The sequence below is a fragment of the Panicum virgatum genome, chromosome 4K (assembly GCF_016808335.1).
Source record: "Panicum virgatum strain AP13 chromosome 4K, P.virgatum_v5, whole genome shotgun sequence".
Lineage (NCBI taxonomy): Eukaryota > Viridiplantae > Streptophyta > Magnoliopsida > Poales > Poaceae > Panicum > Panicum virgatum.
Genome location: NC_053139.1, coordinates 28284630 through 28342204, shown reverse-complemented (window position 1 = coordinate 28342204; position 57575 = coordinate 28284630). Strand labels below are relative to the sequence as shown.

Sequence of the window (57575 nt, the reverse complement as noted above, 5' to 3'; positions counted from 1 at the left end):
TCACCGCTCTCTTTTTTCTGAATTTTTGGTGCAATTTTTGGGCTCAAATGAGAAGAGAATGGAGGCATGGAGGCCAGAGCTTATATAGGGTGGGAGACCCCTGTCTCTCGGGGGGCCTGTTGCCCGGGGGGGCGATAGGACCCCCTCCCTCCACACACCCCCGACCAGGGACCTCTTTGCAAATTCAAAAAAAATTACATTAAAGTCCTGTCGCCTGTTGCTTGGGCGACAAGACCTCTGTCGCCCCTGGGGCGGCGACCGGTGGCTATTTTCGAAAATTTTCAAAACAGACATATATTTTTGAAATTTTTATTTTTTTAAATATAAAAAAGAAAAAGACGCGCCGCCGGTCCGGGTCTCGATGGGCTCAGGTTCCCATCGCCAGCAGATGGGCCTTGCGCGTGCAACGTCATGCTGCAAGGGAACGGTCGGATGGGTTTGGGTGCGAGTTGTGGGAATTCGACTGCGATTCTGTGTTTCCGGCAGTACATCAACAAAACTAAAAAGCTCACGAGTCTGGAGGTGTGCAACACAATACTTACAGCATGTGCAGAAGTTGCAGGGCCATGCGTGATTAGATAGAGGTGAAAAATAATAAGAGAATTGTTCGACAGAAAAGTACCTGGTGCGTCTGTCGCCTCTGACGCTTCGTCTGCCGAGCACCTCCGGCGACACACTGTCTTCTCCGGCGATGGCGAGGCTTGGATAGGGTTATGGATTTGAGTTTTGGGGAGGGATTTGTGGTCCACGGCCATAGAAGAAATGGCCGGGGAGCTGGCCAGCCCAGCACGGTTGCGGTTGGGGCGGCAAAGCGACGGGGGTAGGTGGCCCGCCACGGGCGGTGGAGGACCGCCAAATGGGTGGGGTAGGTGGCAGGGGTGTCAAATTGGGGCAGTGGAAGGTGGGGGCGTCGAACCCTATGTGGTTAGGGGCGGCGGTGGTGGCTAGGCGGCGCCGGATCCAGGCGGGTGGCAGTGGAAGGCAGGGGCGTCAGGCTGCGCCGGGAGGAGAAAGAGGCGGGCGACGCTCGGGAAGGGGAGGGGAGGCTGGCGCGCCTCCGGGAAGGGAAAAGGAGGGGATAGGGTTAGGAGTTAGTGAGACCTAAGCCCTTGATTGTAGATTTAATGGTCAATAGACAGATTTTTAGGAGCTAATTCTGTTGATAGATAAATATATAGACTCAAATAATAATAATATCGATACCGAACAACAAACTGAGCTGAAGCCGAACAACCAAAATTCCTCTGCTTCTACTATGTGTTTCTTCTCGAAAAACTAAAGAACCACGTATCGAAGGTCTACTGTACCCCTACCCTACCCCTCGATCGATTGCTTCTAAATTTAAGTCACCATATAGGCAACATGGGATTAAGAACTCGAGCCCATAGTATGCAACTGAGTATGCTGTTTCTGTTAGGTATTGAACCGAGTTGACTCTAGAGAGCTGCATCTTTTTAGGCCGGAGACGGAATCAATAGGCTTTTGCATACAGTTCGACAAACTATCTAACCACACCCTCTTGTCTTAAGTTTTGAGGTTGTCCTAAATTAACAATTTTAAATTTTGACAATAAATTTTTTTTGTATGTGTTGAATTTAGATATGCGAAAATTGTATCAATGAATTCCTCTTAGAAAGTATATTTTAATTATATATTTTAAATATTTTGTAGTAAAAAATAGTTAAAGTTAAGTTTTGAAGACCATGTCAATATCCAAAACATCTATCTATTATCTTTATATTTAAAGGTTAAAAGAAGACACCACGTTCGCCGAGAGGGTCAAGAAATTACCACGTTAATCGGAAAAAAAGAGAATGATACAGATCGTTGGATTTTATGAAGATCTAATGGTCAAGAATAATCCACGGAATTCAAGCCCGATAAGGTTAATAAATAGTAAATTCGGAATTAAAAATCAAGAAAAAAGAAAATTTTGAGTCGGATACAAACTAGGACCCAAATACCTAAATAAAAAGCCCATATTAAAAATATCATAAAAGTACACAAGGCACACTAGAGGAGCAAATGTTCTATAACAGGGAGAACTTTACAAGAGATTATTCAAATGAGACACGATAACCCAACAGATCAGGTAATTTTAATATTTTTATGAGTATTTTCATCTCATAATAACCAAACCTCTGTTATCCTAACAATTTTATGATATTATACATTACAGGGTTTTGTTTTTACATCAAGAGCCACAATTGATCGCTTCGAAAATACTTCCTGGTGGTAGATGTCATGCAATAGTTGCAACAAAATGCGCACTAAGATAGCCAACAAGTATCACTGCCGTAAATGCAATACATGTCCAGAAGCAATAACACCTAGGTACTCATACTTTCCCGAACATTGATTTCCAAACACCATGTTATTCATTCTAACCATGATAATATATGTATTGGATTCGTCTCCGAATTAGTGATCATACAACAACTACTACATGCAGTATATTTGATGATGATGCAAAAAAAGAATTCTCAAGAAAACTATTACAATCCTGCTTGAATCACTCAATGGAGAATCTGAAGAAGTTCCTAAAATTATAGAACAACTATATGGAAAGGCACTTATCTTTTGATTCAAACTCAATGACCAAAACCTGACTGAAGGAAAATAATATTATTTAGTTAAGAGAACATTTGAGGCAAACGATAAGCTTGAGTTGGTACATTCAAAAAATAAAATTGAAGGGGTACACAATATTTTCTCTTCTCTGCCGGGGCCTTCGAAAAGGAGCAACACGGAAGCATGGTAGTGCGGAGGGAGCAGCACAGCTAAATGGATAAGGTGTAAGGATAAGGCCGGGAAAAAATTAAGATTACTTAAGATAAACTAACGTACAGCCAACATTTTTAATATATAAATCGTACTCATTTGTTATGAATCTCATTACAAAAAATATCAATTCTGAAAAATTAGATACATAGACAAAGATATATTTGACCATTCCTCTAAAATTCCATTTATATTTTATATTGCTATATCAATAAAAAAAATTCTCAGTTACAATTAATACAAAATTATTGTTGAGTGATAATAATATTTTATCATGCTTACAAATTATAAAAATTTTAATTCATATCCAAAAATAAAATATTCCACAGAAAAAAGAAATTTATGGAGTGCCTAAAAATAAAAATAAACATAATGGAGTAATACAATACCATCAATTTATTTTTAGTTACCAAAAAAATATAAAAAATAAAATAAGTTAGAAAAATAAAAAATCGGAACGCTATGATAGATAATAAAATACAACTAGACGCACTATCATGGTTACATATGTTTTATATTTACTCATGAAATTATTATTACATATGATTACACATGGACTTTGTAAAAACATTAAAATATATAAACAAAAAATATTCTGTAACGCTATGATAGCTAATAAAATACAACTAGACGCGCTATCAGTGCGGGCACACATCGTGTCAAGTTCATATATGCCTAAGTTATATATAAGTCCGAAACCTAAAACACTAGAGTGAGATAATTGTGTCAATATGAAATAACTCTTAACAATTAAAGAAAAGGATAATCTAGCCGCGCAAAATGTGCGGGTATCCTTCTAGTTAATTATTTAAAAACTGGATGGAATTTTTTGTATCAAACCGAAAAAGGCACCAGACTAGTGCTCAGGAAGGGGAGGGGAGGCTGGCGCGCCTCCGGGAAGGGAAAAGGAGGGGATAGAGTTAGGAGTGGGGGAGTGAGACCTAAACCCTTGATTATAGATTCAACGGTCAGTAGACAGATTTTTAGGAGCTAAATCTGTTGATAGATAAATAGATAGACTCAAATAATAATAATATCGACACCGAACAACAAACTGAGCTGAAGCCGAACAACCAAAATTCCTCTGCTTCTAGTACGTGTTTCATCTCGAAAAACTAAAGAACCATGTTTCGAAGGTCTACTGTACCCCTACACTACCCCTCGATCGATTGCTTCTAAATTTAAGTCACCATATAGGCAACATGGGATTAAGAACTCGAGCCCATAGTATGCAACTGTGTATACTGTTTCTGCCATGGTCATGTAGCTAGGTATTGAACAGAGTTTTTTTTTGAGACTTACTGGAGCTTCATTCATGCAACAAGAGAGGTGTTACAATCCACCGAAACAGGTCCCTGTAGCGCTAGGTATTGAACAGAGTTGACTCTAGAGAGCTGCATCTTTTTAGGCCGGAGACGGAATCAATAGGCTTTTGCATACAGCATGCGTTCGACAAACTATCTAACCACTCCCTCTTGTCTTAAGTTTGAGGTTGTCCTAAGTTAACAATTTTAAAATTTGACTATAAAAAAAAATTGTATGTGTTGAGTTTAGATATGCGAAAATTGTATCAATGAATTCCTCTTATAAAGTATATTTTAATTATATATTTTAAATATTCTATAGTAAAAAATAGTTAAAGCTAAGTTTTGAAGACCATGTCAATATCCAAAATATTAATTATTTAAAAACTGGATGTAATATTTTGTATCAAACCGAAAAAGGCACCAGACTAGTACTGAGAAAGCTGCGTATTCAAACAATGCAAGCGCAGCTTATATGTATCACGCGTTAGCTCGACGAATACAAAACCCCGGAGCGTTTTGGAGCTCATTTTGATCATGTCTATCCTGCTACATATCCACAGGAGGAACCATTCCAACTAGGCAATGGGTTAGGCGGACGGGACGGTAGGTGTGTAACGATAGAAAACAGTGCTCGAAACCGAGTTATCAGCCTGTCACCCGCATTATCAATCCCGCCCACTAGCTGGAGAACCCTACTAAACAATACGGCTCCGATCACCTCCTCGCTCTGACGACACGGAGGACCCAATCACCCCGTTGCTGCTGAGTGCTGATCTCGGACCGGCCGGATAATTGTGCTCCAGAAGTCAAGCACCTGTACGTGCTCACGCCATCTGCCGATCTCTAGCAGCCGACTTGGATGGCTTCTCCTAGCAGCCTACTATACAAGTATACAGCCACTTGCCGCCGGCTCCATCCGGGGGAAAACTAACGGAAGTAAAGTTCCAGTTGCCTCGTGAGCAATGATCGGCCCGTGCCGTGCAGATTCAGTCGGGCTCTGGATCGGAGACAACTTCGCAGCTCCAGCACAGCACGCCCCGATGGTTGAGGTCGGCCGCGGAGAGGATCATCGGAGGATCCCCGTGGCTCGGCGGCTTGCCCGCGGTGGGGAACTGAATGAGCGAACGGAGGAGAGTCGATCGAATCCTCACACGTTGGCGCGCACATGTTTTGCGCGGCAGCCAGCAGGGGCCCCGCCCCGCCCAGCGCGCGTGTCTGGCTGGCCGAGGAGTTGACCTGACCGTGGCAGGCAGGCGGAGGCGGGCGGGCAGGCAAAGCATAAGCCGACGCCACGCCACCAGAATACGAGATGCTTGCCTGCGCGTCCACACGCACCGTCGCTGGTCCGTCGCCGTCGCGCGCTGCCGGAGTTGGGTTCCACGCCAGAGGCCAGACCCACGCGCGCGTATAAAAAGCCTTGCCCCGCACCGGCAGTCGTCTCTTTCGCGAGTTGGCGTCGCGCCGTTTTCTAATACTAACCGACCGACGCGACCGCGCCGCGCGCACCAGCGGCCGGCCACCGGCTCCTCCTACGGGGGCCTGCACCCGCAGGCACCTCGCTTCCTTGGATCACTCGCTCTCGCCAGCTGCGGCACACGCCTGCGCGCTCCTGTTTCTCTCCTTGCTCCGGCTCGCCAGGGCATTGACTTTGCCGAGAGCGAGGTGCGTGGGTGGCGATGGACGCGGCGGCGGGCGCGCCCACCACCGGCATGCTGCCGCCGGACGCGTCCCCGCCGCCGTACCCGGGGCAGGCCTCGGCGTTCCCGATCGCCATCGGGTTCATGGTCACCTCGCTCCTCCTCATCAGCTACTACTTCCTCGTCGTCAGCTGCTGGCTCCGCGGCGGCGGCGGGCCCGGGTCCGGGCTGCTCCACCGCTCGCACCGCGGCGAGGACCTGGTGGAGCGCGTCTCCGCCGTCTTCTTCACCGACTACGAGGCCGAGCTGCCCGCCGGGCTCAACCCGGACCTCGTCGCCGCGCTGCCCGTCGTCAGGTGCACTCCCTCCAGCATTAGCAGCTGATGTTATCCTCCAGTCGCTCCCTCCAAGTTATGAGGGGTTCATCATGAATTTTCATATGAATAGCATATGAATAGCATGGACAAAACGCTGACTGAGTTGCATGGGATGCTAAAGACAGCTGAGGAAAGCATCAAGAAAAGTTCCAATCATGTGATGATGGTTCAAAACGATAAGGATAAGAAGAGGAAGCGATGGCCGTCTAAGGTGAAAGCTAAAGGAAAGGTTCCTGCAGCTGAGACCTCAAAGACTAAGCCTGCTGTGAAGGCCAAGTCTGGCCCCTCTCCTGATGATGAATGGTTCCACTGCAAGGGTAAGGGGCATTGGTCAAGAAATTGCAAGAAGTACTTGGAAGATAAGAAAAAGAAGGGAGGTTCGACTTCCGCTTCAGGTATTTATCTTACAGAAATTAACATTGCTATATCTTCTAGTGATTCATGGGTATTTGATACCGGCTCGATGATTCACACTTGCAAATCGTTGCAGGGCCTAACAAGGATTAGAAGATTCGCAAGAGGCGAGCTGGACATGCGAGTCGGCAATGGAGCAAAGGTTGCTGTGTTGGCGGTCGGCACTTATCACCTGTCGCTACCCTCGGGCTTATTTTTGGAATTAAATAATTGTTATTGCATTCCTGCTTTGAGTAAGAACATTATCTCTTCCTTATGTTTGGAGGAAGTTGATGGTTATGAGGTTGTAATAAAGAACAAACGTTGTTCTATTTATTATAATGGTTTGCTTTATGGAGTGTGTCCATTGGTAAATGGCTTATATGTTCTTGATCTTGAGGATAAAGATGTCTGTAATATTAATGCTAAAAGGCTTCGTACTAATGATTTGAATCCCACTTTCATTTGGCCTTGTCGTTTGGGTCACATAAATGAGAAGCGCGTTGAGCAGCTCCATAAAGATGGTCTGCTAAGTTCATTTGATTTTGAATCAATTGGCACGTGTGAGTCTTGTCTACTTGGGAAGATGACTAAGACACCCTTCATTGGTCATAGTGAGAGGGCGAGTGACCTATTGGGACTAGTACATACAGATGTATGCGGACCAATGAGTTCAATTGCAAGGGGTGGTTTTCAGTACTTCATTACTTTTACTGATGACTTCAGTAGATATGGGTATATCTATTTAATGAGGCATAAGTCTGAAACCTTTGAAAAGTTCAAGGAATTTCAAAATGAAGTACAAAATCAACATGGCAAGACAATTAAATTTCTACGATCTGATCGTGGGGGTGAATATTTGAGCCATGAGTTTGGTGATTATCTGAAACAATGTGGAATTGTTCCACAGTTGACTCCGCCCGGAACCCCTCAGTGGAATGGGGTGTCTGAACGGAGGAACCGAACCTTGTTGGACATGGTAAGGTCAATGATGAGCCAAGCAGATCTTCCAATTTCCTTTTGGGGTTATGCTTTAGAAACTGCTGCGTTTACACTAAACTGGGTTCCAAGTAAGTCTGTTGAGAAGACACCATATGAGATGTGGACCGGGAAGCATCCCGGATTGTCTTTTCTTAAAATTTGGGGATGTGAGGTTTATGTAAAATGTTTGACGTCCGATAAACTCACTATTAAATCAGACAAGTGTTTCTTTGTGGGGTATTCAAGGGAAACCAAAGGATATTATTTTTATAATCAGGCGGAAGGCAAAGTGTTTGTTGCCCGCAATGGTGTCTTCTTAGTGAAAGAGTTTCTCTCAAGAGGAGTTAGTGGGGGCAAGGTGCAACTTGAAGAAATTCGGGATGTATCTGAAACGGTTTCAGCACCCACTGAACTCTTACGGGATGAACAAGCAGTTGTGGAACCTGTTGTAGAAGAACCACCCCCACGAAGGTTTGTCAGGGCACGCCACACACCTGAAAAGTTCACGCTCCTAACCACGGGGCAGCGCGACGTATTGTTATTGGATAATGATGAGCCTAAGACCTATGAGGAAGCAATAATGGGACCTGACTCTCAGAAATGGCTTGGAGCCATGAAATCCGAAATAGAATCCATGCACAACAATCAAGTTTGGAACTTGGTTGATCCACTTGAAGGTGTTAGACCTGTTGAGTGCAAGTGTGTTTTTTAAGAAAAAGCTTGACATGGATGGAAATGTTCATATCCATAAGGCGCGATTGGTGGCGAAAAGTTTTAAGCAAATTCAAGGTGTTGATTGTGATGAAACATTTTCACCCGTCGCAATGCTGAAGTCTGTTCGGATTCTCCTAGGAATTACCGCATTTTATGACTATGAGATATGGCAAATAGATGTCAAAACTGCTTTCCTGAATGGAAACCTGAGTGAGGAGGTGTATATGATACAGCCTGAAGGTTTTGTCGATCCTAAGAATGCTGGGAAAATATGCAAGCTTCAAAGGTCCATTTATGGATTAAAGCAACCATCTCGGAGTTGGAATATTCGTTTGATGAAGTGGTCAAAGGGTTTGGCTTTATCAAAAATGAAGAAGAGCCTAGTGTTTACAAAAGGGCCAGTGGGAGCGCAGTTGTATTTCTGGTCCTTTATGTGGATGACTTATTGTTGATCGGAAATGACATTCAAATGTTAGAAGCCACTAAATCTTCACTAGGAAAAAGTTTCTCAATGAAGGATTTAGGTGAGGCTGCATACATTTTGGGTATTAAGATCTATAGAGATAGATTGAAAAGGCTAATAGGATTAAGCCCAAGATACATACATTGACAAGGTATTAAAAAGGTTCAATATGCAGGATTCCAAGAAATGTTTTCTGCCAATGTCATATGGTGTTAGTCTCAGCAAGAGTCAGTGTCCCTCGACACCTGATGAGCAAGAGAAGATGAGTGCGATTCCATATGCCTCGGCTATTGGGTCCATCATGTACGCCATGCTTTGTACACGCCCTGGTGTAGCCTATGCTTAAGTGTTACAAGTAGATACTAGTCAAACCCAGGAGAGGCTCACTGGGTCACAGCTTAAAATATCCTAAAATACTTTAGAAGAACTAAGGATAAGTTCCTAGTCTATGGAGGTGAGGAAGAGCTCGTTGTAAATGGTTACACCGATGCCAGCTTCCAAACTGACAAAGACGACTTCATGTCGCAATCTGGATTTGTGTTTTGCCTTAATGGTGGAGCAGTGAGCTGGAAAAGTTCCAAGCAAGACACGGTGGCCAATTCCACGACGGAGGCCGAGTACATAGCAGCTTCGGAAGCTGCAAAGGAGGCTGTTTGGATCAGAAAATTTGTTTCTGAGTTGGGTGTTGTTCTAGTGCATCTGATCCAGTGGACCTCTATTGTGATAATAGTGGGGCCATTGCGCAAGCCAAAGAGCCTAGATCACACCAAAAGTCCAAACACATACTGCGGAGCTATCATTTGATTCGAGAGATTCTGGATAGAGGTGATGTGAAGATATGCAAAGTGCACATGGATTTGAACATTGCTAATCTGTTGACGAAGGCCCTCTCACAGCAAAAGCATGAGGCTCATGTGAGTTCCATGGGTATTAGATACCTGCATGATTGACTCTAGTGTGAATGGGAGATTATTGTAATCACATCTAAGTTTGTGTTTATTCAATAAATGTTATTTGTTCCTTGAATGACAATTGTTTACATTGATTAACAAGTATGTGACTTGTTTGTGAAACTCTCTTGTTTTAAATACATTGTTGTTCTAAATGATCCCTAGTTTTCACTATTATGAGGGACAATAATGGTTTATAAACTAGCACATGTATTGATTGATGATCATGTTTCACAGATCATAGATATGGAGATATCAAATCAATAATGTGGACACATGTTATGGAACATGGTGTTGGATTGATCCACCTCGAGACACTGCAGAGTTAGTTGTCTTAAATGTGCCATCAGTTGGTCTCGAGTGGTATACCTGCTAAGTCCTTAGACCCGAGATCGCCATTGTTTCTCACTATGCGTAATGGTGCACTTTGGGGCTGCCAAACACCATTCCGTAACTGGGTGGCTATAAAAGTAGCCTTTGGGTGCATCATGAAACATGGAATGAGATGTGAGCAGATCAAGATGGAATTTGCCCCTCCTAGATAACGGGAGATATATCTCTGGGCCCCTCGATGCGGTTGGATTAAGAAAATGCATGGCCGTGCCAAAGTGATTAAAGGTTAATCACAAATTGACTAAAGAGTTAGTCATAAATTGTAATCTGCTGCAAGATCGAGTTAAGTGGTCGAGCTATCACAAGGGTGGCACAAGACTCACCTTGAGCTTGACTGGTATCATGAGGCAAAGGGATTAGTGGATGTGTACATCAAAAGGTTTTGCCGATATAATCTTTACGTGTGCATAGGAGTCAGTACGCCCTGCTAGGTGCCTCTACTGACTGGTAATGCAAGAATGGTTCTTGCAACACAGCTACTCAAACATAAACCTTATGGGTCACACACTTAACGGGTTGGAATGAAGACTTGCCTTGTGATTGTCTCAAGTGCAAGTGGGAGATTGTTGGGATTGTGCCCATAAGCCAATCACTCGTGGGCCGGATGTGATCCAAGTAGGATTAGAACCCTAATGGGCTTCCGGCGTGATGGCCCATTAGCGGGGTCTATAAGTAGAGGGGCGTGGCTATGGGCGCCGCTAGAACTCGTGCCATAAGCCCTAGCCGTCATCGCCTCTCCACCTCTCCGCGAAACCCTAGCCGCGCGCGCGGTGCTAGCACACCGGCGCACGACGTTCCCGCCCGGTACGTGTGCACTTCGAGGAGGCGCCGCTACTGCTGTTGCTGTGGTGCTGATCGGCGGGACGAGCAGGAGGAGAACGTGTCTACTTCCTCTTCACCGACGCACGACTACGTTGGGGTGATCTACTCCAAGACTACTTCCGCTGCACCGCGCGTCTAACGGTAACTTTCTATGATCATCTGCTTACATGAGATCCTGAACACTAGTGTAGCGTTTTCTTATAGTGGTAGCCCAATGCCTCCTCATCTTCCATGGACGCATGTTCCAGCTACAGATCCATCAAATTGGTAACATTTTCCCTCTGATAATAGGCTGCAGCCTCACAATTGGATCCTCTTTGCTAGCCTTGGTTTGTTTAGCTTCTTTGTTAGCCTGCTTGGTGATGACCTGTGGTGGATGAGGTTTTACTTTTGCTCAGAGGTGAACTAGGCCCATCATCGAATCCGTGAACTGCTGTTTTGTTTTAGTTTGCTGTCAGCTGCGGAATCAGATGGTTGACTTTATATTCTACAAGGCTGCAACTGGTGGTATATTGCTTGGCTGGTTTCTTTCATTGCTAAGCTAACTAATGTTTAAGATAAAAAAACATGTGCTATAGCTTGCACTTTTTTGGCATACTTGATACTTGCTGAATTCGTGCCTCACTAGATCTGTTGCTGTATCACCATTCCAGTGCTTTCGAGATTCTCTGCTTGTTTCATCCTCTGTTAGAAGCAATCTGCTTGCTTATTGGTATGGTGTATAGTTATAAAAACAACATACAACATGGCAAATTGTTTCGTGTTTTTGCATTTGGGAATGTAATTTTCTGTTAGTTGTGTTCTTGTTAGATGAATCTATTTTCAGCACCTGATGAAGATGGTATTAGTCACTTGTCCCAACCATAGAATCAGTAGATGGTTTGGTTTGGTAGCCCGCTGAAAACAGAAAGAAGGATGGAAAGCATTACTGACAGCACATATTTGAACTGATATGGCTACAGATAACCCATTCCAGAAGCAAGAGCCCATGTCTGCAATACAATCTTCTAATAAAATGACCCAAAGAATTAATGAAAAAGAATTACTATCTAGCAAATACCGTCGTATATGTGTTTTACTAGGGGCTGCTAATTTATTGCGATGCTGAGGCGTAGATCAACTCCGGACTTTCTCAAAAAGGTTAGGCGAAGATAAAAAACAGACGGAGAGAGTATAAAACAGACTATCTAACACTTGGTTAGTCTATGTTAGTAATTATTTGAAAACTACTCCCTCCGGTCCAAAATAACTCTGGCGTTTAAAAATTGGTCCAAGACAAGTGCATTCTAGCCTCTTGTGTAATTAATGTCCTGAAAAAATGTGATGGCTCATTAAGCTTCTCCACTAAGATAGCTTAGCACACAGATATCCCCATATAGTGTCTTGCTTCCTGGTCCTTATAAATTAGGGGTGTATTAGTCTTTACCCTTATCCATTAATGAGTATTAAAAAGTTAGAAGTGCACTTATTTTGGATAGGAGGGAGTATTTGATTGTTGAGAAATGTTGAGTACTCTATCCTACTTGTGATGAGTGAATTGTCAACTGTGCGGTGTGATCGTGCGCTTGGTCTTTGGATTGCAGGTACACGGGCGTCGAGTGCCGACGGTGAGCTGCCGTGGAGGAGCTCAGGCCGGGCGGCAGCTGTGGCGTCCACTCCTGGATCGAGGGCGCAAGCAGCGACGGAAGGCGGGTTTCTTGGTTTGCGCCACAAAACCAAGGAGCCGGACGGCGGTTGAAGACGCCAAGTCGTGGAGGCACGGGCGTCAGTCTCGGGACTGACGGAGGCGACGGGCGTCGACGGTGTCTAGGGCCTCGTTGCGGGCGAGGAGGTGACGGGCGTCGGGAAGCGTCTAGGGCCGTCAGTAGGCCGAGGTGGGAACGGCGTCTAGGGCCACAGCGTGGAGGCGGGAATCTTCCCACGTGTGAAGTTTTGGCGGGTTTCTCAAAACCGGCCACCTACCCGGGTTTCGCAGACCCTCCAAAACCGCGGACCGGAACTTCGTCGACATGGCGGCATCGCAGCAAAGACTTTGAGTCGAAGAAAGAAACTCCGCCATCGATTGAGTCTGTACAGCGGGCTGCTGCAGACCTGACCAGTCTGACCTCCTCTCTTGCGTTTTGGGTTCGAATTCTCCTCTTTTGGTGTGTTTTGTGTTTGGAGGAGACAACCCTTTGAATTCGTGTTTTGTTGAACTCTTTGTGACGATTCCGATGCATCTAGCCTAGTGCCAAACCCCCTAGAATCGCGAGTTCTCACGAATTGGAGTTTTTGGGTTCTTGAGAAAACCTCAATCCACTTTGATCTTCCCCCAATTTCTCAAGATCCTTTAATCTTTTGGGAGAGATCTCTTGGGGATATGTTCATGGGACAGGTGTGAAGATATCCTCCAAGTTTCGTTGGATTTAGACTTCATTTGCTCAAGATTTGCCATTTGGAGCTTTGGTTGCGGGCTGTCTGGGAGCGACCGGTCTGACCGGTTTGGGTAACCGGTCTGACCGAATTTCTATTTCCAGCCCAACCAGTCTGAGCTAGCGGTCAGACCGGTCTGACTCAGCAGAGCTGCTGTTTGGGGAGTTTTCTCGTATTGCTTCCGTTTCTCTTCCTAGGGTTTTTTGCTTAAAGATAGCTAGTCCATAGCTACTCTCTCATCCTAGGTTCGAGGGCTTGTTGTGATTTTTGGGATATAGGCCAACGGATCAAATTCGGCAGAATTTTTGATCGACTTTCATTCACCCCCCTCTGGTCGCCAACTTCGGTCCCTCAATTGGTATCAGAGCTTGGTTGAGGTTTTCAGTACCTTAACCGGTTCGAAAACCACTTGGCGACCATGGCGAGTCTTGGTAAGATCCCTGTGTTTGCCGGCGAGGACTATGCTTATTGGAAGGTGCGTATGCGATCCTTCTTGCAAAGCATGGGAGCCGAGGTTTGGGAGATCATCAAGAACCAGGCTTACGAGGTGCTTGCCATTCAGACCACACCTCTTTAGGTGTCCGAGCACGAGGTTAACGCCAAGGCTATCAATGCCTTGTTCGCTGGCATTTCTCGTGCGGAGTTCTCACGCGTCCAGGGTTTTCAGGAAGCCCACTAAGTTTGGACGTGTCTTGAGAGCTACCACGAGGGCACACCTCAGGTGGAGGCTAGATTGTTCGAGACTCACCGGCGTGAATACGAGAACTTCACACAGGCGCCGGATGAGAGCATTGGCGATATGTTCAGTCGGTTTAAATCGATTGTGAACAAAGTCAATGCGAACAGATCTGCTGATGCCCTTGAGTACACAGAGCATGAGAAGGCCCTCAAGTTGCTCTACGCACTTGACCGCTCTGTGTGGGATCTCAAGGTGAACACGATCATTGAGTATGCTGGCTATGAGACTCTGACTGTGAACGAGCTTTTCAGCAAGCTCAAGGCCACGGAAGTGGATAACCAGACACGAGCGAAGCTCAATGGTGCCCCTCCTTCCAAGAGCATCGCTCTTGTGACTGGCCCAGGTGGATCGAGCTCTAACGCTAACTCTGCTCTTGGCTTTTCTCTTGCCTCTTTGCCCTCTGTTACAGATGAGCAGCTGGAGACGCTGGGCGACGACGATTTGTGCCTCCTCATCAGCAAGTTCCAGCAGGTCTATCACAACAGGCAGAGGAAGAAGAACCCCGAGTGCTATAACTGCAGCGATTTGAACCACTTCATCGCCGATTGCCCCAAGAAGTCCGGCGGTGGCCAGAACAACCGCTTCGACTACTACCGCCACCGCGACCGTGACGAGGGAGGCACCAACAAGGAGCGTCGGCGCCACAAGTATCGCAGTCGTGACCGGGGGGGACGCTTTGACAAGGAGTCGCTCAAGAAGCGCTTCCAGTACAAGGCCAAGAAGTGGGAGAAGGCCTTTCTGGCACATCTCAGCGACCTCGACAAGAGCTCCGACACCGACCGCTCTTCTTCACCGACCTCCGACGACGACGACAAGAAGAAGAAGAAGTGGGGCAAGGAAGCCACCGGCTTCATCGGCCTGTGCTTGGCGGCCGGTCGGCGCAAGGGCTTCTGCACCATGGCGGGAGAAGCCGATGGTGCTCGTGCGTCTTCAGGTGGACATGCTACACCGACACACGTCGATTCTTCTCCTGGATCCGAGAGCGATTAAGAGGTAAACTCCACAATCGACCTGCTTGATACGGAGGTTAGGGAGTTGTACACAGCTCTCGACAACCAGAAGAGGCTGCTTAAGGAAGCAGCTAGAGAGCGTAGAAAGCTTAGGGCTGAGCTGGCTTGTGCTAGGGAGAAATCTGGTGAGGATGAGTGCGCTGGCTGCATATCTCACATGAACGATCTTGTTGCTCTCCGTGTCAAGCATGATGTGAACATTGCGAACTTAGATGTTGCTAAGACTTCGCTTTCTGACGTGTCTCATGAGCTCGCTAAGGCCAAGCATGAACTTGAACTGGTAATGGACGCTCCCATTGTTAGTGATGTGCTTGAATGTGATGAGTGTCCTATCTTTAAGGCTGATCTAGCTTCTTTACAGTCAAAGTTTGCTACTATTGTGTGTGAACTAGAGGAGCTTAGGTCTAGTCCTGTTCTGCTTGGTGCTTGTAAGCTTTGTCCCACACTTAGATCGGAGCTAGATGAGATAGATGAGAAGAACGCCTTGGTTAAGTCTTTAGGGAAGACTAAGGTCGTGGAGTCTAGCCCACCTATTGACTGCTCTATTTGCCCTGTTTGATATCTGATTTGGATAATCTTGCGGTAGAGAAAGCCAACTTGGAAAATGAGAATACCTATCTTAGGGCGATTCTTAGTTGGGTTTCTGCTAGTGAGCCGCAGTTGGGCATGATGATTAAGCAGTTCAAGCGTGGTGATGGTTTTGGGGTCAGTTACACCTACACGAAGTCAGACTTTGACAGGTTGTATGGTAAAATCGGCAAGGCTGCTGGAGTTCAGAGTGCTCTAAACACTGCTAGCACGAGCACGCAGCCTTCGCTTGTTGACCCCATGGATGGTGTGCTGAAAGAACCACAAAAAGCACCTCCACAGAAGCAGGTTTGGGTTCCAAAGCCCAATGAGCTGAGGAATCCCCTCGACACGCTCCCTGCTACCGCAGCTCAGGTTGCCCAAAAGAAGAGGGCTGCTCCTCCCCATCTGCAGGCTAGGCCTCCACCTCCCAAGAGAGAGGTGAGGTACCACTGCGAGTTCTGTGACAGAGAAGGTCACCTGGAGGAGTTTTGCTTCAGAAGGAAGCGAGCTGTGAGGCATGAGCAGGAGAGACGGAATGCGGACATGTACTCTGCTCGAGTGCATGGTCCTCCTCGGCGCGGTGGTAGGCAAGATGCTAGGGCGCGCCGTGTAGGTGGAGGTCAGGGAGACGGTGGTGCTTACCGTGCTCCAGCGGGTGGTTGCTTTGTCGGTCATGCTCCTAGTCGTTTTCAGTACGGCTATGGACCACGGGATCGAGGCTTTGGAGGAGGTTTCGAGGCACCACGCTTTCCTCACGGTGGTGTTCGTCAGTCACGCGGTAGACGGGACGGGGGATATGTTTTGCCTGGTTTTGCTAACCCTTCTGTAGAGCAAATGGCTCGACACTAATTTGCTTCTCACTTTGCTAACCCCAGTGTTGAGACATTTGCTCACCCTTTGTGTCACTACTGATGTGCAGGTTGGAGGCTTGGAGAACAAGTGGATCATGGACTCCGGTTGTTCGCGCCACATGACCGGAAATGAAAAATGGTTCTCCAGCCTCACCCCGATGCGCTCAAAGGAGTACATTGTGTTCGGGGATAATGGAAGAGGAAAGGTACGTGGACTTGGTGTTGTTCGAGTTTCTGATCGCATTACCCTGAGAGAGGTTGCTTTGGTTTCGAACCTTGGGTTCAATTTGCTTTCTGTTTTGCAACTTCTTGATGAGGGGTTTGAGGTTCTCTTTGAAGGAGGGTTGTTCGCGTGTTTTGGATCCCAGAGGAGATTTGGTTTGCCGGATTACACCTCGCAATCGGGTTTTCTTGGTTGACTTTTCTGGAACTCCTCTTGGCCCTTCTTGTTGCTTGTTGGCTGGTCCTTCTTCTGATCTATGGAAGTGGCATAGGAGACTTGGACATTTGAGCTTCAATTTGTTGTCGAGACTTAGCTCACTTGGTCTAATCCGAGGATTGCCCAAATTGATGTTTGAAAATGACCTTGTTTGCCATCCGTGTCGCCACAGGAAGATGATTGCCGTTTCTCATCCGCCTGTTAATCAGGTGATGACCGCTCGCCCTGGAGAGTTGCTACACATGGACACAGTAGGTCCATCTCGGGTGGTGTCTGTTGGTGGGAAGTGGTATGTTCTTGTGATCGTGGATGATTTTTCTCGCTATTCTTGGGTCTTTTTCATGAGAATCAAGGATGAAGCTTTCGAGTTTGTTCGAGACTTAGATCTTGAGGTTGAAAACGAGCTACCCCAGGCCATGCGAGCAATTCGTAGTAATAATGGCACAGAATTCAAAAACGCTCGTTTTGACGCCTTTTGAAGCGATCAAGGGCTTGAACACCGGTATTCTTCTCCCTACACTCCACAGCAGAATGGAGTTTTAGAGCGGAAGAATCGGACGCTGGTTGAGATGGCGAGGATGATGCTCGATGAGCATAGGACTCCTCGCAAATACTGGGCTGAGGCGGTTAACACCGCTTGTTATGTGTCCAAACGCATTTTCTTTCGTGCTTTTATGCACAAGAGTTCTTATGAGTTGCGATTTGGATGCCAGCCCCGTGTTGACCATCTCAGAGTCTTCTTTTGCCAGTGCTTTGTGCTGAAAGAGGGAAATCTTGATAAGTTTGAGTCTCGCTCGTCTGACGGCATTTTTCTCGGTTATGCTTCTCACTCCAAAGCTTACCGTGTGCTGATTATTGATACTAACATCGTCAAAGAGACTTGTGAGGTCACTTTCGACGAGATTGCACCATGCAATTCTTCTGTCTTTGAAGTTATAGGAGATGATGAGCTCGGTACCTCCATCTTTGAAGATGAGGTGGAAGAAGCTGCGGAGGGCGACGATGAGGCTACCACGTGTGCTGTGGACCCAGCCGTCTCTGCCACGAGCTCGGACGATGACGACGGCCCCGACCCGACTACGTCTACTTCCCAGGGGCCGATCGAGCAGGTGACTCAGGCTTCACCAGTTGCACCTGAGGAGACACCAGATTTGGTTGAGGAGGAGGCGACTTCGACGCGGGAAGCACCTCGACATATTCAGCGTCGTCATCCACCTCAACAGATGCTAGGTGATCTCAACGAGCGAGTCACAAGGTCCAAGGTAATAAGTATTGCTGGCTTTGCACATTCAACATTTGTTGCCTCTTTTGAGCCTAAGGATATTGGACACGCTCTTTCTGATTCTAATTGGGTCAATGCCATGCATGAGGAACTTGAAAATTTTGAAAGAAACCAAGTTTGGGTTTTAGTCGAGCCTCCACCTACTTGTAATCCCATCAGAACGAAGTGGGTTTTCAAAAACAAGCAGTGTGAGGATGGTTTGGTTGTTCGGAAAAAGGCTCGTCTTGTTGCCCAGGGGTTTTGCCAAATAGAGGGTATTGATTTTGAGGAGACTTTTGCCCCTGTTGCTCGTTTGGAAGCTATTCGAATCTTTCTTGCATTTGCTGCTTCTAAGGGTTTTAAAGTTTTCCAAATGGATGTGAAATCTGCCTTCTTGAATGGTTTTATCGAAGAAGAGGTTTATGTGAAACAACCCCCTGGTTTCGAAAATCCAAAGTTTCCAAACCATGTTTACAAACTTCAGAAAGCACTTTATGGTTTGAAACAGGCACCCAGAGCTTGGTATGATAGACTGAAAATATTTTTGCTGGCTCAGGGTTTTAAAATGGGATGTGTGGATAAAACTTTGTTCCTCATGCGGTCTGGCAATGATTTCCTATTAGTTCAGATATACGTGGATGATATTATCTTTGGTGGCTCTTCTCACGCTCTTGTCTCCAAGTTTTCTGAGCAGATGTCCAGGGAGTTCGAGATGAGTATGATGGGTGAGCTGCAGTTCTTCCTCGGGCTGCAGATCAAGCAAACTCCTCAGGGCATATTCGTCCATCAAGCGAAGTACACCAAGTACTTGCTGTGGAAGTTCGACATGAGCAACTTGTCTCCTCAGCCGACTCCGATCAGTACATCGACGGCGCTTGATGAGGACTTGGACGGCGAGGCGGTGGACCAGAAGGAGTACATGAGCATGATCGGCCCCCTCCTGTACCTGACGGCGACGCGGCTGGACATTCAGTTCGGCGTCGGCCTCTGTGCGCGGTACCAGGCTTCGTCGCGCACCTCCCACAGGCAGGTGGTGAAATGCATCTTCAGGTATCTGAAATTCACCCCTGAATTTGGTCTTTGGTACTCTGCGGATTCTTCTTTGGTTTTGGTGGGATTTTCTGATGCCGATTTCGGTGGGTGTCGGTTGGATCGCAAGTCGACATTCGGCACTTGTCAATTTCTCTGTACATCTTTGGTGCCTTGGTCCTCTCGCAAGCAGGCTAGTGTAGCGCTTTCTTCCACAGAAGCTGGGTATGTTGCCGCTGCTAGCTGCTGCTCCCAGATACTTTGGATGAAACAAACCTTGCAGGATTATGGTTTGAGTTTTGGTAGGGTTCCCATCTTTGTAGACAATATGTCCGCTATTAGCATTGCAAAGAATCCTGTCCTACACTCCAGAACCAAACACATAGATATACGGTTCCATTTCCTTCGAGACAATCATGAGAGAGGCCACATAGACTTGATCCATGTCCCTTCAGAGAGGCAAACCGCAGATATCCTAACCAAACCGCTTGAGCAGGACACATTTGCTCGCTTGCGAGGGGAGCTTGGTGTTTGTTACCCCTTTTGATCGCTGACTTTTCTTTGGTTAGCTTTGTAGGGTTCATTTGCTCTTCTCTTAGTTTTCTAGGTTTGGTAGTTGCATTGTGCATATGCATTGTACATTTATGCATTTTGCATTGCTTCACTTGCACTAGCATTCTTGTATACATTGCTATGATCTTCTAGTGCTTGCTAGTGTGAGTTTATAAATGTGATCATGTATAGCTTGCTCCACTGTGTATATGACTTCATCTGAGTTAAGCTATTTTGATTTGAAAATTTAAAAACATGATCACCCTGTCTTGGCTACTAGCATGTTAGGGCGTGTTGATATGCTTTGCTATCTCATTCATGCTAGTGTAGCCTTTCGTTCAGCAATTCATACTTGAAATGATCTAAATTTGATAAAATTGCTTGAACTGTTCTTGAAATGGATTGAAAAGATCAAGGTGGGATTGCTTGTCGCACTGATCGAGTTTTCGGGACGGCTCACTTTGCACTTGTGAGAACCCGGACAAGGCTGTGCATGACTGAAATGAGTGTCTTAAGCTTCTGATTGTCTTTGGCATAGGCTTGGCCTCGTTGCTAAGTAAAGCCTGACAAGCTTTCAACCCCTGACATTAAGAATTGCTTGATATAATTTGATTGAAAAATGAATGTTTGCAACATGTTTTGGCTGGTTTGGCTCACCTGTATGAGTATGATTAGCACTACTTTCCTTTCCCTACTTGTTAGTGCTAGATCATGGGTTATGCTTTTATTTCTCCTAAACTGAACTTGCCTAGCTCTAGACTGATTTGATATACCCTATTGAGCTAGATGCAGGTCTTGTTTATGGATGCACACATGCTTGTGACTAGATGTTGCTCATATCCTTGTATCTCTGAATGTTTTCACTTACACCACCGGCATTACATTCATTGCATAGCATATGTTCAGGGGGAGTCTTAGTTTCAGGGGGAGGTTTAGGTTTGTTTAGACTTGATGTGTGCATGTGCCAACAAGGGGGAGAGTTTTTGGGAGAAGTGATCGAACAAGGGGGAGACTTGTTTGATTTTTGAAAAAATTGTTGTGCACAGGGCTTTGAGAGTGCATCATTTTGGGAGAGTTGCACTTGTGAGAGGGAAAAACTTTGCTTGGGGAGTGTCTGCTTTGTTTCTGGCTCTTGAGTTTTCCTCGTTTTCCCTCCTCTTCCAGCATGACTGCGTCGAGCATTACCTCTGTCTTTGAGGAGTCATGTTTTGGCTTTTGATCGATTGCGTTGAGCCATTGCCCTTGTCTTAGGGAATCGATCTGCACTTGAGTAAGTGACTATTCTTGACTTTCTGAGTTTTTTGTCACTTGCTTGAGTTCTTCACTTTCTTGCTTCTATTTTATCACTTCTCTGGTTTCTGGTGGTGTGTTGACAATGCACTCATCAAGGGGGAGATTGAGGAATGTTGAGTACTCTATCCTGCCTGTGATGAGTGAATTGTCAACTGTGCGGTGTGATTGTGCGCTTGGTCTTTGGATTGCAGGTACACGGGCGTCGAGTGTCAACGGTGAGCTGCCGTGGAGGAGCTCAGGTCGGGCGGCAGCTGTGGCGTCCACTCCTGGATCGAGGGCGCAAGCGGCAACGGAAGGCGGGTTTCTTGGTTTGCGCCACAAAACCAAGGAGGCAGACGGCGGTTGAAGACGCCAAGTCGTGGAGGCATGGGCGTCGGTCTCGGGACTGACGGAGGTGACGGGCGTCGACGGCGTCTAGGGCCTCGCTGCGGGCGAGGAGGTGATGGGCGTCGAGCGGCGTCTAGGGCCGTCAGAAGGTCGAGGTGGGAACGGCGTCTAGGGCCACGGCGTGGAGGCGGGAATCTTCCCGCGCGTGAAGTTTTGGCGGTTTTCTCAAAACCGGCCACCTACCCGGATTTCGCGGACCCTCCAAAACCGTGGACCGGAACTTCGTCGACGTGGCGGCATCGCAGCAAAGACTTCGAGTCGAAGAAAGAAACTCCGCCGTCGATTAAGTCTTTACAGTGGGCTGCTGCAGACCCGACCGGTCTGACCGGTCCCATGGACCGGTCTGACCGGTCTAGCTGCGGCAGCCGAGTATTTAAGTCGCCCTTTCTCCAGGTCGTGGGTTGAGTCTCTTGAGTCCTTTTCGGTTTTTCCTTCCCCTTCCCCCTGCTCCAGGTTAGGGCCAAGGTCTCCAATGCAAAGGAAGGTTAGATTATAGCTAATCTCTCCAATCCAGAGGGTGGATGATGGTGTGGTAGGCTCTAGCCTTTGTATAGGTGAATTCCTCTGAGATTAATGAATGAAATTCGTTTGAGATTCACCTTTGTGTGCTGAGTTCTCGTCCTCTCCCTCCTCTCTTGCGTTTTGGGTTCGAATTCTCCTCCTTTGGTGTGTTTTGTGTTTGGAGGAGACAACCCTTTGAATTCGTGTTTTGTTGAACTCTTTGTGACGATTCTGATGCATCTAGCCTAGTGCCAAACCCCCTGGAATCGCGAGTTCTCACGAATTGGAGTTTTTGTGTTCTTGAGAAAACCCCAATCCACTTTGATCTTCCCCCAATTTCTCAAGATCCTTTAATCTTTTGGTAGAGATCTCTTGGGGATATGTTCATGGGATAGGTGTGAAGGTATCCTCCAAGTTTCGTTGGATTTAGACTTCGTTTGCTCGAGATTTGCCATTTGGAGCTTTGGTTGCGGGCTGTCTGGGAGCAAACGGTCTGACCGGTTTGGGTAACCGGTCTGACCGGTCTGAGCTAGCGGTCTGACCGGTCTGAGCTAGCGGTCAGACCGGTCTGACTCAGCAGAGCTGCTGTCTGGGGAGTTTTCTCGTATTGCTTCCGTTTCTCTTCCTAGGGTTTTTTGCTTAGAGATAGCTAGTCCATAGCTACTCTCTTCCTAGATTCGAGGGCTTGTGGTGATTTTCGGGATATAGGCCAACGGATCAAATTCGGCAGAATTTTTGATCGGCTCTCATTCACCCCCTCTGGTCGCCAGCTTCGATCCCTAAATTGTCATTTTCCTTACAATGAATAAAAAATGTGAAAAAACTGGTGCCCAACTGTCGAATTCGTACGTTCGTCAGCCTACCAGGGATATGCCCAAGTAGTATATTTGTCTGTAGAGTATCGTCGAGAACAGTAGCTTGATGGTGACGCAAGGACACAAGACAGATTTATAGAGGTTCATGCCGCCGGATGGCGGACACTGCGTCCTCTGTGGTGGAAAATAGTATTGCGCCCTGCGCTCGGCCGTATGCCGCCCAGTTGTGATGCGATCTAGACTTGTCTAGAGGTGCCCCCTACCCCGCTTTATAAAGTCCAGGGGGTAGGGTTACAAATTGAGTAGGACTCTATCTCTAAGAAAATTACAAGTCATTTCTAGTTACAACTGTCGAGGCTTTCCTTGTATAGTCGAATGGCTTGGAGTAGACGTCAAGTCTTCTAGAATCTTCCTGCCCGGGCCCACATCCAGCCGTGCTTCGTGGGCCGGGCCTCCATCTCATAGCATGGGCTTCACATAGATGAGGGTACCCAGGATGTATACCTCCGTCACCAACAGATTAAAGATGCTAATACTCACCGTTCTCACTCAGATACACAAGGCCCATGCACAAAAACCACCGGCCAGAAATGGAAACAAGTGATCTGGCATGTATGCGCCTTGCAGGCTAGCACGCGCGCGATTCTGCACTGTGGCATCCAGGTTCCTCGTAGGATTATGCAGTATTGATCTATTGGATGCACTAGTCTTCTGCACTTGCACCGTCACACCATGGCGGGATGGCTCACCTAGTACAACAAACTATGTTCTATTGTTCTTGATCCCTCTCAAGGCCACAAGAACTTCCTGGAGGATGTTGTGCACATACTTCGGCTCACATCCGGAGTACCATGTCATCGAAAGTTGAGCGTTTGCCTCTCAGGTCTTCCCCTGGCGAAGCTCTATGCCATCCTTTTGTTACATTTGTGTCCCATTGTCTGACTCTACTCTATTTGACCTATTCTTTTAGTAAAATATTTCTTTTTTTTCTTTTTGGAAATGCCACATTGTGGTTTAAAAGAGACAAAGGACAAAGCATAGGGTGCTAAAATATATAGAATCACCCACCCACCCACATACCTACACACCCACCTTCAAGAAATGGCCTGTTCAAGCTGTATGCCTGCTGGCCACATCTAATATATAGAAGTAGGCATCAAAACAGGAATACTGTAGTTCCATAATTCTACATGACAGAACGAGGGGCGCCCAACAGAAACACAGAAGTAGGTCCTAGAGTAATTTGGGGATTGGGAAGAGATTGCCGAGGCAAGATGCAGCAGCCAGCACTAGCCTCTCTTGCATCTAGTGGATGCGGCTGGCTTGTTGAAATGGTTTGGACAAAGACACTAAACATACATTGCCTTATTAAGGTTCATAATCTTCTTGGAAAACCCCCTTTTAACCAATGGAACCCACCCTGCTGTGAAACTCCAATAACCACTTCATTATTGGCCACTGAGTTCATTGATGAAATATTTTCCTGCAGCATTCTTGGTGATGTATAGCAGGAACTTGCACACTGTGGCATGCACATTTTGCTTTTGTTCATTTATTTTTTACTTTAGTGTGCTATGGATACCAAAAATTTTATTTTGAAATAAGAACATACCAGCCAACATGTTTTATCTCGACAATAATATGGATAACGTGTTATATAAAAAAAAGTAGAGAAAACTAAAAGAAACACTTTGTATCTCTAATTGTGCTTTTGTTTGATTATGTTTACCTTTGAGTGTGTTATGACAAAATATTTGCAAAACAATATGGGCCAACATATTTGTTCCCTTGAGATTAAGAGGGATAGCATGTTGTAGAAAAGGAATAATAGAGAAAAGAATAGAGAAATTAATTGGAATTCCTTTCCCGGGCCCATTAGGCCCACGAACCCATCACTAAAGCCTAACCTACTTCCAACCGTTCTTCCTCTTTGGTACCCAGTCGCTTCCACCACCACCACTCTATTCCCGGTCCCCACTCTCTCTCTCTCTTAAGCATCGGTTGCTAGGGGCTGGTGCTGCAGTCACCAGCCGCGGCCTCCACTAGGCACTTCATCCCTGCGCCGAACCACACCTCCGGGCAGCGCGCCGTTGCCCAAGCCTCTCACCAGGCAGCAGAGGGGGAAGTTGAGACGGTAAAGGGGGAAGTGGAGACAGCAGCAACGAAGGGGGAAGGGGAAGGTGAGATGTCAGTGATGGAGAGGGAAGCGGAGACAGAGAAGGGGGAAATAGAGATGGTGGCAGCGCAAGGGGCAGGTGAGATGGTGGCAGCGGAGGGGAAAGGGTAGGTAGTGGCGGCCGAGGGCCCAACAGATACGGCGGCGGCCGGGGGCCAAGCGGAGACGGTGGCGGCGGCAGTGGGTGACATAGAGGGACGACGGGCCGACCAAATGCAACAACACACGAACAAACAACCGGCCATGGAGCGCATGAACGGTGACTGACGACTTCACGGTCCAAAAGGAAGCAGATAGGAGTTGTATGGCAGCTGGAACGGACCTGCCCTAGGGTTCACATATTGTGTGTGGAACGCGTGCGGAGCCACGAGGCGCTCCCAGGGGCATTTCTTTCTTGCCCGATAGTAATAAAACTACTAGAGGCGGAACTAGATATGATAACACTATACCAGATTCAACTATCACTGCCGGTTCATAACCCCCATCACTGCCGGTTTTTGACCCGGCACTGGATAAAAGACAGTGATTGCCGGTTCTAAACTTTGGACCTTATTAATTGAAACGAAAAGAAAAAAAAGATTTGAAATTACCTGGGAGGCCATCCACCATGCTCGCGCGATTTTTTGCGCGAATATACGCGCGTGCGGCAATAGCAGGATTCAAACCCCCGACATCAAGCCTCGTGCGATTCCTCCGCTACCACCAGGTTACACCATCACATGTGACCAAAGTGGAGATACATTCCTTTTATCATCACTCTCAAACATATTATATCACCCATATGACAGCCATAACGACTTCAAATTAAAATTGTTTCAACTACAAAGTTGTAGGTATAGTCGATATCTACAACTTTTGTATAGATCATTTTTGCGTCAGAGGTCATTTTAAAGTTTTGAAATTTGAAATGCAAATATCATTACGAAAACGACCTCAAATTAAAATCTTGTCAACTACAAAGTTATAGATCCGGTTGAGATCTACAACTTTTATATAGACTATATTTTCATCCAAGATCATTTCGAAGTTTTCAAACTTTTAAATTTGAAATTTGAAATGCAAATTTCTATGTCAAAAAACCTCAAATGAAAATCTTTTCAACTACAAAGTTATAAATCTGGTCGAGATCTACAACTTTTGTATAGCTCATTTTTTCATCGAGGTCATTTTAAAGTTTTGAAATTTTAAATTTGAAATATAAAATGCATATATCATTACCAAATGACCTCAAGTCAAAATCTTGCCAACTTCAAAGTTGTAGATCTGGTCGAAATCTATAACTTTTATATAGACTATTTTTTCGTCTGAGATCATTTTAAAGTTTCAAAAAATTGTGTTTTTGAAAAGTCTCATTCAACACATCACTGCCGGTTATTAACAATAACCGGCAATGATCTATCATCTATCACTGCCGATTCTTGTTAATATCCGGCAGTGATACTATATCACTGTCGGATTTTGGGTAACCGGCAGTGATGAGCTGACAGTGATAGCCATATCTGTAGTAGTGTAAGTTGGGACAAGAACTGATTAGTGCTAATCATAACTAGTTCTTCTAATGTACGATTAGCACACAACTTTGGCTCCACAACTCGCCTGAATTTCTGAAGGAAGAAATGAATAAAAAAAGGTAATTGCAAAACATATTAAAAATGAAGAGTATTATAGTCGCATACAATGCAGTGTAAAATTCATTAATTATATGATAATATTAAGGAATTCATAATCTCATCTGGCTAATGTTTTTGGAACAGGCACCTTTGCAGTGGCAAGTAGCAACGGCTATATGGCAAAAATGCACAGACTATAACGAACTGTTCAATAGGCCTAATACGTACTGTTCAATCAGGATCGGAGGATCTATAACGAACTGTTCAATAGGCCTAATACGTACTGTACAAGCATGGCACAAGTTGTATTGTAATCACTAATCGGCCCTGTTCAAGTTCAACAGAAGATTGCTTCTCCAGACTCGCTGCAGTTTGTTGTCGCACAATGCTCGAAGTTGAGGGCTGTCCGATCCAAAGCTTTCTCGGACGCTGCTGCAATCTTGGCTCCAAGATTTGTTTGACTTCTGATGAGGGATCGAAGCTGGCGACCAGAGAGGGTGAATGGGAGCCGATCAAAATTTCTTTCGAAATCGATCCGTCGGCCTATATCCCGAAAATCACCACAAACCCTCAAATCCTAGATGAGGTGTGGAGTAGCTATAGAAGAGCTAAACCAACACAAAACACCCCTAGGAACGAGCGAGAGAAAGCACGGAAGCGATCGAGAAAAACTGCAGATCTAGCAGTCAGGGACCGGACAGACCGCTTGCTCTGGGCGGTCAGACCGGTCGGGCTGGATTTGAAATTCCAGACCGGTTGCTGGGACCGGTCAGACCGCTTCTGCTCAGAACAGAATTCCAGCCCGCGAACTCGAGGTGTTTTCAAGATTACTCGTTCAAATCATCACCAAATGGTCTCAAAATTTGTAGGGAGGATCCTGGGATAGAGAAGAACCTCTCCACAAAAGGAATCAACCCAAAACGCAAAGGATCACAAGAATTTCGTGTGGAAAAGAGGTAAAAGAGGGTTTTCCAAAAACTCCAAAAACCTCAATCCGAGGGACTCGTGATTCTCGGGGGTTTAGCTCTAGTCTAGATGGTCGAGAAGCAAATCACGGAGTCCCTAAACCCACCAAGAGAAAGCTTTAATCTCAAAAACCACCAAAAGAGAGGAAATCAATCCATGAACAAAAGATGAACAGGAACACAAGAGAGCTGCTCAAAAGGGTTCTCAATTTCATTCAAATTCATCGTGATTTATAGATGAATTCACCTATACAAGAGCTAGACCTCCACCTATTCATCCACCCTCTCCAATTTGTGGACCTAGCTATAATCTAGACCACGTTTTCCATGGAGACCTCGGCCTAACCCTAGAACAGAGAGAGGAGTAAGGAAAAACAGAAAATGACTCGTGGCTTGGAGGCTCACCTGTCCATGGGGGCAGGTGAAATGTATTTATACGACCTCGGGAGCGACCGGTCAGACCGGTCTTACAGACCGGTCAGACCGGTTCCTTCCCAGAAATGACCTCCACCCTGACTCGAACACTAAAACGCCCGTAGATGCTTGCGCCCTCGATCCAGGAGTGGACGCCACAACTGCCGCCCGGCCCGAGCTCCAGTCCCGGCTGCCCTTCACCGCTGTCCACCGCACGGTCCATCGGCCACAACACCTCCACGGCAGCTCACCGTCGACACTCGACGCCCGTGTACCTGCAACCAAAGAACAAGCACATGATCACATCGCACGGTTGACAATTCACTCATCACAGCCAGTAGTGAGTACTGCTCATTCCTCAATCTCCCCCTTGATGAGTGCATTGTCAACACACCACCTGTAACCAGAGAAGTTGTAACACCCTAATTTAAATTCCAGCATTTAATAATAAATTTAATTAGATTTATTTAATTTTCTAAGGTTTATTATGTTTAGACTTGCATTTAATCTAATTTTGTTTCACAAATAATTAAAATTTGTCTAAGTTTAAAATTTATTGTTGCATTCATGCTGGTGCATGTTTTATTTTGCTTGATTTCATAGGGAGTTGAGTTTGAAAGGAAATAGGATATAGAAATAGAAAAGGAACCAAACCCAACATAGCAGCAAACCTAGCCCAAGACCCGGCTTGCTCGGCCCAACCCGCGCTCCTTTTCCCACTTCCTCGGCCCGCCCCACTTCCCCCTCCTTTTCCCACGCTCAGCCCAGGCTGTCCTCCCCGTTCGGCCCAAACGTGCGGCCCAGCTGGCTCCTCCCCACGCGCTGGCCTGCGCTCACCCGCTCGCTCTAGCCCGGGCCCGCAAGTCAGCCGCCCCTCCGCAGCATGCGTTCGCCCGCTCCCTCACTGACGCCGCGGACCCACTGGCCAGGTCCTTCTTCCTCCGCCCGCAATCCCCGCCCGAACCCTCTACTCCGCGTTGCCGCGCCGCTCCCTCGCTGCCCCGTGGCCCCGCTCCACCCTGCGCTCGTGCATGGACCCGCTGCCCAGTCGCCCTGCACCTGTAGCCTTCCAGAAGCTTCCCTGCCCGAGTCCCGGATAACGCAAAGCGGTTGCGCGATTCGGTTTGCCCGCGCGGATCACGGCCGCAATCCTCGCCGTGCTCACAGCAGGCACGCACGCCCAGATCCTGGCTCCACCCTTAATTAGCCCCTGCGACCATCCCTGTGGACTCCCACGCCGTTCCACCGCCGCCTCTGCGCCCCAGAGCCACCTCCGCCTCGCCATTGCTGGCCCCAAGCTCCACGCCGTCGTAGTCCCACCGCTCCGCTGCCCTTTAGCCCGTGCCAACCCTCGCAGGAGCTTCGCCGTGGCCCCAGGGAGCTCCCCAAACTCTTTGCCCCGGAGCCCAGACCCTGCCTCGCCGGAATTGCGCTTGGACTGTTCGATGGTGAGATCTCTGCGCCGCCGCGATTTCTCGCCGCCAGTGCAGTACAGCCCGCGCTGACCCCCGCTCTGACTTCGTAGGAGCCTCACGTGTCGGATCGTGGCGCCCAGGAGCCCGGAGGACCACCCCAGCACCCGGACCGCGAGATCCACTCCACCTCCGCCACCGGTCAATGTCGTCGGCACCCCTGCACGGCCGCCCTGCTCGATCCCGAGCCTCGGTAAGCACCACTAGGGCTCCCCGCCCTTGTTGCGCTAGTTTTTTTGGCCCAGGACGCACTCTAGGTGCTGTTGCGCCGCCACGCCGAGCCGCCTACACCGCCGAGCTCCACGCTCCGGCCGTCCCTGACCTGCGCACGAGGTCCCAGTGGATCACATGTGTCGCGCTCTATTGACGCTTCTTAAAGCGCCAATTTACGTACCGCAAGCGCACGGATCGTGGTAGCTTTTCCCTTAGAGTACTCCCCCAAGGTTTATCATCCGTGGATCGGAAGCGAACCGAATAGGGTTTACCATCTAATCTATCAAACCTATCCTAAACATGAAGCGAAGATTGCATATAAATTGAACACTTGATAGATATGAATGAAGCATAAGTGTTCATCACACCCACAACCGTAGATGAGATAACACAACCAAGGAGCTAGGGCCTATCGTCTCTAGGTACGGTTCTAGTGAAAAAGGTGATCAAAGCATAGATTGCATCTCAACTAAAGGTACACGAAATCATCTCTCAGAAAGGCAGCTCGCAAGCGGCCTACTTTCCCAAGGTCGCCGGTGCGAGGTGCGTGTCGACACCTAAGGTTTCCCAAAGCTTTACCCCAGACTCCCATGGTACTCGCCATCGATCATATTCCACATCATGTCATCGCTAGAACTTTTCTCTCCGCCATGCTGTCACCACACCAGGGTAATCAACCACTAGCTAAAACATGCTACCTCAACGTATCCGCAAGATGTAGACTAATTACCACGAATAGATCTAATCTTACTATGAACATATGGATGCATTACATATGAGAAAGAAAGCATGCATTGAAGTAGACCAAAGTCGAGACAACTAGAATAAAGAGTAGATTGATATCACCATCGTATGTGTACATACCCCGACGAATGTTGGGGATGACTCTCGAACCCCACCATGGCACAACCTCGCAGGGAGGCCATGGCGGCTAGGGGTGGCCTAAGCCATCTCCTAGGTACCCTCAAAGACTTGCGGCGGCCGTCGTCTCCCTCCGGTCTTAGCCCTAGGTTTTCGTCGAGTTCTGGGTGGATTGGATCCCCTCCCATGGGCGCCTAGGGGGTTGTATTTATGCCCTTGGGGAGCCTTGGGGCGTGTTCCACATTGCCTTGCACGAGATCTTCCTTGGGAGAGAAGCAAACTTGGTTTCCATAAAATCAGCCTCGTCCAGATTTTCCTGTCTCGCAGCCCTTCCTTGCCGACGCCATATCTCCTATGTCCGGACTCTAAATAATGCAAAATCGGTGTCCAGATTGTGTGCCACGAAATTATCTCCAACTTTGATATTCATTGCTTTCATTGGAAACGAAGATAAGATCCCCAAAACAGCCTCGGAAGAAAATCTGTCTGATTTCGGACTTGTCTGCGCAGCAGGTATTTCGGGGGCCATATCTCCTAGCTCCTTGACCCGAATTGGGCCTTCCATATATCCAAATTGAAGCTCTCATCGAGGCCCACAACTTTGGTATTCAACCTTTTTCCATTAGAGCCCGTTTAAGTCTCTGAATCCGCACCGAAAGATCTTGCTGTTTGCGCGAATATCTCTCGGGCTGAGTTGATCTCATGGGTAAACCTGCAAATCTCAAGCCAATCTTCCTCTATGTGGCTTGCTGAGTTGATCTCATGGGTAAACCTGCAAATCTCAAGCCAATCTTCCTCTATGTGGCTTTTCTCAACATTTTGACTTTCTTCACCTTTACATGTGGGCTTTAGACGTCATTATCTCCGCGATTTAGATAGGGGTGCTTGTTGTCCAAGCTCCAGAATCTTCTGTTTAAGTCCCTAGAGTTTTACGGCTTCGTGCTTTGGTCCTTGGGCTCTCTTGGAAGGTGGATGTGCATTAATGGGCTTCGAATCAACATGGGCTTTGGTCCTTCCTTTGGGCTTTGGCCTTCGACTTTCTCCGTGTTAGCGCTCGATCACGGGCCTCATCATTTCATGCTCCAAAATAAGGCAAAAACCTGCAAAAACGAAGTTCCTCCAAAATATATGTGCAAATGTGAAAATGACCAATAATTAGGCCGGGGTTAGGACGGTTAGTGATTTTGATATTGAATTCATGCCATTATCAAGGATAAATAAGGGATAAAACAGGTACTTAAGGAGCGCCAACATGCTCGTTCTTTTGCACCAGACCGCAATCCTAACGAGCCCCTGTAACGCCCGGACGGCCAACTCCAGCGCTGCTCCGCCGCGGGAGCTCTGCTCTGGCGAGTCCCGCCGCCGCCCCGCGCGCCCCTTCGCCCCAGGCCACCGGATCGAGATCCTACGGTCCACAACAAACCCGAACCGAGTCAATTCCCCAGCGTACCGGTCAGCGCCGTCGTTATTGCTGAAGAGCCCTCGGTGTTTTCGGTATTCAACCCGCGGTCCAGCTGTGTTCAAAACTATTTTCAGTTCAGCCCAGTTTCTTTCACGGACCCCCCTGTGCTCTTTAGATTTAGAACCCGCCGTCCACCCCTGGCAGTTTTGCGCGCTAACCCCTGCAACTAAGGTTTAATTATGCATAGGTCCCTGGTTTTTGCAGAAAACCCCCAGAAACTCTATTTTTCTTACAGTTAAGCCCCTAGATCTTGTTTTAAGCATAGTTTTCACGTTCTAGCTCCGTTTTAGGCGTTCTTTATGTCCACGCGATCGTTGTAACGCGTAGAATAGTTCTAGCATAGTTTTGTTTGCTGTTTTCATGTATTGTTGTATTGTTTCTTAGTTTTTGCTATTGTTTGCATGTATGCTTATGTTGTGTATTGTTTTTGGCCATGTGTCCGTGAGTAGACGTTGATTCATCTAAGGAGCCCCAGTACCAGTACCCGGAGTAGCCATCTTCTGAGCAGTTTGAGCAGCAGGAGCAGTTTGAGGAAGGCAAGTATAACATGAACAACACCTATCACTTTAAATACAATTTCATACTGCATTTTAATATTGTATGACTATAAGGACTTTCCTAGCCACTTTATATCCTTTATATATATCCTTTGAGTTGCATTTTGGTTAGTTGTGCTAGGTGCCGCGCTATAACACACTTGGTCCTTTTTAATTAATTTGATTAATGGTATATGCAACTTAATTCTGGGAGTGGCCCATTTGAGTGGCTCACGTCTCGTTAAAATTGGTTTTTCTAGAAACTTGTTTTATGGGCTCGCACTGTGTTTTATGCTAGCTACTCTCCATAAGGACCGTACGTCATTAGAGCGACAACCTGGGACAACCGCGCAACCACAAGACTGGAATGGGACGGTCTTGGCTTACTAATTAGATCATTTTAGTTCGGGAGTAACTTACCGACGGGGCAGGAGGGGGTGAGCTTCAATGGTCCCAGCGCTACGAGGCTTGGTCTGTGTTATCTTGTACCCCCTCGAGGTGGGCCCCATCATTAAGGAGCCTGAATCCTTAGCGGTTACCCCTTAGCAACGTGGTCCTTTGTAACGGCCTCGTAGTGAGTTTGCTAGTCATCTCACCTAAGGAAATGTGATGAACAACTAGCGTAGCTCACGACTTATGGGTAAAGATGTGAAATCTCTGCAGAGTGTAAAACTGGTATACTAGCCGTGCTCACGGTCATGAGCGGCCCAGATCCTCCTTTTGATTAGTGGGGTTACCTTGGTCGTTTCGGTTTGGTTCTTAGTGGTTCGTGGTTAATTTTGATTAATTACTATGTAACTGGGTTATGGTAAATGCTCAACTTGTAGTAATTAGCTTTGATAAAATTTTGCCAAGACAAAAAGATAATGCAGTTAAGTCAGCCAACCTTAGAGCCTCATAGTTTGTGTTATACTTGTTGAGTACAAGTTGTGTACTCACTCTTGCCTACTCTACTCTTTTTCCTTTCGGGGATACTCTACTGCTGCTCTGTTCCTGCCGACGCGAGGGAGTTCACCCGAAGCTACCAGGAGTACGAGGACTTCTAGGCGTTCGTCTCCCAGTTGATGTCCCTGTGGTGCCCAGCTTCCGAGAGGCTTCGTTTATGTTTTACGCTTCCGCATACTCTGAATCAGACATTTTGTTATTAATGTAATAAATAACATTCATACTCGCTTTATTATATCTTTTTATGTGATATGTGCTGTGATATATTGTTCATTCTGTTGTATATACGTGTGACTTGATCCTGGCACGTATATGATTGCTCGGTTTATGTCCTTTTATAAACCGGGTGTTACAGAGTAGTATAAGAGCTATATCGACTGTAGGACGAAAGCCTAGATAGAACTGGACGAGTTTTAGGTCTTCCTTTCTCTAGCCTTGTCTGCTAAAACTATTTTGCTATTATATTCCTTGAAATTCCAAGATTTTTACTCATCTTGCCTTGATTTTCTCTATAGAATAGTTTAGATTTTGGCCAGAAGTAAGTCGACTGACCATCATAGGTGTAAGCTAAATGACCCCTTTATAATATCACAATAGTCTGTTTTGCGACACGTTGTGTTAGTCGAGTGGTGTGTTAAACTCGACTAAAGTATGAACTTTTATATGCTTGTTATTATGCTACATGTTTGATTTGGATTTTTGAATGATTGCATAGTTTAGTAGTTAAATTTGTTTAATGAAAATCAGTCCTAAGTTAAAGTTAATTAATTAATAAAACGAGTTAGATCATTGGGGGTAAAACCGTCCACTCTATCCTGTCTACTTTATCATGCCTAAGTATTCCTTGCATGTAGATATCATATCCGTCTAAATTATTTCTGCAAAATCTTTGCTCATACATCTTTTGTTCAAATCAGATGGTGAACACCAGGAGCACGGGTTCCGGTTCTGGCCAGCAGTAGGGGCAGAACAACTAGGGTACTGGGATCCCGATGCCTCCGCCTCTGACCCCGGAGCAGTACTTCCAGGTCCAGATGCAGATGATGGCCACCCTGAACAACACCGTTCAGGCACTGCAGCAGGTCCACGCTTAGCCGCCGCCTCCGCCTCCACCACAGCAGACCCGCGACAGGTGTGCGGAGTTTCTGAGGGGCCACCCGTCGACGTTCTCCCACACGTCTGACCCACTTTAGGAAGACGACTGGCTCCGTGCAGTGGAGCGATAGCTGGACATCGCCCTGTGCGATGATCGGGAGCGTGTCTTGTATGCAGCAGGACAGCTGCGAGATGCAGCTTTGGACTGGTGGGAGTCCCACCCAGTTCAGGACCGCGAGGCTTTCACCTGGATCCAGTTCTGGGAGTGGTTCCGCAGCCATAACGTCCCCGCGGGCGTTATGAAGACAAAGAAGAAGGAGTTCCTTGTGCTTAAGCAGGTAAAACTCAGATATGTCATTCAGTATTTCCTTTTGAGCTAGTATCCCCCTTGTTCCATCTTTCTGAAGCATGAGCTAATCATTCGTCATACATCTGTCCTTTTCACTTCAGGGAACTATGACGGTCACAGAGTATCGTGATCGTTTCCTTCAGCTCGCTCGCTACGCCCCTGCCGAGGTTGTGGATGATCGCGACAAGCAGGAGCACTTCATGGAAGGACTGGAGGACTACATCCAGTACGCGCTGCTCAACCTCCGCTTCGACGACTTCAACCATCTGGTTGACAGAGCGCTCAACACGGAGAGCAAGCACCTGGAGATGGAGGATAAGAAGAGGAAGATCATTCCCATTGCTTCCGGCAGCAACACCCGTCCTCACCTCCAGCCGCCCCAGCAGTACCAGCAGCAGTAGTACCGACCTCCTCAGCAGTACCAGCAGCGGCCGCAGCAGTACCCGCCTCGACAGCAGCAGGCAGGCAGGTCAGGGCCCAAGGTTACCGGCACCTCCGGCTCATGCTGCTCCACCAGCTCCGCCAGCACCTCAGGCTCCACGGCAGGCAGCTCCTCCTGCCGGATAGCAGGTTCCAGCACCTCCTCGCGCGTGCTATCACTGTGGCCAGCCGGGGCACTACGCCAACTCTTGCCCCCGGAAGGCGCAGGCGGGACAGCAGGGGTGCCCAGCTCAGCCCAGGGTGCAACTTCAGGGGAGAGTGAACCACGTGACGGCCGAGTCAGCGGCCGAGGCTCCTAACGTGGTTACTGGTACATTCATGGTCAACTCCCATCAAGCTACAGTGCTTTTCGATACTGGTGCTACTCATTCATTCATCACCAAGTCATATGTTGAGTAGCATAGTTTCTTTACCACTGCATTAAAGAAGTGTCTGCTAGTCTCTTCACCGAGAGGGGAGTTGAGATCCCATATTGTTTGCCCCTGAGTCAGTATAGCCATAGGGGGGGCAACGTTCAGTGCTGATCTGAGGGTGCTAGACACCAAGGGTATTGATGTGATTCTGGGAATGGATACTCTTGTCAAGTGGGGAGTCAGAATTGATTGTGCTCAGCGGGCAGCTCACTTGTCAGCATCTGATGGCCAAGAGGTGACAGTCAGTGCTTCAGAGCCCTCGGGGTTTCTTCATCAGATGGAGGCTAGACCCACGGACGGTATTCGCGTGGTGTCTGAATTCCCGGATGATTTGCCAGGTATGCCGCCTGAACGCGACATCGAGTTTTCTATTGATCTCTTGCCTGGCACTGCTTCTATTGCAAAGCGGCCCTACTGCATGGCACCTATAGAGCATGAGGAAGTCAAGAAGACTATTGATGAGTTGCTAGCCAAGGGCTATATCCGTCGCAGCTTTTCTCCTTGGGCTTTTCCATTAGGGCACGATCGCCGGCCTATTTATGAAGTGTGTTTCCACTAAGGAAGGACAGGACCTCATCGTCGACATCCACACCGGCGAATGCGGCAATCACGCCGTGCCTAAGACCCTTGTGACCAAGGTGTACAAGCACGGATTCTGGTGGCCTACCGCAGTATCAGACGCCGAAGAGCTCGTGAAAAGGTGTGAGGGATGTCAGTTTTTCGGGAATTAGACGCATTTTCCCGCCTACAAACTGAGAACCATCCCCACATCTTGGCCATTCACTGTTTGGTGCCTTGACATCGTCTGCGGACTCCCGCGAGGCGCGGGAGGGTACGAGCACTTCTATGTCACCATCGACAAGTTCACAAAGTGGATCGAGTACAAACCGGTCGCCAACTTAAAGGTAGAGAAAGCTGTCGAATTCTTCACCGACATCATCCACCGCTTCGGCGTGCCTAACCGGATCATTACTGATCTCGGTTCCCAGTTCACGGGCTCCGAATTCTTCAACTTCTATGAGGATAACTGCATCCAAGTCTACTACGCGTCGGTGGCCCACCTGCGTACCAATGGCCAAGCAGAGAGAGCCAACAGAGCAATCCTTGACGTACTCCGGTCCAAAATGTACAAACGGATGGAGGTGTTCGAGCGGGCATGGGTCAAAGAGCTCCCACACGTCATCTGGGGCCTCAGAACCCAGCCATGTCGGACCACGGGTCATACCCCCTTCTTCCTGGTCTACGGCTCGGAAGCTATCCTTCCAGCTGACATCAAGTACGGGGCCCCCCGAGTGCAGTACTATGATCAAGACAAAGCTGAGATGTCCCGGTGTTTCGATCTGGACAACAAGGAGGAAGAGCTTGCCACAGTGGAAATGCGCCACGCGCGTTATGAACAGAAAGTGCGGCGTTATCATGACCGCAACATCAAGCACCGTGATTTCACAGTAGGGACAATGATCCTCCGGCGCATCCAAGGCAACGTGCGCAAATTTAGGCCCCTATGGGACGGCCCCTTCATAGTGAAGAAGATTATCACACTGGGTACGTATGAACTCGAGAGAGAAGGCGGCACAACAGTGCCTAACCTTTGGAATATACAGCATCTTCGTCGATTCTATCCTTAGCGGCCTCTTATAGTCTTATATCTCTTTTATTGTAACCATACCTACCACCGGCAGAGGAATAATATAAGTTTGGTTTGATAATTTCCATCCCCCGTCTTGCATCTGAGATTTCTCCAGATCCCCGACTACCTCTCCTTCTCGGAAATTTCTTCAAGCGTTTCGTGGAGCAATAACCGAGAGCTTACGGCTTCTCCCATAACCGGCTCGCGTTTGCCCCATCCCGTATTCGCCCACCTACACGACCCTAAGCACCATCGAGAATGCGCAGACCCCCCAATGCAGCATTCCTCTCGCACGGCCTCGCTTATGGTGGCTCTCCGACTCCACGCCCCTAAGCACTATCGAGAACGCGCAGACCTCCCAATGCTGCATTCCTCTCGCACGTCCTTGCTTATGGCGGCTCTTCGACTCCAGGCCTCATGAGCACCGTCGAGAATGCACAGCCCCAATGCTGCATTCCTCTCACGGTTAGGCTCATGACGGCTCCATCCTCCGACATTCGGCCTGCTAACCCCGGGTACAATGTTGGCGCGTGCGTTCCCCAACCGAAAACGTCTCCCAACATGTGCAGGCCTGGGGACGAAGCCTTACTCGTGTAGCGCCCATGTTCAACTGGTCCGGGTTGCGCCGATAAGCATTGGTCCTGGGCCGTAAATCCCCGCCCCATGTTCAACCGTTCCGGGTGCGCCAGGGTAGCCTGAAGGCAAGCTGCTCTTTTCACGAATGCCCTGTGTCCGCACAGGTGCTTCGGTGATGGAGGTCAAGGGCTGCCCGTGCTTGGTGGGAGTCTGCACCCACCTTGCTAGGTCCCGCATTAGGCTCACATTCGCATCATTTTGCATTCATGACATCCCAGCATCCGCTAACCGACTTGTTTCGCCCCTGTGCAGCTTTGTTCAATCTCGGGGACTCGGTACCTTTCACGTCTCTACCGTTTGTAGGATGTTTGTGGAAGGACCGAGTACCCGCTGTGATAGCTTCGCCTATCCTGTTATGCCTGTGATAGCTTCGTCTATCCTAAGTGCCTGTGACGGCTTCGACCATCCTAGATTATGACTTGATGTTTTTGCATACAGGATACACAACATGACCACAGATATACACGCTCAGATTACATTTGCCACCACACTAAGTTGTTTGTCATCCAGGTATGTACATTCCACCCAGTTAGCCGATTCATCTAACTCTATCCTTGATATGTAGTCGTCAGCGATGGGCTCCATCTCGCCTACTAAGGCGTCTATCGATGCCAAGGGCATATCCTCCGGAGGACCCCGGCTGACATTGCTCAGATCCACAGATGGGTTGTGGCTCTTTACAAAGGCCAAGATATGCCTGACTCCATCTCGGATGAGACCCTTGACCTGGAGCTTCAGCTCGCCCGGAGCGTTGCGGAGGCGTTCAAGGAGTGGGGTGCTGTCCTCACTGGATGTGTACTCCAGGATTTCTTCGGCAACCTTCGCCATCTCGGCTTTTTCGACCTGCAGCTCCTTAATCTTCGACTCCAGACCTGCAATCACTTCACCATGACGTCTGTGCAGCCTAAGGGATTCGACCATTTCGGTTTCACCATCTTTCCTGAGCTGGCACTCACGGAGGTACTCCAAGTGTAGGGCAGACTTACCCTTGCGCTCTTCCTCCATAGCTGATCGAAGGTACGCATTTCTCGTCTGCTCCGATTGAAGCTCCTTCGATAGCTGGGCGATTTTCTTCTTCATGTCTGCAATAGACCTAGTCAAACAACTGGCATGGTGGTTAATAAACACAAGTCCGGAGGCACTTACCTCCGTGCTCCTTTTCCAAGTTCTTCTTCTCAGCCTTGGCGGTTTTGAGGTCACGAACTATGGCCTCCCTGTCGGTGAGGAGCCTTTTCCTTTCCCGGAAGTGCTTCTCACTTTCATCCTTCATGGCATCCTTCGCCGTGGCCAGGGCGTCCTCCAGCAGCTTCACCCTGTCCGTGACACAGGTCGCCACGTCAAGTGCATCTCGATTCATGCTGTGTCTCGTCTTCATAGCCTGCGTAAAGGACTTTCTTACATCACCGACTACGTTCAACCGACAAGAGTGGACCGAGATCCGTAGATTACTCACCTGCACATTGGTTTGCATGGTGGAGATCATCTTCTCCATGCTATCTAGATTTGTTAACCAAAAGCTCAAAAACCGGGTACTAGAAGCACAGCCTTCTGCATTACCTGCGCTCTCGGTGTCCATCTCGTGGTTTCGGGCGACGCCATCCCCGAGATCGCTGGCTTCGCGGGTGTCGCTCGGGCCTGAGCTTTGCCCCAGACCGCCGCTCGCGTCTTCTGTGGGTAGCGGCATCTTCTCTCAGCATTCTTCCCAGGTGTCCGCTTCCCTCCTCTTGCCTCCCGGCTCTGACGCTCGAGGACTGGGAGGCAGGAGCGGTGCATCGGTCCTGCAAAAGCGATGCCAACGATTACTGTAAGTATGCAGAATGAAGTGTTGAAATGAAGAAGTGAAATCACGTACCCAAGCCTCCCTGTACTCCCGAAGGCTAAGGCCTCCTTGATGGTGTGATGCACCCGCAATGAGCAAGCGGCGCTCCCGGCATGCGTTGTGCACCTCAGCCCTCTCCGCACTAGTCCACCTTTCCACCATCGCCTCCCAGCAGTCGGCCTTGCCCGCACACAAGTGCGGAGGCGCCTCCACATCATGAAGTGTGCGACATATCAGTAGATGTAAGTCAGCATACTTAAACTCAGAAGATGAAATTTAGCACACTTACCCGCAAGTACTGTTCCCGCGTCAAGAACATGCCTACTGCGTGTTTTTTGGGGACCGTCCTTTTCTCGACCTCGGCGCAGTACTGGACGACAACCTAGGCATGTGCCTCGTGAAGCATGTCCTTGACAAGCTTCTTGTAGGCATTGATGGCCACAACGCGCGCCCTGGCCTCCTACCCCGGCTCGCATCTGTAGAAATCCTGCATGTGGAACCGATGTGCAGTCAATAATTCCATATTTTCAAATGAATGCCATCTATTGAGCAATGTATTGTGACGATGACTTACCCACAGCTCCGCCAGCACCCGCTCCCTTTTGTTTCCGTACGACCTATTCCAGCGATCTGGATGATCCTTGTAGCACTTGTGGTCGAACGTCCAGGCCGGCTCCTCAATTCGGGCACGCGTCACAATGCCGGGGAAGTTGTCCCTGCACAGAAGACCCAGGATGCCATTGACCTTCCATTTTGCGGTCCCCTGGAGTCACCACCTCCCAAGACCTGCACAAGTGATTAAGAGAAATTATTAGTTTCTATTCTGATTTTCAACATATAAAATAAGAAGGTAATGATAACATGTAATTACTTGCCCCCAACTGATCAGATAATCGGGCGTTTCTCCAGGGGAATAGGTCATGCCGGAAGCTGCAACGGACCTCGCAACCAGACCGATGACGAGCCAGAGGAAGTGGAAGCCCCTCCCGCCAACTCCTCGTCCTCATCCTCCTCCCCCTGCCCCTTCTCCTTCTCGTCGTCCTCCTCCCCCTGCCCCTGCCCCTCCTCCCCCTCCTCATCCTCCTCCTCCTCGGCCTCCACAGGCGACGGTGTCCTCTCCCTCCTCCTCCCCCTTCCCTTCCCTCCTCCCCTTCCCCTCCCTCGACCACGGCTCCCCAACCCCTCTACCTCCTCCTCCGCCCGAGGTGCTGCTCGTTGTCCTCTTTTGTTCTTGTAAAAGGGGCTCAGGAAACCCATCTTGCCACAACTTGGCACCTTTGTTCAATCACCTGCAAGAGTGAGCCAATCAGCAAAGATAAACAATATGTACAGGCTGGCACCTTTGTTCAATCACCTGCAAGAGTGAGCTAATCAGCAAAGATAAATAATACGTACATAGAAAAATATGCAAAATGAACAAAACATAACAATAAAATAACATTTGCATTAAATAGTGTGTATCGTACATGTATTAGAAATAGTCATCATGATCGGAATTAGCTGGATCATAATCCTCATCGTCACTATCAGCCATGTCGACAACCCCAACAGTATCCGAAGGAGGAATGTCGTCTTCACTATATCTGCCAAGACATAGTCACTCAAGTAATTCTAAGTCCTTAACATTTTCAATGTCATCTCCATCATCATCAACAACAACCATTTCATTGTCTACTTCCATTCCGATCAATTCGGTTAAGTCAATCTCAAAACTCCCTTCTAGCCCACCTTCTTGAAAGAACTCTCTCTCATTTGCGTTTGGATCTAAGTTGTAATCTGCATCGTTTGACACAAGTAGTTTGCCGTGTGGCGATACCTTGTACACAACATCCCAACCCTTAAAACGGTCATCGGTTTGGTACGGGTATGATAGCTAGCAAACTTGTGTGGCATGCTGTTGTCGGTCAAAACCCACCGGCGAGTAGTGATAGGCAACACGAGGAGCCGGGAGGCTGCCGGGCGCTGGCTAGCACCGGTCCCTCGGTCAATGGCCCAGATCCAGGCACACGCCGTCGCTTCCGGAGATGCAGGGCATGCCACCTGATCTATACCCGATCAGGAGGGTGCGAACGTGCCTTTGACGATTTGCCTACAAGCACAGACACGTGTAAACATTAGTCTGAGCCGTGGTCGTCTCCCCGGAACGACTCTTGCATCGGCTTTAAAGAGCCGATCGAGTCCCGGTGTCAGATTGGATCTGCATATCCAGATAGTAATGGATAAAGCAAATAACTGCAAAAACTGCTTCAATTAAATCTAACTAATCTAATCCACGACGGTAAAAGCTTCACTGCTAGATCGGAACATCCTACACGTAGTTAGGCCTAATGAGCGTAATAGATAACCAAACCTTAATCAGAAAAGAGGCCTAAGAACAAGCGAAAGCCGATTCCCGGATCAATCCCTATTAAGATCAAAGCAAAGCATCTAATACGTCGCCGGATCGTCCAACCCGTTTGTAAGGCCTAACCTAGCAGATATTAAGCCGATTCTTAAGTATAAGAACAAACCATAACAGATTAGATCTACTAGATAAAAAAGAAGCAGGGTGTCATCTCTACACGACTAATTCCATGCAACGAGAATTAGTATAAGATTAAAACATGATTGCGCAAAGATGACATGATGTTCGTAGATGATAAGCAACAAAAGCACGATGAATCTACTAAAAATCATGCTACGAAAATCAGGATAACTAGCACTACTCGCCATCAAAAACGCTCCAGTACGAGTAATACCAAGGTAAAAGCAAGAACAACGCTGCCCTGATCGCAAGAAGCGATCAGGGCAGCATGGCGCTTACTTGGACGAAACCCTAGAATTAGGGGTGGCGGTGCGCCAAGAGTTGTTGTTTGCAAAACGTGATGACGTTCTTTTTGACAAATGTCATAGAGTACATATTTAAAGTCCAGAGAATTGGACAACAATCCAAACTAACGTGTCCATATCGGACTCTATCTCTAACTCAAACTGAACTAAATCTAAAGATACATGGCCCACATGGCCCAAACGCTCACGCAGGAGCCAATTCGTAAGCCTCCTTTAATTTCTTCATTAAGCCCAACTCACTCACGGCCTATTAATTAACCTGTTAATTTATGGCGATAACACATGCCCCCTGGTTTTGGCAATGATAGTTCCAAAACCACTTCGTCGCTTCATCTTTCCGTTGATGCTCATTAAAACGCACTATAACCACCATGGAAGACGCAACGTCTCTGCAACTGGCTCCTCGTGGAATGTGAAAGTGCCGATTCATCTTCCATTTTTTTCCTTATTGAATCTCACGCTGAACCGACTCCTTTCGCCACAAATTCATCTTCCTCCCTCAGCCAACAGCGCAGAAAACCCCAACTTCCTGTAGCCATGACGATCTCCTCCTCCTCTGGCTCCAACTCAATCGGCTCTCCTCTCTCCCCCTCTTCCTTGAGTTCCTCTGCCTCTTCCCTTGACCCCATCTCCGAGAGCCGGGAACCAATGACGGAGTATGATCCGACGGCGGCACACGAGGCACTCGCTGCTCTGCATTGGGAGGCAGAGGAGTTTGACTTCGAAGTCGTCTCCGAGGACGACGAACCCAAGACCGACGACGAAGACCTCCGGCTCCTGTTCCAGGAAGAGCCGGAGGAGAACAGCGACGATTGCTTCTCCTGGGATGGAGCCAACTCCTCCTCGGAAGAAGAAATCGACTCCTCTGTTGAGGAGGGCCCGATGTCCGAAAGGGCCTTTCGGTTCCTTGGCTCCTCCGAGGAGGAAAGCAAGGAAAATAGTGATGGCGGCGGCTGGAGCGGCAACGACAAAGCCAGCAACAGCAGCAGCGCTGACGAGAGCAGCGGCAGCGACGACGACGGCGACGACTACAGCAGCGGAGACGTGCCGGCGCGAAGCCCTAAGCGCCGTAGGCATTAGGCACCTACGGGTGGTAGGAAGTATTGTAGGAGTAGTACTGTAGCATAGATTGAGCCGAAGGATTTGTTCCTTTGTCAAATCGGCTCTTTCCCTTGTAAAGACTCTACCTTTAATGAATAAAGTCCCTCATCTCTTAGTTTCTTGCTCGGACAACCTTCCAAAAGCCGATGGCACCGCATTGAGCTTTACCAATAACCAAGAGCCGACGGAATTCAAAATTGGAAGCAACCAGTGTAAGAACAGAACATCACCTCCACTTTGAACCCAACTCGAAACAGATATTCCAAATCTGAGCGCAATTCGAGAATCCCGCTTCATAAGTTTGAACGAAAACTCACAGCATCCAAAACTTGAACCAGAGCCCGCAAAACAACCAAACCCTAAATTAGCAGATCTGAACCATGGCGGACTCTGAAGCTCAAACAGCGAGATCTCCAAACGTCGATACAGCAATCTACGGCCTTAAGGTAATATTTAGCCCATCCTTTCAACTTTTTTCAGCTCATCAATCCTCCAAATAAATTAAGCTCTGAAATATGACACCATATACAAATTTCTGAATTTTTGAAACTCTAGGCTTCAGACATCCTTTTGCCGCATCCTTCCAATCTCAACTCCTTTTGTCTTGGTCCACGAGCATATGAAAATCCCACAGATCTGATCTCCTGTGAAGCGAATAGAATCTCTTTCATGAGTCAAGACATCAATTTAAATTCCTGGGCCGACTGCTTAAGAGCCTGGCCTAATCCACCTGAAAGCGGGATTACATGGTATAGTAGAGTAGCAAAAACCTATATGCCCTTGTGGCAAGAACTGAACATAGCTGATCCACTCAGTCTATCATTATCCCCCCTAGATAAAGATGAAAACCTTCTGAAGACCATCGGCTATTTCTGGTCGGACGCTCTGAACTGTTTCCTCTTTGGTCATGGACCCATGACCCCTACTCTGCAAGATGTTACCATGATTACTGGCCTAGACATTAGGTCCCCTGATCCTGCAGCTCACAGAATGGTAGAAGTCCCCTTCAAACTTTCATCTAAAAACAGACTGCATAAACTGGAGCACTTACATGAACCAGCACATGAAAACGAAAGGTCCAGTAGGTAAAAAGGAACACACAGCCTTTCTAAATCTTTTGTTAGAACATTTCATCTTTTGTGGTCCTTCCTTAGCCCCAACCAAGAATTATCTTCCTTTGGCTTACCATCTGGCCCATGGTAGCCATACCAGCCTAGGCAAGCTTTTCCTCGGTGAAACATAAAGATGTCTCCATTTGATGACAACTAGCTTGCTCAGCCAAAGGAAACTTAGAACTGGAGGCCCTTGGTGGTTCATTCAGTTATGGGCACAACTCTACTTCCAGCACCAGATTCCAAACTTTCAAAGCCTAGCCAAGAATTCCTTCCCTGACGAAAATGGCAAGCCAATTAGATGCACCAGCTATGGCCAAGCCCTATTCAGCCTCCCTGGCAGTAAACTGAACTCAACAGATGCAGCAAAATGGTTTAGAGTTTTCTACAAAGGCCTAGAGAATCCCCTCTACTTTCCATTCACTGAATCTGAAGCCTTTGAGAACCCAACTACCTTCAGGCTGGATAGCTTTGCCGATGACAACAGCACTCGACATCTATATTCTCTAATGATCCGACCTGGCTTCCTTCCTGTCGGCATAAGGACTTCCAACAGACTCATCAAACCAAGTTATGAAACCTATCAACCAGTCATAGCAGCTCGGCAATTCGGCATAGGACAAGTCCCTCCCCACTTCCATATTCACCACTTGGTGGAGAGTAGAGCCGCCGCTCATGAAGTCGATACTGGAACAACTGAAGTCCAAGAATAGCGAGAACCACCCATCATCCCAGAAGAAATTCGCAGTGAAGAAACTGCAACAGCCGATGTCACTGTTGTTGCCCCAACTGAGCCGATCACACTCGGACCGACCATCGCTTCTTCCTCACAACAGGTAACACCGCATGAGCCGATTCTAAATCAGTCGATAAATATGTTGTTACACCTTGCTGCCAAAACTAACTCTGATATCTCTAAAGGGCTTCAATATTTCAGATTTGCTCTCCTTTGACCCGGCATCAATGGGTCTGATCGCCCCTGGAGCGAAGGTACCACCAGCACAGCAGCCGATTGACCTCGCGAATCAGCTTCAACACATCAAAAATCTGCTATCTGCTCCAATCAGTACCCTGGTCGATGACTCCAGCGAAATACAAAAAGTCCTCGAGCAGATAGAATTCCAACTCCCAGAGTCAATTCGGGTCAAGCTCTGGCCAGCCGGCCATCTTCCCTTCTTTTGGGCAGAGGTGAAAGTAGCGCAACAGAGGATAGAACTAAGGCATTCTCAAATTCCTCTGAAAGCCGACATCACTGAAAAGTGCAAGATGCTAAACCAGAAGAAGGCAACTTTGGATGCCAAAGCCGATATCTTAGCGAGTACATGGCGACTCAGCCTCCTGGAGAAAGAACTGGCAGAACTCGAAGAAAAAGTCCGCACTACACTGAGACTGATCCAAGAGGAGAAAGCCTCGATTGCAAACTCCAAGAAAGAAGCCCAAGAAATAACCGAGCAAATACAGACAGAGTTTGCAAAAATCAACACCTTGAGTCAACAGATAGTAACGGGCGATGACAAAGACGACGAAGTAGTCATAGCAAGAGCCGACGCCATACGCGCAGAAGCCATCCATGCCATAGAAGGATTCCTGAACTAGTAGAATAATTCAGAAAACATTTAATGTTGCCTATTAAACTGAAACTCGTATCTATTAAAAACATCTTAAGTCGATGGTTACATATCGGCTGCCTTGCTTCTCATATAATTTTTACTTGCCGGCCAACTCAACGTGTTGGCCTCTCAAACTTTTGCTTTTTTTTTACTGGCCAACTCAACGTGTTGGCCTATCTCATTTTTGCTTTTTTTTACTGGCCAACTCAACGTGTTGGCCTATCTCATTTTTTTTTACTGGCTAACTCAACGTGTTGGCCTATCTCATTTTTTTTACTAGCCAACTCAACGTGTTGGCCTTTTATAATGCAGCCAGATGGATCTCATCGGCTCTTGTTAGTCGCCTTCCCACATACTTGGAAAATATTTTTTGAGTTGTTGGCCATTGACGGCTACAGGAAACTTGACACCATCTAATTCTTCAAGCATGTACGCATTTCCAGGCAGGACCTGATCAACCTTGTACGGTCCATGCCAAGTAGGAGACAACTTACCATACCTCCTGTCTTTAGTTCCCAATGGTAGCACTGCCTCCCAAACTAGGTCTCCAACCTGGAATTCTTTCGGCTTGACCTTTTTGTTGTATGCACGAGCAACTTTAGACTTGTTTTCCTTGATCTTCTCGAGTGACCAAAGTCTTAGCTCTGTAAGATCCTCCACATTATCGCTCATCAAGGCTGCATACTCTTCAGCCAATAGATCATTCTGAAACTTAACACGCCTTGATCCGGCCGTGATCTCCTATGGCAACACAGCGTCTTGACCGTAGACCAGATGGTATGGTGACGTCTTGATGGATCCGTGACACGAAATACGATATGCCCACAAAGCCTCTGACAACATCTCATGCCAGCGCCTAGCATATTCATCGATCTTCCTTTTGACTAGCTTGATAAGGCTCTAGTTGGATGCTTCAGCCTGTCCATTAGCCTGGGCATAATACGGGGATGATCTGATAAGCTTGAACCACATGTGCTCTTTAACGATCTTCCTTTTGACTTTCTAAATTCCTCCGATATAAAGACCGATCATCCATCGGTTGTAATGGTCTGAGGAATCCTAAACCTATGAATGATGTGCTCTTTAACGAAACTGATCACATCTTTCGATGCCACCGACCTCATGGTTACCGCCTCCACCCATTTTGTGAAATAATCCGTGACAGCTAACACCCATTGGTGACCTTTGCTAGATCGCGGGTTAATCTGGCCAATCATATCCATGGCCCAACCCCTGAACGGCCATGGCTTAATGATAGGATTCATTACTGATGCCGGCACCATATTAATCTTGCCGAATCTCTAACCTGCCTGACATCCCTTGTAATATTTAAAGCAATCCTCAAGCATGGTAGGCCAGTAATATCCCGATCGTCTAATTAGTCATTTCATCTTATGAGCCGATTGATGAGTACCGCAGGCTCCTTCATGAACCTCATGCAAGAGCCGATTTAACTCCGAAGGCCCCAAACATTTAAGCAGCAGTCCTTCCAAAGTCCTGTAGAACATGTCGTCCCCTATCAGAACATACTTCATAGCTTTGAGTCTTATCCTTTTGGGTGCCCCCGAGCCGAATCCTTCAAATAATTGAAGATATCGGCTCTCCAGTCCCCAGGTTCTAGAAACTGAACCTCTACATCGACCCCGTCGGCTATTTCCTTGTATCTGGAAGCCATCTGTGCGAAGTCATTGGCTTCACTGTTCAAAGTCCTTCGTATCCAGTGAAAATTAATGTACCTGAATTGTGACATCAACTCACGGCACTACATCCATATCGGAAAAAGAGGCTCACTCTCACATTTATATTCTTCCGTGAGCTGAGAAATCACCAGTTTCGAATCCCCAAATATTTCCACTGCTTCTGCACCAGCTTCCAGGAGTAATTCCATCCCCTTGAGAACGGCCTCATACTCTACTAAATTATTGGTGCATGGAGTAGCCATCCTGATGGAAAAAAAATTAAGTCACCCCACGAGGTGATACCAAAAGAATTCCTATGCCGCACCCATCATCACAAGCCGATCCGTCGAAAAACATGGCCCAGGCACGTACAAAAATGCAGACACGTCAGTGTTGACCCTATCTGCAATGAGATCCGCCAGTGCCTGTCCCTTGACTGCCTTTGCAGTTTGATATCGGATATCGAACTCTGACAACGCAAACATCCATTTTCCTACTCGGCCTTTTAGAATAGGAGCCGACAGCATATGCTTGATGACATCCGACTTACAAATGACGATCGTTTCTGCCGAGAGCAAAATATGTCAAAGCTTTGTACATGTAAAGAATAAATAAAGGCAAAGCTTTTCAATCTCAGGATACCTGGTCTCGGCGTCCAACATGCGCCTGCTGAGGTACAAGACAACCCTCTCCTGATCGTCATGTTTCTGAATCAGAACCGAGAAGATGGAAGTGTCACCCATGGACAGGTACACATAGAAAGGCCTGTCCTGTTGAGGCGGAACCAATACTGGAGGCTTTGACAAATATTCCTTGATTTCATCAAGATCCTGCTGCTGTTCTGTCCACCAGTGAAACTCATCCTCGGACTTGATCTTCACCAGACCCATGAACGGCTCGATACGTCCAGACAGATTGGGGATAAATCGTCTGACAAAGTTGATTTTCCTGATAAGCTTCTGTAACTCCTTCTTCATAGTAGGCGGCTTCATTGTCTTTACCATTTCTTAACTCTTCAAGCCGATCTCGATTCCTCGCTCATGTACCAGGAATCCTAAGAACTGACCAGCCGATATGCCAAAGGCACATTTCTTCGGGTTCATTTTGAGCCCAAACTTTCGAGTCTGCTCCAAAACCTTACGCAAATCTTCCAGATGCCCCCCAGCCGATGTGGACTTGACCACGACATCATCAATGTAGATTTCTACCAGCTTGCCGATGAGATCATGAAAAATATAATTCATGACGCGTTGATACGTTGCACCGGCATTTTTCAATCCAAAGGTCATAACCAAGTACTCGAACAAGCTGACCGCGCCTGGTACTCTGAACGCGGTCTTGCTTATATCCTCTAGGGCTATGAAGATCTGGTTTTAGCCGGCGTTACCATCCATAAAGCTCAGCATTTTGTGACCGGAAGCGGCGTTGATCAATGTTTCTGCCACGGGCATCGGATATTCGTCCTTTGGCGTCGCTCTGTTGAGGTCTCTGAAATCCACGCAGACTCTCCAACGGCCATCCTTCTTCTGTACAGGGACCACACTGGAGATCCATTCTGCATACCTACATGGCCTGATGAACCCTGCGTCCAACATCTTTTGCACCTCTTTCTTGATCTTTTCCAGGACTTCAGCCTTCATCTGCCTTGCTCGTTGTTGAAATGGCCGAAATCCTTTCTTAAGAGGGAGCCGATGTTCGACGATGCTTCTATCCAGACCAGGCATTTCAGTATAATCCCACGCGAAACAATCCCGGTATTCCCTCAACAGTGCTATCATCGGCTCACGCAGGCTCGGGTCGAGCTTCTTGCTGATAAATGTTGGTCGCGGCTTATCCCCGGGACCGATATCAACTTCCTCCAAATCGTCAGCTGATGTAAACCCGTACCCCAACTTGCCATCGCCTGTAAAATCAACTGTGGACGCAGGCGACACGTCATCATATGCCACGTCGACAGCAAACACAGGGAGATGACAAAAGAAAATTTTTGGCTGACCGCACGGGCCGGCCGTCTCTATATTACCCCTCGAAACTGAATGCTCATTAACTAACCAACTGCCAAAACAGGCTAAAGTCTGTCCGCAATATAACAGTTTTGACTCTAAACAAGAATTGTCTATTTTTTGGGACCGGTCGCTGGGACCGGCCTCTCTAAACCTGCTAGGCTCCGTAGCGTGCCAGGATGTATTTATTCTGTGAGGCCAGTGGATAAGACCAGCCTCAATCCGTTTTTTGTCGCTTCTATCCGATCACAGTCTTCCAGTGCGATCCCTGAGATCGGCTCTTGCCCTTCCGTGTCCCAGGCGTTCATGTTTGCGAGCGAAACCTCGCTGGAGTCAACTGCACGGACCACCTCCACTTCATCGCCATCCCATTGGACCAAACACTGGTATATCATGGAAGGAACACAACAATTGGCGTGAATCCAATCCCTCCCAAGCAGCACTGTGTACGTACTCTTACTGTTGATGATGAAGAACGAGGTTAGGACAGTCTTGCGGCCAACTGTCAACTCCACATTGAGGATGCCCTGTGCCTCCGACGGCTGGCCATTGAAATCATTGAGCATCACGTTGGTCTTGATAAGATCAGCAGCATAACGACCCAATCGGCACAGTACTTAGTACGGCATTAGATTGACCGCGACGCCAGTGTCGACCAACATCCTATTCACAGGCTTGCCGTCGATGAGGCCCTTGAGATATAATCCCTTCAGGTGCTTGTAGCTTTTCTCCTTGGGCTTCTCGAAGATGATCGGCTGTGGGCCAAGATCCAACTGTGCGACGGCCAATTCCTCCGGTTGGGGCGCCCGAAACTCCGACGGGAGCACGAACACCATATTCACATCAGCCGATGGCTTTTCATCGGCTCTTGGCTGCTTGGGGCGCCACTCCCTCCTTGGAGGGCACCTTTCCGCCCTTCGCGGGTGCCTGACTTACTCCGCGAGATCCGGACGTGCTTTCCTCGGCACATCGAGGTACCTTGCTTCTGCCTCCTCGAGGTTGCGTAAGCGCTGCACTCAGCGCTTCTGTGAGCGGCTGAGCCCGTCAGGACACCATCGTGGATGATGATACTTATCTTCCCCTTCTAGCTCAAGATCATCCCAGGATGGCCACTCAATATGGTCGTCATGACGTGCTTTGGGCCCCAAGTGCTGGAACACCGACGTCTCGCCTGGCTGGCGTCCCCGAGGCCTGCACTCCAAGCAATCATCGATAGTAGGCAATCGGCTCATGCCGGAATTCCAACAGTACCTGAAGAACGGGCAATGCCAGTGGTCGCGTATAGCCTGGCGCCTCCCCAGCGTCCTGCCTGTGCGGTGCTCATACTCCTCCTCTTCCGATTCATATCGGTGGCGCAACTTGTACTGATACTGGTATTTTTCCAGAAGCCGATTGGAAGCTGGGAGTTGATTGCAGATGTGACGCACTTGTTCTCACCAAGTTAATCTGGAACGCCAAGTTCTGGCCCTCAGGTCTAAAATCTGACAGCTCCACCACGTTAGCTTGTGGGAATGGTTGACTGTCCACCTTCATCGTGTGTTGGGCCAGAATTAATCGGCCTTGCTCGATAGCCGATTGGATCTGCCGACGCAACTCCTTGCAGGCATGGGTGAACGAGTGGTGCCACTTGCAGTACAGTCCCCCCTGCAGCTCTTGCGTCATTGGCAACTTGTGATTCTCTGGGAGCTTTAACTGCTTTTCCTTGAGCAGTAAGTCGAATATCTGCTCTGCCTTGGCCACGTCAAAATCAAAGCCCTTCACAAGCCCCTTCTATTTGACCCACTTGCATGGGACGGGGTTTGCCACCCGGGTCCACTCTGCCACAGCCACTTCTTGTTCCCCGCTAGAATCATCAGAATCATCTGCTTGGGCCATATTCACATGGCGCTTGAATTTTTCCTGGTACAGCTCAGGGTGATAGTGTTCATACGTCGTGAGCTTCTGTACCATGTGCGCCAGAGAGGTGAATTCCAACTGAAAAGCCAGATCCTTGATCGGCTTAGCGAGCCCCAGAACTGCCAAATCGACTGCCTCCTTTTCTATTATGCGCGATGAGTAGCATCGATTCTTAACCTCTCTGAAGCGCTGCACATACTCCGACACACTTTCCCCTCGCTTCTGCTTGACTTGGGCGAGGTCGGCAATCCTGGCTTCAGCAGCCTCTGAGTGATACTGGGTGTGGAACTGATCTTCCAGCTGCCTCCAAGTGTGGATCGAATCTGGGGCCAATGATGTGTACCATCCAAAGGCTGAACCTGTGAGAGATTGACAGAAGAACCGAACCCTCAGAGGATCCGATACTGAAATCATCCCGAGCTGAGTTAGGTATCGGCTCACATGTTCGATGGAGTTGGCCCCTTCTGACCCGGTAAACTTGGTGAACTCCGGGAGCTGATACTTGGGTGGTAACGGGATCAAGTCGTATTCGCTTGGGTACGGTTTGGAATAGCTGATCGCCTTTCTCTTGGACTGAATGCCGAACTGATCCCTTAGTATTGCGCTGATCTAATCCACACTAAGAACTCCTGGGGCTGAGGGCTCAGCACTCGGCCCGGTAGCGTACTTCGCTAGCCATGCCTGTTTCTCCGCATCTGCCCCTGAAGCTCCTGTACCCAACAGATGTCCCACGCGCGTTGGACTGATGCTGTCAAGTATGTACACGCACATGTAGCCGTGCGAGATCTCCTTAGGCGGCTCGTTCAGGAACTGGCCCTCCCCGGGATCACTGCCGATCTTGTCGACGACGTAGATCGGCGAAGCCTGCGGACCTAGATTTGTGAGTGAATACGATATTGGCGGCCTAAACTGAAGTGAGTTCTCTCCCCTGTGACTCCCCAGGATTGGTCCTGATGGGGAGTACTAGTTCTTGATCACCTCCTGGATGACACGATGTGCCACACGCTCGAGCTCGTTCACCAGGCTTTCTGAGTGCCGATGAAGCGTGTGAGCCACCATGTAGTTCATCTCCTGGTGTAGGGCTCTGGTGCGCTCCTCTGATGGTACGGACAAGTCAACGTTGTCGAGAGCACCTTCGGGTGAGAACCCCATCCACCTGATGCCGTGGTTACGGGTCCTCTCGAAAGAGCCGGTGAGATCGGCTTCGAACTGAGCTTTGACCTCATCGTATTTCTTCTTGTGCTCAGGGGTCAGCTCTTCATACGTGACAGGGCTTTGACAGGTCCAGTCATTCCGGCAGTGGACGTTGTTGCTGATGAGGGTCCCACCGGGCGTGCCAGAATGTGTTGTTGGTCAAAACCCACCGGAGAGTAGTGACAGGCAACACGAGGAGCCGTGAGGCTGCCGGGGCGCTGGCTGGCACCGGTCCCTCGGTCAACGGCCCAGATCCTGGCACACACCGTCGCTTCCGGAGATGCAAGGCATGCCACCTGATCTATACCCGATCAGGAGGGTGCGAATGTGCCTTTAACGAATTGCCTACAAGCACAGACACGTGTAAACATTAGTCCGAGCCGTGGTCGGCTCCCCGGGATGACTCTTGCATCAGCTTTAAAGAGCCGATCGAGTCCCGGTGTCAGATTGGATCTGCATATCCAGATGGTAATGGATAAAGCAAATAACTGCAAAAACTGCTTCAATTAAATCTAACTAATCAAATCAACGATGGTAAAAGCTTCACTGCTAGATCGAAACATCCTACACGTAGTTAGGCCTAACGAGCGTAATAGATAACCAAATCTTAACCAGAAAAGAGGCCTAAGAACAAGCGAAAGCCGATTCCCGGATCAATCCCTATTAAGATCAAAGCAAAGCATCTAATCCGTCACCGGATCGTCCAACCCGTTTGCAAGGCCTAACCTAGCAGATATTAAGCCGATTCTTAAGTATAAGAACAAACCATAACAGATTAGATCTACTAGATAAAAAAGAAGCAGGGTGTCATCTCTACGCGACTAATTCCATGCAATGAGAATTAGTATAAGATTAAAATATGATCGCGCAAAGATGACATGATGTTCGTAGATGATAAGCAACAAAAGCACGATGAATCTACTAAAAATCATGCTACGAAAATCAGGATAACTAGCACTACTCGCCATCAAAAAACGCTTCAGTATGAGTAATACCAAGGTAAAAGCAAGAACAACGCTGCCCTGATCGCAAGAAGTGATCAGGGTAGCATGGCGCTTACTTGGATGAAACCCTAGAATTAGGGGTGGCGGTGCGCCGAGAGTTGTTGTTTGCAAAACGTGATGATGTTCTTTTTGACAAATGTCATAGAGTACATATTTATAGTCCGGAGACTTGGACAACAATCCAAACTAACGTGTCCATATCGGACTCTATCTCTAACTCAAACTGAACTAAATCTAAAGATACATGGCCCACATGGCCCAAATGCTCACGCAGGAGCCGATTCGTAAGCCTCCTTTAATTTATTCATTAAGCCCAACTCACTCGCGGCCCATTAATTAACCTGTTAATTTATGGTGATAACACCTGCTGAGCCACAATGTAGACATCATCTCCTGCCATCATTAAATCATGTCGAATTTTGACTAGACCAACATTAGGGGTCCATCTCGTCATTTGAGGATCGAACCAATGGCATTTGAATATGACAGGATTCAGAGGCTCACAACCCTGAAAGTTGAGTTCGTATATTTCTTCAATTCTTCCGTAATACTCAGCCCCATCTTGGCCTGGCATAAAAACGCCGCTATTTGTGGTTCTTTGATTAGGGCGACTGGCCCTCATATCCCGTTGTGTGGAAGCGATATCCATTCACGTTGTAACCGGTAAATGACATGACCCTATAGCCAAAGCCATGGGCAACCTGTCTTAACTCGGCACTCATAGACAAATCGGATTGGCCCTGCAAGCGCAATCAGCATAGTTCGTCATATTATTCGAATGTGTGTGCAAATTGAGATAATAAAGTAAGTATGAGCTATAATTGGAGAGTACCTTCCGGTGAAACCAAGATATGAAATCAGGTTGCCTGTTTCCCGCGCCATTTTTAAGAAGGGCCTCCGATTCCTGTGGGGTCGGCGCCCTTCTTTGGTGCCAGAATTCATAAAGAAATTCCCTGTACGAAACATGATTCAGGGGTTGGATATATGCTGAATAGTGGCTACTCGTGAACTGATTTGATGAGAACTTACACCATGTACGGCCGCACCTCTGAAAGGATGAATAAAAAATATAGCATGATCTGGCGCCACTCTTCATGATTCAGCATCTTGTTGGTCGCTTCACTTGCCCTTCTGAGTTGCCCTCGGAAAAAGCTGAGACTCGATTCATTATCGCCACATTGTAATGAGGGGGTGGATTATACATGCTTGGAAGTTTTTCAATGTAGTATTTTGTTGTGAAATTTGACACCTCCTCCAGAATATATGCCTCCACAATGGAAGCTTCAATTTTGCATTTATTTTTATGTTTCGTTCGAAGAACCTTCTGACATCTCTCAATTGGATAGCACCAACGGAACTGCATAGGCCCTCCCATTCGTGCCTCACAAGGGAGGTGCAGAAGCAAATGCTGCATCGGATTAAAGAAGGAGGGTGGTAAGATCTTCTCCAGCTTACCGAGCAGCACATGAGCCATTTTTTCCATGTTCGCAATAACGGCCCAAGACAACTCTTTCGCACAAAGTTGGCGGAAGAAATTGCTCAACTCTGCCAGCACCAGCCACACATGCTCTTTCACATAGCCTTGAACCATCACCGGAAGAAGCCGCTCAATCCATATGTGTGGCAGTACCGCCCAAATTAATCCGGCTCAAGTGCGCTAACCATCATCTTAAAGGTAATCCCGGTTAACACGCACTTCAAACGGAGTAACCTGGCAGTGCTGTCGGGTAAAGTCCCGAAGAATCCACCTGAGCGTCGATCGAACCCAAAGCTTACATGTAACCCACACGAAGGTGAGTCCAGAGAGTACAACACTTCACAGATACATTACATTACAGAGTCTTAACTTAATTATTACAAACCAAGTTCGAAATCTCCGAAAGGTACTTGAAGTTCAAATGAAAGTAGTTCAGAGTTCACTGCAGCGGAAATAAAGCGAGTACTAAATGACGATATAAGATGTCATGATGAAGCCCGTACATGACATCACTCGGCATTGCCATCGTTAGCCGGAGTCGTATCCCACTCCACCGTCCAGCCAGGAGGTAAAACACACGGCCAAGTCAAACTAGCTATCTGATCTTCAAACGTATCACCTGAAAACAAAGTGGAGCCACAAGCAAGGCTGAGTATACTAATACTCAGCAAGGCTTACCCGACTAGGATATAATTAGCCCTCTAACTAGACATGCAAGGCTTTTGGCTTGAGGGGTTTGTTTTGCCGAAAAGCAATAAAGAGTAAGTCCTTATTTTCATATTTTAGCTTTCAAGTTCTAGTTCGATTAACCATTCTACATTAGCATCTATCCAATAGCATGCATGGTAAAAGAAAATTATTCTTTATCATTCAACCATATTTCTCATAATCAATGTTCCACTTCTTACTCTATGTGGCAAAAGGGTTAAGCAGTCTCAATATCCGTGAGAGACGGACGATTCGAATCGAATTTGTTAACCTAGCCAGGCAGACCTAAACACACGCATGGGGAATGCAATCACCCACGCGACTTTTCCCCTTTTTCCCCGGGCATGAAACAAGCCCACCGCCCTAGGGTGCCCTGCACCCGTGTGTGACCAAAGACCAGACAGTGGGGAGTATGTTCCACGGCCGGTTCCATCAGGTACTTAAGCTTACCGATTACCATATTCTCGGCATGTGGTTAGTACGTTCAAATGCTTAACCACCACTACCACACACCGCGGCCTTATCCATTTTCACTAAACAGACGGGGTACCACAAGTACAACAACCCCGCCCGTAAACCTTATATTGCAGTGTGTAGTAAGCATTCAACTCCTATGAGCTCGCGAGTGACAGGAAATCACTCGACTTCTACCGAACCATTAGCATAGCCAACTAGCGACCTACACATACTAGTGTTCAAGCATAGGTACCTAGGATCATGCAACTAAGGTTCCAAACAATTCCTGCAACTTAAATGCACAAATAAATAGGAATATAAATAGTTGCATAAATTTAAAATAAGTAGGACATGCTCCGGGGCTTGCCTTCCTGAGCGGAGCTAGCCTTGGGCTCTTCTAAACTCTGGTTCAGGTCTTCAGTGATTTCAGTTAGGTTAACTTGAGCTTCACGCTGCTCACTCTCGGACTCCGGCACCAGCTCGTACGTACCGTCGGCGAGAGTAGTCAAATCTACACGAATGCATATGCGTGAGTTGTGGTGATGGTAACATGCTTGATTTAATTCATTATAAAGTTGTAAAATATTTTCTTTACATCTCCTTGGGCAAACATTTATAGAGTAATATCTAGACTAACTATTTCTTATTAAGTAAGTGGGGGCTTTGTTATTTTAGAAAAGTTATTATCAAGTGCAAGCATGGAATATTTAAATCAGCTGATGGGTATAGCTTCTGAAGATGAAATTTTTATGAAGATTCAATTACTTAATTACAAACTTGCCATAAAATTTT

At 47.6% G+C, this 57575-nt stretch overlaps 2 protein-coding genes and 1 long non-coding RNA gene across 3 annotated transcripts; all 3 read left to right on the top strand.

Annotated features, from left to right (window-relative positions):
• Nucleotides 1-1974: 1974 nt before the first annotated feature.
• LOC120705163 lies at nucleotides 1975-2424 on the top strand. Its single transcript, XR_005687814.1, has 2 exons — nucleotides 1975-2092; nucleotides 2180-2424. It is a non-coding gene; the product is annotated as an uncharacterized LOC120705163 (long non-coding RNA).
• A 3121-nt stretch (nucleotides 2425-5545) lies between these two features.
• On the top strand, nucleotides 5546-6849 carry LOC120705162. The gene is made up of 2 exons (XM_039989653.1): nucleotides 5546-6497; nucleotides 6593-6849. Exon 1 carries the CDS (start codon nucleotides 5765-5767, stop codon nucleotides 6107-6109), a length of 345 nt encoding a protein of 114 aa, XP_039845587.1. The 5' UTR covers nucleotides 5546-5764; the 3' UTR covers nucleotides 6110-6497; nucleotides 6593-6849.
• LOC120702083 lies at nucleotides 6185-38347 on the top strand. The gene is made up of 4 exons (XM_039985856.1): nucleotides 6185-6547; nucleotides 36148-36340; nucleotides 36452-37174; nucleotides 38334-38347. The coding sequence occupies exons 1-4, from the start codon at nucleotides 6185-6187 to the stop codon at nucleotides 38345-38347; spliced, it is 1293 nt and encodes a 430-aa protein (XP_039841790.1).
• The last annotated feature ends 19228 nt before the right edge of the window (nucleotides 38348-57575 follow it).

What these genes read in the sequence shown, in the direction of transcription:
- LOC120705162 (XM_039989653.1), top strand. Translation starts at nt 5,765, where the DNA reads ATGGACGCGGCGGCGGGCGCGCCCACCACCGGCATGCTGCCGCCGGAC.
- LOC120702083 (XM_039985856.1), top strand. Translation starts at nt 6,185, where the DNA reads ATGGACAAAACGCTGACTGAGTTGCATGGGATGCTAAAGACAGCTGAG. An exon ending in TATCTTCTAGTGATTCATGG is followed by an intron (nt 6,548 to 36,147) that starts GTATTTGATACC and finishes CTTTTCCATTAG; the next exon opens with GGCACGATCGCCGGCCTATT. An exon ending in CGTGAAAAGGTGTGAGGGAT is followed by an intron (nt 36,341 to 36,451) that starts GTCAGTTTTTCG and finishes GACTCCCGCGAG; the next exon opens with GCGCGGGAGGGTACGAGCAC.